General features: G+C 39.7%; 3 protein-coding genes across 6 annotated transcripts; all 3 read left to right on the forward strand.

Moving 5' to 3' along the window:
* Positions 1 to 1,344: 1,344 nt before the first annotated feature.
* On the forward strand, positions 1,345 to 16,108 carry MATN3 (matrilin 3). Its single transcript, XM_034061043.1, is given in 8 exon segments — positions 1,345 to 1,474; positions 3,025 to 3,527; positions 3,529 to 3,598; positions 6,886 to 7,011; positions 7,404 to 7,524; positions 9,497 to 9,621; positions 14,195 to 14,300; positions 16,051 to 16,108. Coding segments are annotated over 8 exon segments (1,239 nt in total).
* Positions 16,109 to 17,006: 898 nt separating this feature from the next.
* Positions 17,007 to 56,380, forward strand: WDR35 (WD repeat domain 35). 2 transcript variants are annotated; one of them, XM_031046607.2, is made up of 27 exons: positions 17,007 to 17,116; positions 17,696 to 17,813; positions 18,623 to 18,694; positions 20,856 to 20,948; positions 21,463 to 21,591; positions 21,811 to 21,944; positions 23,365 to 23,530; positions 23,627 to 23,772; positions 25,301 to 25,426; positions 28,350 to 28,535; positions 31,040 to 31,100; positions 37,565 to 37,709; positions 40,169 to 40,238; positions 40,976 to 41,035; positions 43,023 to 43,132; positions 44,787 to 44,997; positions 45,580 to 45,660; positions 45,791 to 45,927; positions 46,322 to 46,525; positions 48,475 to 48,621; positions 49,732 to 49,864; positions 50,776 to 50,886; positions 51,996 to 52,160; positions 53,183 to 53,323; positions 54,129 to 54,285; positions 55,065 to 55,305; positions 55,557 to 56,380. In XM_031046607.2, the coding sequence occupies exons 1-27, from the start codon at positions 17,093 to 17,095 to the stop codon at positions 55,705 to 55,707; spliced, it is 3,519 nt and encodes a 1,172-aa protein (XP_030902467.2). In that variant the 5' UTR covers positions 17,007 to 17,092; the 3' UTR covers positions 55,708 to 56,380. The 2 variants fall into 2 exon arrangements, with proteins under 2 accessions (XP_030902467.2, XP_030902468.2); XM_031046608.2 differs by having other exon boundaries at positions 55,560 to 56,380.
* A 635-nt stretch (positions 56,381 to 57,015) lies between these two features.
* On the forward strand, positions 57,016 to 60,262 carry TTC32 (tetratricopeptide repeat domain 32). 3 transcript variants are annotated; one of them, XM_031046698.2, is made up of 3 exons: positions 57,366 to 58,149; positions 58,231 to 58,391; positions 59,396 to 60,262. In XM_031046698.2, exons 1-3 carry the CDS (start codon positions 58,022 to 58,024, stop codon positions 59,521 to 59,523), a joined length of 417 nt encoding a protein of 138 aa, XP_030902558.2. In that variant the 5' UTR covers positions 57,366 to 58,021; the 3' UTR covers positions 59,524 to 60,262. The 3 variants fall into 3 exon arrangements, with proteins under 3 accessions (XP_030902559.2, XP_030902557.2, XP_030902558.2); XM_031046699.2 differs by having other exon boundaries at positions 57,016 to 58,351; positions 59,396 to 59,532; XM_031046697.2 differs by having other exon boundaries at positions 57,022 to 58,391.
* Positions 60,263 to 71,516: the final 11,254 nt, after the last annotated feature.

Here is a 71,516-nt window from a genome sequence, read left to right on the forward strand (position 1 = left end):
CATAGCCTGATAAGGGGACTGGGGCTTCTCGAAATGCAGCTGGGTGATCGCAGGGGAGAGCAGTATTTGGCAGCAGCAGACACTGCCTGAAGTTGTGGGGAGTGTGCGTGTGTGTGTGCATGTACTGTTGCTCAGAGTTGTAGTTCCTTCCAGGAGTTGAAAGCTGGTTTACTCCACCAGACCATGTTCTGTGGCTGTGTGAAGGGAGGTGTTCCCTTTCCTCTGATGCTGTTTGCAGTCTTTGTGAGTGTATGATGGTCTCATCTACCAGGCAGTCAAGACAGTACCTGCTGAAGTGGGGCAATACCTGCCTGGGGCAATAGTGCTGGTGGGTTGGGAGGTGTGTGGGGTCCTGTTCCAAATCATAGAACAGTTTGGGTTGGATGGGACCTTAAAGCTCATCCAGTTTCAGCCCCCTTGCAATGGGCAGGGACACCTTCCACTAGACCAGGTTGCTCAAAGGCTGAGCAACCCTTCCAAGCTGGCCTTGAACACTGGCAGGGATAGGGCAGCTACAGCTTCTCCAGGCAATCTGTGCCAGCATCTCACTAACTTCATAGTGAACAACTTGCTAACGTAACCTTAATCTACTCTGACATGTTAAAGACATTCTATTTTGTTCTATCCCTACATGTCCTTGTAAAAAGTCCCTGTGCAGCTTTTTTGTTGGCCCCTTTAATGTCTCTGCAGAGCCTCCTCCAGGCTGAACAATCCCAACTCTCTCAGCCTGCCTTCATAAGAGAGGTGTTCAGCCCTCAGAGCATATTTGGGGTTCCAGTTCCTCTTACAGAGGTTAAGGGCAAAATGATCGCCCTGTGTCAACTGTGGGGTCAGCAAAGGTGTCTTCTAAAAGGCTGTGCTGCAGATTGTAGCGTGTTTGTGTCCTAAATCCTGCTTTCCCTTACAGTTTGCTGTGGCTTCCCACAGGAACTGGTAGGATCTGCAGCGCCAGAGACCAGACAACAGGGGAGGCGGTTTATTGTACCTCGGTGATCAGGCTGTTAGCTTTTTCTCCCTTTCTTTGCAAATACTGGCCCGGAGCTAAAGCCTTGAAACCAGAAGTGCAAAGTTGGCAGATCCTGATAGAATGATTCCAGCGCTGGGAGAAAGGCTGCGGTTCTGGTTGAGCTCCCTCTGCTCCCAGTTTTGAAGCCTGTCCTCGCCCGGGCGCTCCGAGCGCCAAAAGATGCCAAAAAACCAAAGCGGAGCTCCAACCCTTCCAGCGCTTCCTTCCCACCCGCGGCGGGGCGGAGGGGAACAGCCCTCTGTCCATCCCATCCCGTGGCCCCTACTGCCGCTGGCAGCTTTAAAGGCGACGGGGCTGGCGGCGGCGGCAGCAGCACCATGCGGAGGGCGCTCGGCACCCTCGGCTGCTGCCGGGCGCTGCTGCTGCTGCCGCACCTGCTGCCCGCGGAGCGGGGCTCCCACCACCGCCTGCGCCGGCAGCCGTGCTCGCCCGGGAGCAGCTCCGATGGCCTCGCCGCCGCAGGTACCGGCCCGGCCCGGGGGTGAGCCCCCCGCTCGGTCCCTGCCTCGTTCCCTGCTGCACCCGCCGCGCTCCCGTGCAGCCCGCGCTGCTTCTGTTCCCTGTGCCTTACGTGCTGAGCTGCTCAGAGCATCGCTGGGAGCCTGCGCCGCAGGGACACCTCGCTGTAGCTGCAGTGGTCCGAGGACCGCTCGCTTGCAGGAACAAGTGCTAACTGCTCTTTCTTGTGCAAAACTGGCCTTGCTAATCTCTAAACCCAACATAGCTCTTCCCTACCTGGGTTCATTTCTTGAAACGTCTTTATTTCAGAGTCACGGAAGGATCTGAAAAAGCTGAAAAAAAAAACCCAAACAAACAAACAAAAAAAAACCCGAAAAGCTTTTTCTTTGTGGGTTTTTTTTTCCCTTAATCTAAAATGTAATTTTTTCTTTTTCTGCCTGCAAGCCTTGTATTTGGTCATTCTTTTGGGGGGGGGGGGGGGGGGGGGGGGGGGGCATGAGTTATGAGTCTTTTTCTTCCATGTCTTGAGCTACATGTCCATGTGCAAACATTTCTTCATTTTCCCAGCTTCCCAGAGGGCACAAAGCCATTCTTCTAAATCATTATGCAAAAAAATGAGTTGTCGAATGCATGTAGAATTGTCTATAATATACCTGGAGAGCATCCTAGCTCCATCCAGTCCATTACTCTGTCCGAAGGCAAAATCGGCTTTGCTGCTGTGTTTCCTGATGGAAGTAAGCTCTAGCTGTGCAATTTGATTTTCATTTCCTTCCTTTTTCACAAGAGAAAAAAAGGTTTTTAATGCATTGGAAGAAAAGTTTCGGCTTTTTTGTTTGTGTAGATTTCTACGGCAATGAGGAATTTTGGAAGCTAGAAATCTGTGTAAATGTTTTTTGTTTTTTTTTTTTTTACATGTAAAATTACTTCAAAAGTAATTTCATTTTTTTCTTTGCTCTAGAAGCCTTAGAACAGTAACAACTTATAAAGAAGCCCTTATCACAGCACCGTTTGCATCTTTTTCCCATTGGCCTTTATTTCTTCTTGTTGTGTACTTTGGATTGTGAGTTACAAACAAGAAATAATTCCTATTCAGCAATCTGTATTGTTAGGATCTGTTAATGATGTAATCTAGCCTGTTGTTTTACCATTTTATTTCTGTAACTTATAAAAATGGAATTAATGATTTATCTTTGCGAAAATAAAAGTAAGTACATTATATATGATTGCTAAATTTCTGCATTGGCTGTTACATGTGAACACAACCCTTTGTTTCAAGGATAGTTAGACATTTTGTGAGCTCAAATGTGGACCTATCTGTTAGTGCTTAGAAAAATTCAGTTACCAATTACTTGTCAAAATTAACACTTAAGAATTTATAATGTGTTGTTCACTATAATTTTAAGCTTTTTAGGAAAGAATGAAGGGTGCCAACATCTATCTGGTAGGAGCAGTTTGCCATGACAGCTCTCACTGCCCAAGGGGGAGAGCTCTGGTCCTGTGTAGGAGATGACTGGAATATTTTCCTTCCCTCTTGACAGATGTTGCCTGCAAGAACCGGCCGCTTGACGTTGTCTTCATTGTAGACAGCTCCTGCAGTGTCTGACCTGAAGAGTTTGAGAAAGTGAAAATCTTCTTGTAAAAAATGATTGATACTCTGGACATTGGTGAAAGAACAACCTGTGTGGCAGTCATGAATTATACCAACATTGTTAAAGTAGAGTTCCCCCTCCAGACCTACTTTGATAAAGCATCAGTGAAAGAGGCTGTATCACACATTGAGCCCTTGTCTGCTGGCACAATGACTGGCCTTGCCATCCAAACTGCCATGGATGAAATCCTCACAGAGGAAATGGGCATCTGGCCAGCACCCTTCAATATCCCCAAGGTAGTCATTGTTGTGACAGATAGATGGCCATGAGACAAGGTTCAAGACATGGCAGCAAGAGCCCGGATCACTGGCATCGAGATCTATGCAATTGGGGTAGACCAGGCAGACATGTAGTCCCTGAGGATAATGGCCAGTGAACCACTGGATGAACATGTATGTCTTCCATGTAGAGACCTACTGTGTGATCGAAAAGCTGACATCACAGTTCAGAGAGACTTTCTGTGGTAAGGTGGTCAGTCCAAGAGGACGGTCTAATTTGGCTCCTTTGGGCTTCTACTGTGGTCCTACTCCCTCAGAAAGCAGTGTTTCTTTTTCAGAAGTGTTATGCATTTGCCACCTATTGAACAAACAAGCCAACCCTTTTATTCAGTGGAGGCCAAGTAATGACCTTTAATTTTGAGTGGTGACCTTACCATGCAAGTAACAGATCTGATTTCAGTGGACCTTTTTTGTTCCTAGTTGATCTGATTTGGTGCAAGAGAAAGGACATCAATCTGGCCGGGATTTGGCTATGTATTTTTACTGACTTACTGAAAGCCCACACTGGAGCTGTGCAGTCTGCTCATGTCTTTTTTTCATCTCACTGGGAAGCAAGTAGGGTGGGAGTGTGGTGCTGAACGGTTTCTTATAGAGCAGGTGAACCACCATGCTAGCTGGAGAAATTTGTTGCAGGATGAAGTGCCCAAACAAAAAAGCAGGTCATCTCAGGATGTGCTTTCACTCTGCAGGCATTCCTGGGCTTTTTCACTGAGCCAAACTTGGACCTTTCTCTGTTTCTCTGCAACATGATTTAGACAGAGAACTGTGCGACAGGTTGAATTAGCTTAGCTTTTTCAGAGCTAGTCTTGGAAAAATGCTGGATGTCTATTTGGTTTGTGCTAGGACTCCACTTATGATCTTAGGCCAGTGTGGGTTATTCTCATTTACAGAAGAGACAGGTCATATATTTGGAGTATTCAGAACTTCCTATAGATAGCTATGACACAGCCCTACTCGCAAAAGTCAAATTACAACATTTTAACAGCTAAAAAGTCACATGAAGTAGAATTTCCTAGTAGATTTCTAAGGAAATTTCTTGTAAAATGAGTCTCCATCGTGTAATGGCTAAAATTGGGTGCAAAGAACATTATAAGAGAATTGAAATAACAGCCTTTGCCTCAGGAACCTGGTTGGCAATGTCTTACAAAAAAAAACAAACCCTTACTAAAAATTACCACCATACCTCTTAAATATGTTTGGAGTGAATAGATGTCTTTTTCTAGGTATGAAATAAATGTGTAGAACTATCTACAGGCAGGACACTTTGCTCAATAATTAACATAGGAAAAGCCTTGAGGTTTGGCTTGATGTCATGTTGGGTTGCTGATGTGACCAGACTCTCACTCTGGTAGCTGGAAGGGCATAAGTGCCCATCTAGTTGGACAAGTATGTGTGCTGTGAACGTAGCTCTAATTTTCCACTTATGTTCTCACCAAAGCAAGTCCTTTCATAGTATCATAGAAAAATCTCTTGTTCTTAAGGGTAAACTCACTGTTTATTGTGCCAAAGTATAGAAATTATGGTCTTACTAGGCTGGAGGATAAACCAAAGAGAGCTCACACATACACACTTCCAGAGTAACTGAGTGCAGTTAGCCAGAATCTGAGGGATTCGTGAACATGAGCAGGGTAAAAGGAATAGTTTTTAAAAAGGTTCCTACAAACCAAATGAATCTAAAAGGGTCTTGTAAGACTTTGGAGGTAAACCAGGTCTTTTCCAGCTCCAGGCTGCTTTTTGGTTAGAAATCTAGCCCCATCAGTGACAATTAGGATTTTCTTTGGTTTGGCCAAGGCAAATAAATTTGTTTGTAGCGTGAACCAAAAACAGTGAAACTAATGTTCAGGGGCAAAATGGTTGGCTAACATCAAGTTCTTGATGCATTGAGAGCATCGTTCAACATGAGACCATCCTGGATGTGGAAAATCTTAATCTTGAATCTGTGTTCAAATCAGTGGAGGCTAGACTTGCTACCACAACAATCTGAACATTTGAGTCTGAGCTTCTCAGTTATGTTTGAAAATATCACCCACAGATTTTTTCATAAGTCATGGAGATGAATTCTCGTATTCCCAAGAGTGTAGCAGAATGAAAAGGTGCTGGATCGGTTTCAGATTTGTTTTTACAAATGGAAGGACCTTATAAGCATATTAGGGGACATCAAAATCGTCCATTTTTTTAGAAAATGGAAGTGTTGTCTTGCATTCAGAAATACATAAGAAGATTCAAGCACTCTGTCTTCTCATTTCCTATCTCATCACTATGGTTTTCCAGTTTGATTTTACCAGTAGTCCATAGCCACATTGTAAGAGAGTATTTAGGTTTCCTTTACAGTCTGTGGGGAGAAACAGAGGCACCAAAGAAGTGGCAGATCCAAAGCTAGATATACTTGAGAAAAACTAATCAGTAACTAATAAATAGTTTGATTAGACCAGCTGTAAAGGAAAAGACTGTCAACACATATAGTGCATAGCAGAGATGGCCCAGCATTACCACAGTTGTGTCGTGTGTCCTGTCACCACAGCACACATGGGTCAGCTGACATCCATCACACTGTTTTTCCTATCACTGTTTGCCGTTTTCTCAGTCGGATGAGGCAGATGACCTTACTGTTTGCTGGTCCCCAAAAATTGAACCTCATTTTGTAGTCTGCAGTTTCAGGTTCTCAGTTCTCTGAGGTTTAGACGTTATTTTGTTATTCAGAGTTCCATGTGCCTGTAAAGCTACCTTACTGTAGAGACTTTCCTCCACATCTTTTGGTCTTGACTTTTTAATCTGATGGGTCAGGGCAACTTCCGCCCTCACACCCCCATCTTGCAATGGTGGGTTTTTTTTGCTGGCTGATACATCTGGATTATCATGACACAGACACTTTTTTTATCTCTGAGGAGACAGTGTGTTATCCTATCACCTCTGAGTCATTTTTCTTGTCCTCCTCGTCTTGAAGTTATTTCTGTTGCTGTTTTTGTTATTCTATTCTATTCTATTGTGTTTCGGTTTACATGGGAGTTTTTTACAGTGCAGCAGGAATTAATAAGTCAGGTTGTATGCCAGTGAGCAGAAGTCAGTAAACTGCCAAACAGTGACATACATTTTGGGATTATTTCAGCTGCTTGTCTGAAAGGGACTGGATAAAAAAGACCAGTTTTTTTTCATTGCTGAGTTCTCATTTCCAGTGTTATGTTACAAAATGCTTATCTCCCTGTTGCACCCTTTTCAATCCATCCTGCCTGCCACCACAGGTGTTGTGTTATTTCAATTCAGTTGTTCCAGTGTCAGTCATGACCTCTTTCTTCTAGCTACAGAATGATGCAAAAGATGCCTGAAACTTTCTGTGACAGTGACACAGCACTGACATTTACTGCTACTAATCCAGCAAACAGTGCAAGATGTACTTTTTTAAGCATAAATTATTAATGGCTGTTTCTTTCCTTTGGGATAACTGAAAATCTTTTTCTGTAAATACTCTTTGTAGCTGTGAATGTGTGTGCACTTGGAGCCCATGACTGTGAGCAGATCTGTGTGAGCAACAGTGGTGGATCCTACCGTTGTGATTGCTATGAAGGCTATGCTCTGAATCCAGATAAGAGAACCTGCTCAGGTATTACTCCTTCAGTAAATATGCTCAACTAGAAAAATACCACTTTTTAACACCATAATGGGATTTGAGAAGCTACTTGTGTATTTTGGTTGAAATTGTGAACATCTGTATCTTAAATAATAAATTTTGCTGCAAGTAATGGTGAGAAATAGTTTGATTCTATCACCATCCTTGTTATCTGTATGCCTACAGATACATTTGTTAGGGCCAGATGACAAAACAAAGTCTTCAGATGTAAACACTGTATAAATATTTTCTCCTACCAGTTACTCTAATTCTTTCAATTACTATTGCAATTTCTGAGCTGATTACAAATCTCTCTGAAAATGGGAATATGCACTCCATCTTAAACTGCTTTTTATTAACAATTACTTGTTTAACGTGTTTTGCAGCTGTGGACATATGTGCACCTGGAAGGCATAATTGTGATCAGATCTGTGTAAGAAATAACGAATCCTATGTCTGTAACTGGTATGAGGGCAACACCCTGAATTCAGACAGGAAGACTTGCTCACATAAGAGTTAAAGGCTACTTTAATGGATGAACTTTATGGAGACATGGACATGTTTTCTGCAAATTACCCTCATTGTTTCTACTTGAAAAATTGCTTACAGACATCCAGAGTTGACCTGGAGCCTTTCCCCTTGGTTCCAATAACAGCAGCATTGCATTTTTATTTAAATGCATTGATAAAAAAATGCAATGTGGCACTTACCTACCATTTTATGGTCTTTATAGTACTTCGTAAACTTAGTCCCTGAGAGAGAATGAACCTACTTGCAGATGCCCTCCAGCACTGTGTCTCCATTGGAGAGTAAGTGCCACAGGTCCATAGAGAACTTAGAGCCTGATGATTTTCCCATGTCCTCTCCATTTTTCCTGTTGAAACATAGGGGTTTTTACAGCTTGCTCTGCTCCCAAAGTTGCATAGGGTTCTGCTATACAGCAACCCTGGTCTTACACCGACAGCAGCTTCTCCCTTTTCTACTCCTTGAATTGGCACTCTGAAAAAAATAGCTTATTATAAAAACTTGTTTCCCTCCAAATACTTCTCTTTGTTGTTTCTTTTAATCCAGAAGTTTTGAGCAGCACCAGCCTTAGGGTAGCTATTTTATAAATGGTAAGTTCATCCCTCCCTTTGAGAGCACATAAGCATTCTTCCCACTTAAGTTTTCACTCTTCTTATTTGTGAAGAGAGAACATAAACTTCTTGTAGTCCTGCTTATTTGTGCATTTGTTTTTTTCTCAGTATGGTGTTTTAGCTTCATCCTTGCTGGGCATATTCAGCACTGTTATAATTGCTTGTGAAAATCAGACTTGTGTGAGATGTGGTGTAGTAATGTCTTGCAGTCCCGGTATCTGCCTCCTGCATTAAATAATTAGTAACTGAATTTAGTTGTCTGCAGCATAATATAATAATGTAGTAGGGTGCTGGTTGAATCCTAATTAGAATCCTAATTAAATTGTATTTATGAATGTTGAAGCATTTAAAATACTTGAGTGTTTGGGAGGGATTAACAGGTTTCTTTTCTAAAACATGGCTCACCACAGCCACGGGCATGTGTGCACCTCGAAGCATGATTGTGCACAGGTGTGTTTGAATAATGATGTATCACACAGCCGTGACTGCTATGAAGGATACACTCTGAATGCAGACAAGACTTGCTCAGGTGAGACCTGATTAGAGAAATACTGTGTTCAGCTAAAAGCAAGTAGCTCTTAAAAAGCAGGTTAATTTGTGTTATTTCTCTGATAAATTATTCAAGAGTGTCTCATCCATACAGGTCTTTGTGATGTAACAAAAATAGTCTAGGTCCAGGAGTGGTCTTCATTTTTCTTTTTTTAATTTTTCTTTCCCTTCGTTCTTTCTTTCCATCATTCTTTCTTTCCTTGTGCCTTACTGGACCTCTTTACTGCAAAGATATCCAAATATAGGAACTCCCTCTCAACTTAGCCTGTCAGAGCTGACGTGTTAAATTTGGCAGAAATGATCAGCCTCACACATAAGGTGCCCACTTTGCAACTGGCAGTGGGTGCCAAGTTTCTTTTTTATTCAGCAGCCATGTATACTCTTCTGTTTATGATGTTTTCACTCTGTAAAACAGTGTCTTACTCAACCCAATTAAAGCTGAAATCATGCCAAATAATTTCTTAAAATCCAGTTACTTCTTCTCTGAAATACCTTTGGATGATTACTTTGCAGCTGGCTCACTGCTAATTCAATTCCTTTTGCAATCTGTTATAACTGAAAAATACTGTTGCCAATATTCCAAAAATTACATTAATTTTATGACACTGATTGAAAGATGGGAACACTCTTTGTTTTCCCTGCTATGGCTAATAGTGTGCTGACATGCAATAAAAAACATCCTGGTTTGATTCTAAATGAAGATCTGTTTGCAAAATGGAACTACTAACACCAGTTTAAAAGTCTGAAGATTTGGGTATTGACTAATATTCTTCTCTCCTCATGTTGTCTTCCTTCGCTGTGGACATGTGTGAACCCGGAAGGCATGACTGTGAGCAGGTCTATGTGAGACACGATCTATCCTATACTTGTTACTGCTACGAAGGCTACACCCTGAACCCAGACAAGAAGACTTGCTCAAGTAAGAGCAGCTTGCTGTTCTATATCCCCCATACCCTCCCCAGCTCAGTACATGTATTGAAGTAGAATCATAGAATAGTTAGGGTTGGAAAGGACGTTAAGATCATCTAGTTCCAACCCCCCTGCCATGGACAGGGACACCTCACACTAAACCATGTCACCAAAGGCTTTGTCCAACTTGGCCTTCAACACCGCCAGGGATGGAGCATTCACAACTTCCCTGGGCAACCCAATCCAGTGCTTCACTACCCTTACGATAAAGAACTTCTTCCTTAGATCCAATCTAAACTTCCCCTGTTTAAGTTTCAACCTGTTACCCCTTGTTCTATCACTACAGTCCCTAATGAATAGTATCCTCACCAGCATCCCTATACGCCCCCTTCAGATACTGGAAGGCTGCTATGAGGTCTCCATGCAGCCTTCTCTTCTTCAGGCTGAACAGCTCCAACTTTCTCAGCCTGTCTTCATATGGGAGGTGCTCCACTCCCCTCTTCATCCTCGTGGCCTCCTCTGGGCTTGTTCTAACAGTTCCATGTCCTTTTTATGTTGAGGACACCAAAACTGCACACAATACTCCAAGTGAGGTCTCACAAGAGCAGAGTAGAGGGGCCGGATCACCTCCTTTGACCTGCTGGTCATGCTCCTTTTGATGCAGCCCAGAATACGGTTGGCTTTCTGGGCTGCCAGTGCACACTGCTGGCTCATGTTCATTTTCTCATTGACCAACACCCCCAAGTCCTTCTCTGCAGGGCTGCTCTGAATCTCTTCTCTGCCCAACCTGTAGCTGTGCCTGGGATTGCTTTGACCCAGGTGTAGAACCTTGCACTTGTCATGGTTAAACTTCATGAGGTTGGCATCAGCTCACCTCACAAGTGTGTCAAGGTCCCTCTGGCTGGCATTGCTTCCTTCCAGCATATCAACTGAACCACACAGCTTGGTGTCATCGGCAAACTTGCAGAGGGCACACTCAATCCCACTGTCCATGTTACTGACAAAGATGTTGAACAAGACCAGTCAGTCCCAACACCAATCCCTGAGGGATACCACCCGTTACTGGTCTCCGGATGGACATTGAGCCGTTGACCTTTGCATGCAGCCGTCCATCCAGTTCTTTGTCCACTGAGTGGTCCACCTATCAAATTGATGTCTCTCCAATTTAGAGACAAGGATGTCATGTGGGACAGTGTTGAACGCTTTGCACAAGTCCAGAGAGATGATGTCAGCTGCTCTACCCCTGTCCGTCAGTTCTGTAGCCCCATCATAGGAGGACACCAAATTGGTCAGGCAGGATTTCCCCTTAGTGAAGCCATGCTGGCTGTCACCAAGCACCTTGTTGTTTTTCATGTGCCCTAACATGCTTTCCAGAGGAATCTGCTCCAAGTTTTTGCCAGGCACAGAGATGAGACTGAGTGGTCTGTAATTCCCTGGGTCATCCATTTTCCTCTTCTTGAAAATGGGGGTTATATTTCCCTTTTCCCAGTCATCAGGAACTTCACCTGACTGCCATGATTTTTCAAATATGATGGCCAGTGGCTTAGCAACTTCATTCACCAGCTCCTTCAGGACCCGCAGATGGCTTTCATCAGGTCCCAAGGACTTGTGCACGTTCAGGTTCTTAAGATGGTCTCGAACCAGATCCTTTCCTGCAGTGGGCCTAGGGTCTTCACTCTCACAGTCCCAGCTCTCATTAGAAGGACTGTATCTGTTTGACAAATTTTCACATGCATTCACATGTCATAAGACAATTCTATGTCACTTTTCCTTTACCAGTTTGAGCAACATTCAGAGATATAAAGCACTTTATATGTAACAGTGCTAGTAACTGCTTACCATTTGTCCTTTATTATCTTAAAACTAAAGCCTTCACTCTATATATAAAATATGCAATATTCAGTGAGCCTAGAACTGAGACATAATTAAAGAGAGAATAGTTGGTGTTAGTCACACAGTAAAACACTTTGCAGTGCTTTGAATCTGTGTACCACCATGCAGGAGACAGTTTTATGTGATGTCCTCCCCTCCCAGATGAATTTCATGTTGCTGTTTGCTTCTTTAGCTTCTCAGGGACTTTGTGTCATAGTAAATCATTTTAGAAGGGGTTTTTCCTTTCCTTCCTGGTCTCCTGACTAGAAGTTACTGTGTACTGGAAACTGTTCTTAGCATGCCTTTGGAGGTGATCTAGCACTTCACATCTGGTGAGGTCAGGCAGCTGCGATCTGAGTGAACACAGATTTTACAAAGTAATCTTAGTCAGACTGGAAGGGACCTCAAGAGGTACCTAGTAGGATTTCTGGTTCAGAGTAGGAATAACTTGCCACTTGTAACACCACGTGGCTAAGAGCTCCATGTAAGAGCAAAGTTATAAAATAGGTGGATATAGCCAAATGCCATCTGTAAATATAGTCATTTTTAATAGGTCTGGACTTAAACAGTGTAACAGTATACCTAAACAGTAAAATGCAGTATAAAAACATAACTCTAGCATGTTTAGTATGACTTGTTGAGCATCCCAGTGGCAATAGGGGTGTCCAAGATTTTGAATATCAAATACTGGAAGACTACATTTCACAGAAGGACTGTAGAAGACTTCCAGGGTACCCTTGGGCAGTTGTCAAGGTTGGCTGGAAAAGTAATTTTGTTAAAATAGACATGATTCAAAGAGAATCTGTATCTGTTGTTTAAGAGTTTCATTTGAAATATAAAAAAAACCCGTGGCAGTTGGTTAGAAACCAGCCACATTGCTGTGGAGCTTTGAACTGGCCTTCCTCCAGCTGACTCTTGAACAGCTCTTCTTTGTACATTGACCATAAAGCCCGTGAAATGTTCCAAAGAAGGGAGCTGAACAAATACCAGTTCAGTGGAATCAAGGAGACACCAGTTTCAACACTGGCTCTAAGACAAAGTAATTTTTCCAGACTAGAAATGAATCTGTTCATAGACTTTGCAGTTTCCCTACAAAATGGAAGTATCAATGGCATGGTTGGGAAACAAAAAAAGAACCCAAAATTCAGGAAAAAAAAAAAGAGAAATTGTATCCAGGTATAATATTTCTATTGTTTTACTGTTACAATGTTCACCTTATTTGTTTGGCATTTATCAGCTATGCATTTATATATCTACAGAAAGAATTACTGAATAATCTGCTGTCATTGCCTTTGGAGGCAATGTAGAAAAAAAAAGCATGTATAAAGAGACAGATATTACATGCAGGTACTACCTCTTGATAACTTGTTGAAAGGGTATTTCATACTTGTGGGCCCTCTTTTAAGGCGGCTCTACCTTTGCAAGCTTATTATTCTGGTCTCAGATGTAGATGGTAATCTCACCACAGTATCTGTGCTTCTGTAGCTGTTGATATGTTTGTTATAAGCCTGCAGCAAGTGGTACAGCTTAGCTCCTATTTTGTTTGTAGAATAGGTAAGGTTAAATTACCTTTCACGTAGCTAAGAACTCACATTATACCGCAATGAAATTATCATCTCTGAGCACTTTGTGATCATCCCTCATCTTGTGGTGAATTATAGCGAAAAAGGAATTCTTCAGGACAGCTGAGGCTAGCCCCCTGTAAGTCTGGAAGACTGAGGGCAAGACCTAGGAACAGATTCAATGGAACTACTGTGGAGCAGGGCAATGCTTGCTTTCTCTTGCTTAACAGAATAATGACTTTTCTGTTATACTATCTGGCTCCTCAGTTAATACTGCTGTGCCTTTCTACTAGATTTTAAATTCATTTGGGCCTATTTGAATGGGTTGTTCCCTCTGTCCATATTCATGTGATATTGGAATGTTCACACCTCTTGAATCAAAAATTATACTCCCTATGCATGTATATTGCCAATGTTACAAACCAGTAGTACTTGTGGGGTGATACACATTGTATCTATGATATACATTGATAATCTAGCTGAGCTCTATTGCTTAGTATTTTAAATGAATGCATGTGTTCCTGTTTTCATTTTTGTATTATTTACCAGTGGTAAATTATATTCTTCTTATTTCTTCCCAAGCTGATATTTCAGTATCTAATTCCATCTACATCTCAGAAACTGATGGAAACTGACGAATCTCTGACATTGACTGACTCTTTATGTAGTTAAGATCACTATGTGCCTTCTTGCATAACTTGAAAAACTGGAGGCTTAACTTTGGGCTAATACATTCTCAGGAGTGCTGTGTTTGGCAATGATTGGTACCCCAAATGCCATTACAGTCCAGCTTTGGCAGGGCAGCAACCTCGACTTTGTATAGATTTAGATTCTATTTAGATATATTTAGATGTAAGTAAGAAATTCTTCACTGCAAAGGTGGTGAGGTACTGGTACAGGTTGCCCAGAGAAGCTGTGGCTGCCCCATCCCTGGCAGTGTTCAAGGCCAGGGGCTTTGAGGAACCTGGTCTATCGAAATTTGTGTCTCCTCACCAGCCCTCCTCCCTTCTTCCCAACTGCTCAGGGTTTCAGTGCTTGCCATAGTCTCACAGCATGAGATCGACTCCCATTCCAGAATCAAGTGTTTTCCTGGGGATTTAAGTGTTTGATAATTGTCATAAATATTGTAAATGCTGTTTTCTTTGTTAGGAGCCATAACAAGCAGTCTTGTAACTCCTGAAGAGTCCTGTAAGTGTGAAGCCATAGCTGCCCTGCAGGACTCAGTCACCTCATGCTTTGAAGCTCTGTCTACAAAATACATCCTTTTTCTTACATGATCTTCTGCATTCAGCTATTTACTAGGATTTTACATGTACCTGTTTTGATATAAGCTGTGGAACGAAAATACCTTAACACAGAAAGTATTTTCATGGTGATTTTAGAAACATTATGAAGCAAAATCTCATTTACTTTAAATACTACTATGTTTTCACTTTTTATTGAAGGGCTCTAGTACCAAGATAAAGATAAAATACATATACCCACAACCCCTAGGTTATATATGCTATGTTGAACTGCTTTATTCATAATTTTTCCAGATGACTTTTACTGTTACAGCAAATGCTCAGTTTTGATCCCTCCTATTATGACCCAAATTTTCAAGACAACTTCACAGGCAGGGTGAACACAGTCCCATCAGCTGCAGTATTCGTCTGCATCCCACCTCTGCAGGCAGACATTGTACCAACCAATTTTGTTGGACCTTCTTCTTTTCCATGAAAACGTGCTAACCTATGAATATCCAGCTGCTGGGATATAGGAGAATGGGAGAGCTTCAAGGCAGGGTGATGATGTTGGAGGCAAAGCTTGGTTCCATGAGACATCCAAGTACAGGCTGTTGGGTGTGAGCCCAGCATTTTACAAACACGTGGGAGAGGAAAAAACAAACAAAAAAGTGAAAGTAGTGAACTCTGGACCACAGCAAGCCTGAATGATATAATAAATGCCCTCAGATGGCACAGCAGGAACCAGTAACTGGAAGTTAAAGCTGAGCAAACTGTGATTCATCATAAGGCACAATTTTTAGATGTGCCAGTGGTTGATCACAGTTTGCCAAAGATTTGCCAAAGATTGTGATAGATTTTCATCACTGGAAATTTTTGAGACTACATGCTTTTTTCTTGTAAAAGATGCTCCTGTTCAAATAGGAATTGATTTAGATGAGCATCATGCCTGTGGTTGTCATCCTGATCCCTGGGACTTAAAAACCAAGGAAGAGTGGGGTATCTAGGATTAACCAAAGAAGGAGAGCAAACTAGTAAGTTTTATATGTGAACTCATTTATACAGATAAACTAATTTCTCAGGTCACCAAAGTTTCTGAAAGGCAAATGAAAACTTCTGCCAATGACACGAGACTTCCCCAGTGCTTGAATAAATTCAGTTATTTTTATAAGATCTGATTGCAAATCCCTCTTGTTGCAGTATGCTTGGAGTTCAGTCTGGAAAAAGTGAAGGGAAGATGCTGATTTTCCTTGGTTTGTTTTCTTGCTGATTGTTTCCTTGGTTATAATTCCATGGAATCTGAGTAGTTAAAACTGAGCACCAAGAAAATGAAACCTGTAACATCATCTCAATAGTATCCTGTCCTTCAGAGATCAGTCTTTCTGTCCCAAAGACACGGAATAAAATGCAGTGGTTTTAGGTTAGGAATACACTTTATTACAAATAACTGAGGCTTTTTTTCCAGAGTTATTCTTTGGTGGACAATTTGTATCCCTAGCATGCTTTCAAGGCAACCTGGAAAAAGCAGCAGAGACTGTCACCTGCTGCTCTTCAGCTCTGAATGTCACTTGGTCCAACTCCTTATAAGAAATTAGGGTTGCTGAGATCATTTGGGAAGTTGCCAGACATTGACATGTCTCTAAAATGTTTTGCAATCTCTGGTTCATGCATGTATTGATCTCACCTGGAAAACAGACTTTTTGTTGAAAATGTAGCAATGAGAAAGTTTATAGATAAAACAAACCTTGTAGACACTGATTTTTTTACCCTTAACAACTGACCACTCGATGAAGTGTCTGAGAAGCTGGAGGCATATCAAGGCAGACAGCAGGTTGTCTGAGCTATCATTCTACTTATCTTCAAATACTCTTTCAGAATCAATCCATTTTATTGAGTTCAGCAAGCTTTATTTTGTTGCACAGCTCACAAAACAGCAGTTGGTTTGTTGTTATTGACAAATTATATGTCAAGAAGACTTCAGGAAGACAACAGGCCCTGGATCTTCATGTGCAGACACTTTATAACCATAAAGCTATCTGTACCTGCTGTGCTTTGCTGTACAAGCAGTACAGCAGGTACTGCTTTTCTACAGTAACTGCATTTTTATTATCTTGTTTAAAAGTAAATAAAATGAAAAAAAAAGGATACAGTATGTGACACTATAAAACTGTGAAATGGCAAGGCAGAGTAAATACTGTGCCCATGTCTTCTATCCATTAAATGAGAAAGTAAGTTCGAGGGGAAAGCCACCCTGTGCCTCAGCCACAGCCGCCGGTTACCTCAGTTAACGGCTACTCCTGGGGCAGCTCTGAGGTTGGGCTGGGGACGTATTGATGCAAGTTACACTAAAAACACTATGTACAAACAATTTGGGATTCACAAACTTTCGGATTTCCCTCATGTAAAAGCAGACCTTTATTCATGAATTATCAGTGCTTTCTACCGAAGGTGTGTACAACCGTCAACCACTGAGGCGGGTGGGCAAACCCTCAGCCCACCCTCCCGCTCAGAAGGGCCATGCCCTGCCGTGGCTGCCGGCAGGCGACTGGCAACGGCAGGACACTGCCTCATGGCTGCCACCGCCTCAGGAGGCACCCCTGGGCTGGGGCCAGATGGGTGTGAGGGGTTGGGCCTGGAGAACACTGGCGGACAGCACCACATTAGCGGCGCCCACCCCTCTCTTCCCGCTCCCGGAAACAGCGGAGCGCGAGCCCCGAGTGCACTTCCGGCGGCGGTTGCCAGGGTGACGCGGTCACCGGGGAGGCCCCCACCTAGTCGCGCCGCCGTGAGAAGCGGTGAGGGGCGTTCCCCTCGCTCGGCCAGGATGTTCATCTACCTGTGCAAGAAGGTACTCCTGGGGCACGGAGAGCCGGGGCAGCGGGGTTTTTCCCGGAGGTTGGGAGCGCGGAGGGTTGGGAGCCCCCGGGGATTGGGAGAGCGGAGGCCTCGGAGCGCTGATAGGACTCTAGCGACTCTCCCGCTGGTTGCAGCTCTGCTGGCGCTGGTGGTGCGGTCATGGGGTTGGCCCTTGCCCAGAGTGATGCCCTGATCTGCCCTGCCAGCTCCTTCGCGGCCTGGGTTCAGGGCTTGGGGCTTTGGTCTTCGGTCTTCAGATGTCGGCTCAGCTCTTGTCAGAGCAATGTGCATTCTTCTCCCCTGCTTCGCTGCTCATGACGCCTTCTCAACGCACCTTTGAAGATGTCCTGCTATTATGATTTACTGCATGAGTTAGGTTACCTTTTCTCAAGCCTTGTGCTGCAGTTTCATTAGTGCTTGCAACTCTCATTGTCTTTTGTTTCTTTTTGCACGTACTGATCTGTTGATAGAAATATATCTGGTGTGCTATCATAGGTGTCTTTGAAGTGTATTTTTAAAATAAAACACGATTCTTTTAGCTGTGTAGAGATACAAAATGCTTCTTTTTCAGATTGCAATTCCTGGTAATGTTCGATTAAGGTGTATTTCCTGGAATAAGGATCAAGGTTTCATAGCCTGTGGTGGAGAGGATGGATTACTGAAAGTCTTAAAATTAGAAACACAGACAGGTAAATAAGTGCGGGTGATTTTAGGTTTGTTTGTTTGTTTTCTTAAGAACAAAATCCACTGCACTTCAGGAAGCATAACTGCTTCCACAAGTTTCTTGATGGTGTTGCACTTTTTAAACCTGTACATAGATAGTTATGTATTTGCCAAAACATCCAATGTGGTGTTACTTTCTTTTCCACAGATTTCCTCCAGCTTGTCTTACATGGCACATGTGTAATTTGTGTACCCATTAGTTACATCTGCTGAAGTTTTCTTTAGTGCTTTTTTTTTTCTTTTTCAGGGCACATTTTTCATTCTTGTTCATTTTGTGTAGGCTTCCAGGTTATTTTGGAATTTATTTTATGGTTTCTTTATTTTGTTTCAATGTTCTCTACCATCTTCATTATTTTACGGAGAAAGGTGTCGATTTTTTTTTTGTTTTCTAAATAAAAATGTTCCAAGAAAAGTAAAATCTAATATATTTTCAAAATATTTTAAACTTATTTTACTGAATGTTACAAAACACGATAGCCATAGTTGTTTTTTTTTTTTTTAATGTGGGTTTTTTTTAATGTGTTTGGTTTTGGGTGGTTTTTTTTTTCCCCTGAAAAACTGCTTGATCATAAAGAGTGTGTGAATTTGGATGACAGACGTGAATAGCAAACACATTGAACTGAGGGTGGAAAATTCATCCTGCAGTTACAATTTACATTCTTTTAGGTGAATAATTTTATCTATGTAAGCAGTGAATGAGCTGCAGTATTGATAGAGGCACAGTAATATGTGTGCTTTGTTAGGCTGATTTTATAGCTGGTTTTGTTATTTTCAGATGAAGCAAAAATAAAGGGACTCGCAGCTCCTAGCAATCTTTCTGTGAATCAAACTCTTGAAGGTCATAGTGGTAAGTGGCTTTGGGTATTTAATGTACTTTTGCTTAGAATAAAGAAATACAAGATTTTGTGACATTAATAATTTGCCATAACTTTTTATTACAAGTCTGAAACAAAGGTTATTAGTGTTCAGCTCAGGTATGTAATACCCTGGCTATCTATTTTTACCAAGTTACCTGATGAAATACTTACAATCATAATCTGTGTGTGAATTACTGGGTTGAGAATCAAACTGATGTAGCCTAACTTCAGTTCTTGTGGCTGATGTGTAATGCAAAATGCATGCTGCACAAACCAAACTCAGCTCTGCCTCTTACAATTTAAAGTTTGCTTATGGATTTTGCAAGGCTAAGTCTGTGTCCTTTGACATTTCAGCCTGGCTTGTGCTTTGTATTACCTCAGGCTTTGCTTTTTCCAAATTATTTGGTACCCATTCATTATCCTGAGAAAGAAATACTGATTTTTATTTAAATGATGATGCTGTTGTATGTGTTATATTATAGACAGACTTTATTTTTTGTTGGTTTTTTTTTTTTAATCATGCAGTGCTATTGGTATGGCACTTGTTATTTCTGATTTTAGCATGATCAATCTGGAAGTGCTACACAGTTGCATGGGACTGGAATATTTTTTTCAGTGTTTATGTAGGAGAACATGATATATTTGTTCACATACTACATTTATAAATGACAGATAAAGAATGTTTTATAGCAGAAGAGAAAAGCTAAACAGATGGGCAGTTAATACTGTAATTGCCGAGTTAAACATTTATAGTTTTACTGTGGTTCTACTGTGGTTTCTTTTTTAAAAAAGGAGAACAATTTTCTCTTACAGTTTTTATATAAAGTTTTAAATTCTGTATAATAGGCTAAAATCAGAAATGTCAGTAAAAGCTCCATATGCATTTTTTCTAGCAACACATGTGGATGGATAAGCTTTTATTTTTTTATAGTATATGAGATTTCCTTGTATGTTATAGTAGCTTCACATTTATTCTTAAGAAATCAAATTTAGTTTAGTACACCCATTTTTTGCCTTAAATATATCTTTGTTTTCCCTTTATTGACAAATTACAATATGTGTACATACATGGACTGCAATATAGAATCACAAAATAGTTTGGAATGGAAAGAGCCTTAAGATCATCTAGTTCCAACCCCTCTGCCGTGGGCAGGGACAGTTCCCATATGCAGACAAAGTTTATAGAGGTTAGAAAACAGGCTAGAGAAGGATAATCTGTGGAAGTAAAAAATGGATGCAGGGAAGCTTTAAACTCTTGTGAAAGAAATGTTAAATGATCATCATCTGTGGACAGTGGGCTGTGAAGAGAATGCTAAAATCCTTATATTCTTTGAAGAAGTAGTCTTTTCATGAGGATTAGCAGTTGAAACCTGCTAACAGTCAGGTTATTTTAGGAGCCTGGTTAAATATGATAAAAAAAAGTGAATCTGCTTAGTGGATATTTTGAATAGATGTTTTAAATTTTGTAATAGATTACTGTTACCTTCACAAATTCCTGACATTCAGGGTATATTTGATTGCATCTGTTGACAAAGTTAATGATTAAAAGTCTGAAAAATGTAAAGGACACAGAGGAAATGGGTGACTAGCAGTGAGGGCATGAAGGAATGTGATGCTTGAAGTGGCCAAGTTCACATCCAGTGTTGAAATCAGATGCTGCTTAGAAGCTGCTGTTTGAAGATGTGTTGGGTCAAATATTTCTGAGTAGGATCCATATGAGACTTTAGAGTCTGCAGGAATTGTGTTTAGAGTTCTCTTTTTGGTAATTGTGAAGGAGATTTTGTTTTAAAAGTGCAACATTGCTGAGGATCAACATACTAAGGCGAAGAGAAAACTAAAACTTATTATGACAGTAAAGTTTTGTTGGCTTGCAAACTTAACATGTTAGAGATGGTCAGAAACTGCAAAACTATAATTTGGGTTTCACATATTGAAGCAATATTCTGAGCAGAATTTGGAGAGGATGTCAGTCAAGTGGGTGAATACAGAAACAAAAGGAGCGGTTTAGCAGGATTTCGAAAGAAGAAATGAGAGACACAAAAAGAATGCCCAAAATTAGAGTCTGCAGTGCAAATTTCTGAAAAGCTGGATGTGGTGGGTTTTATTAACTTACTTAAATGGTGTAAATAAAAAAACTGTATCATTTTCTAGGTTCTGTGCAAGTAGTGACATGGAATGAACAGTATCAAAAACTGACTACAAGTGATCAAAATGGACTTATCATTGTGTGGATGCTATATAAAGGTACTCTGCAGGATAAATCTGAGATGGGATAATATTCCATGTTGTGAGAAATCTTTTTCTCTTTTTTTTTTTTTTCCCAGCAATTAAAAGAATTCTTTCCCAGGGTTTTTATTTTGTGGACTGTAAAGCTCAAAATAGATTTTAAACAATTTCTAAGCTTTTATTGTAATACTTGTCAACATTTTTCATAGTGTAGTCACATACAGAAAGGTGGTTGTCCTGTAGAGATACTTTAGGAAAAGATACAAATTTTTAGCCATGTGCTTTATAAACTGCTCTAAATTTATTGTTTTCTTCTAATTTACTTATAATATATATAACTGATATTATATATTTTATAATACATATGTATTATGTATTTATGTTTTGAAGAACTTTAGGAATTCATATTGCTAAGAAATATCATTACCACCATATTTGCATATCTTTTAAAATGAGAATAACCAATATCTTGCATCCACTAGGGGATTATCAAATCGGAAGTATAACACAGTTTTTCATTCACTACTAATAGGTGCTTGGTACGAAGAGATGATTAACAATAGAAATAAATCTGTTGTTCGAAGTATGAGCTGGAATGCTGATGGAAAAAAGATTTGTATTGTGTATGAAGATGGTGCTGTGATTGTTGGATCGGTGGATGGTAAAATTTAAGCTCTACTAATTATTGTGGTATTACATAGCTTTTGTTTTCTATATTATGTATGTAGTGGCTCTGTTTCTGTAGATAAACAGGATCAATAGTTACTTTGTAATTGTTGCTTTGATTTTCTTTAGCTATTTTAATTTTTACATTGGAAACTTGAATCCTATTTTTAACTTTGTGTCATGTTTATTAAGTGCAATCAATGTCCTGTTACAGGTAATCGCATTTGGGGAAAAGACTTGAAAGGTACCCACCTGTGCCATGTGGCCTGGTCCTCTGATAGCAAAGTTTTACTCTTTGGAATGTCAAATGGAGAGATTCATATTTATGACAATCAGGGAAATTTTATTGTAAGTTCATGATGGTATAATTAAGGTATTAACAGGCTTACTTAACTTACTAAACTTACCAAAACTTCCTGTTAATGTATTTCATGTTTGTTTAATTGGTGGAATTCGTAGTTGGTAGACTTCAGTACTGAGAACTGGACAAGATCTTGTGTAGAGAGTTTTTATTCAATATTTATGCAGCTGCAGCTTTTTATTATAAATATTTCTTTCTTGGTAGCTAAGTAAATATCGTATCAACCAATGCCTTTTTGCCTTGCAGTAGTTATTGAAAATGTGAAAACATGTATGTGATACTAATTAAATGAACTTCATGTTAAAAGTACTAGTGTAGTATAAAGCAATAGTTAGAATAAAGCAGTGTTTTCCATTGCTGCTGTCATTCTTTATTACATAAGGAATGTTACATGCTTCGGAGAACACCCAGTAGTAAGTGCGTTCTGCATTCCTACAACATTGGCTTGTTTATTTATTTTTATCTACTTATTTGTAGTACTGGAATATATAATAATGCTGTGGCAAAATGGTAAATGGAAGTAAACCACAAACTTTGAAATGAGTGATGTTCCAAAGAACCATGTTTAATTATAGATACCTTTTATAGTGAATTTCCTGTTTGCCTTCTCGCCTTCCCACTCCCCTTTTCCCTTTCTCATTCCCCTTCTCCTCTTCTTCTTTAAACCCCGACTGTATCTTTCTTTCTTCCCACTGCTGTAGTCATGGTGTTTCTAACCATGTGCTGTAGATTATTGAAATTCTTTAAATTAGTTGTTGTCCCTCCCACCCAACACTATGTATGGTTGTGTGTGCCATCACTTGCCCTCTCTTCCGTAACAGCTGGTAGCCCTCCTTGAAGTGATCCAGGTGCACTCTTATCTTTCAGAAAAAGCCCTTTTCTGTGTTACCAGGTATCCAGGGCTAATTACTACAAAAGTAAACAACTTAATTGCTGTCCTAATTTGGACACATATTTTTTTTCCAATTATTTTTATATATTATTCAAGTGATTTTTATGAAGAAAAAGCTGACAAAAAGTTTCCTGTAAAAATCCTGTGGCCAGGATTGGTTCGAATTATTTGTATTTTTTTGTTATGTTCCAGTAGGGTTTTTTGGGTGCATGCATGTGCATGTTTGTGGTGGTGGGTTTTTGTTTGTTTGGTTTGTTTTTTTTTTTCCTTTGAAAAGTAACTTAAAAACAAAGAATATATTAAAGTGCTTCTTTGTAGTTAAAATACGTGTTTTCGTACCTCTGATCTGGCTTTGAATGAGGAAGTTTTTCAAACTTAAAATTTTGAGAATGTGAAAATTTTTCTTGGAACAGGAAAAAAGTTTGCATAGGTATCTGTTCTTTTGCAGTATATCAGTAAAGATGTAAATTGTTCTAAATAGCATGTTGTATATGACTTAAATGATTCTTGTTTAGGTGAAAATGAAGCTGAGTTGTTTAGTGAACTTAACTGGAGCATTCAGCATTGCTGGAATACATTGGTATCATGGCACAGAGGGCTACATTGAACCAGATTGTCCTTGTCTTGCTGTCTGTTATGACAACGGAAGATGCCAGATAATGAGAGACGAGAATGACCATAGTAGGTACCAAATGTGGGGTGCTAATTAATGAACTACTCATGACCCAAAATGTTGACCTGTATTTATATTCTTTATGTTTATTTCTTAAAAACTAGATCCTGTTTTGATTGACACTGGTATGAATGTAGTATGCATACAGTGGAACCACTGTGGAAGTGTATTGGCAGTGGCTGGCTCCCTAAAAACAACTTCTCAAGATAAAGATGTAAACATTGTACAGTTCTATACTCCGTTTGGTGAGGTAAAAATATGTAATACATAAATGTTTTTTAAAATCTTAGTATGATTTGTCTATATGGTTGTTACTGGTGGAATCTGGGTGCCAAAATGTGGGTGTTAGTGTGTTTAATGTGCTCTAAGGTATCTAGAATATCTACCTGATCTGGAAAGATGACACAGGATCAAGTCACCTTTTAGAACAGTAAGTTTGTGATCTGCGTGAAAATCCAAGTGCATCTCATAAACCACTAAATGGTGGGTTCTATTGTCTAATGGTGGGTCTCGTGTCTAATTTGAACACCTAACTGATACCCGAGTTCAGACTTAGCAATAAGTGATCATAATCTACAGAGGTTTCCTTAGTTGAAAGTATTAAATGGAACTAAAGGTTTTGGCAATAATGGCATATCTCAGGCTGCTAATGTCCTTCAGATTAACTGAAACAGGTGTTCCACATTCTGTATCTATTATTTAGAAGTAAATCTGTTAGATTTTAGAATTGTTTTGTTCTAGTTCTCATATTGAAGTACAGGCTTAATGTTTTGGATGACTATATCTTCTGTGAATAGTGTGTGACCATTATGTGGACTTGGTATTTGCATCTTATCAAAGGCATTAAATAGGTGCCACACTGTGCCAGTTCATTAATAACAGTTTATTTATGCACAAAGTTATGCCCTCAACAGGCAAATTAGATCTAACCATAAGTATCAGTGGTCTGCTCGGTAAAATGCTGTATTTTTTAAAGTCTAAGACTATTCAAAATCTATCAGTTAATAATAGATGAATGTATCCTTTATTACATACATCTGTATATACTCTGCTCCTGTGAGACCTCACTTGGAGTATTGTGTGCAGTTCTGGTGCCCTCAACATAAAAAGGACATGGAACTGTTCGAACAAGTCCAGAGGAGGGCCACGAGGATGATCAGCGGACTGGAGCACAAAAAAAAAAGATGGAAAATTTGTTTATTTGCTAGCTCTTAAATTGGAAATGGACATCTAACTGCCTTTCTTAGACTTTTTTTTGAAAGGGAATAAAGAGGAAAATCCCTTTTGCCTCACTACGAATTGTGTACTTATGCAGCTAATTCAGTCCATGTTCTTGACATAGATTAGCTTTTTAATCTATTCCATTTAATCTATTCCATGTTTTTATTTCTATAAACCATCAGTTAAAGGTGTTGTACATCAACTGGGGCATGTCAGGTAGTGGTGCTACTGTTGTGTATATTTTAGTAGGAACTGAAATTTTGAAGGTGATTCAAGTTACCAAACAGGAAAAACTGTTTATATTGACATTCTCCATCTGTTACTTATTTTTGTAAATTTGAACTACCACTGAGTCCTGGTGTTTCTTTGTCGCTGGGAAAAAAAAATGAGGCAAAAGAATACTTTATGGAAATGTATGTTAAATATCTGTTTGTTTGCATGTGTATTGTATTTGGAGAGGGTTCTATAAAGAGGATTTGTGTTTGGTTTTCATCAACTATCAAAACTGTTTTCCTATGATAAATACTGACTTTTTTCCTTTCCTTGTTTTACACAAGCATTTGCGCACCCTCAGAGTGCCTGGCAAACAGATCTCTGCTTTGTCTTGGGAGGGAAGTGGACTGAAAATTGCACTGGCTGTCGATTCTTACATATACTTTGCAAACATTCGTCCTGATTACAAGGTACATAGTAATGTGGCACTTAACTGCCACATAATAATGTTTCCTGTTACTATGTTTCTGAGTGTGTTGAAAAAGTAGTTTTCTCTAATACATAAATTAGAGCTTAATTTATGATTACTGCTTGATCAGCAGTAGTGACTTGGAGTTTTAGTGGGCTGTGAGTGTCTTGATGGTGGAATGATTTTAGCTATTGCTTTTACAGTGAATTTATGATTTTATTTTCATAATATGTGAAAATATGCTTTGTTAATACTAACAGAATTGGGCATGTTTCTCATGTTGGTAGTAACTGGGGCTTGTCATGCAGGTAAGGTTCCAGTGTTTTTGTTGCTGTTTGGTTGAAATGCATGGGGGAAGAGATACAGTGGTGGTTGTTTGAGCTTTAGTTTTACTGTCATACTTTTGGTGGTGAATTACTAGTTTGAACCAGGAGAGTTGTTTGGAAACTTGAACAGTAGAAACGAATACAACCTGATAGGTGCATTTCCTACTTATATTTCAATTCCAAATATACTTTAAGAAAGCGTGAATTCAGCTGATACTGAATCATGTTTTTGTCTTATCTGCCATATAGGGTTTTTGTTTATTTGACTAGATTTTTTATTTTTTTTTTGTTTAGAGTTAGGACTATTTAACTTAAATTTACAGTTTAATTTAAAAAAAAAAGCAATTACTGTGCAGTATACAGTATTGTATTTTTTTTTCCACCACCTTATACGTTCTTTAATTATCTGTGTGTAACTGCTGTGATTAAAGAGACAGAATGTAATGTGAGGAATATACTGCAGCTGTATTGAAATGTATTGTTCCACTTAGTTGTCAAAAATTATTGGTCAGGGAGTTATATACACCAGTCTGCTACAAAGCAACTTCAGATAGCTTGTTGTAAATCTGCTGGAAAACACTTTGGAAATTTGAGCTGGAAATTAGTCTTGCAGGAAATGCTACTTAATGTTTATTCTGGGAAATGTGTAACAGCTGGAGCACAGGCCTATTGCTTTTTCTTAAAATCATCAGTATATATGAGACCATGTGTATTTCAAGGTCTGGCACAGTTTGCAAACGAATAATACTTTAAAACGTTAGTTTTAGAAACTGCACATGTAAGCTCCTTTTTTTGTTTTTGTTCCCCTTTGCATATTTAAAGTGGAAAAAGATGTACTCAAATGAATTTATTTCTGCAGCAAATAAACTCTTAACCTGTTGGTGGTATACATGGTTTCAGTGTTAAGTATTTTTATGGTGAATGATATTTATTGTCTTTCAATAAATAACTCACATTACTATTGCTATGTTCTTTCTGATTACATCAGTAACCAGATATTCTAAAAGGTTGCAGTCATTAAATGGTACTGATTCAAAGCTCTCATTAATTTTGGCTAGACTGGAAGTAATGACCTGGAGATGGAGTGTTAGTATCATGTTATCCATCTCCTGAATAATCCCGTTTCCTGTATTTTTCAGGTGTTATCATAGTAATTTAGAAAGGGGTTCTAAATTAATATGACAGTAAAACCTATGAATAGAGCTGACCTTTTTTAAGCTATTCATGGTTTATATGAAATCTTTTTTCTTCATTAACATGCCTGTGGCCTTTCTGAAAGATAATAAATGATAATAATAAATGAATGAGGTACAACTTCTAGGGCTAAAAACATGATGACCAGTGTGTTGTATTTATCCATATTCACCTAATCCCTTTATTTATTTATTTATTTATCTATCACATTTCTACCTTGTGTGAAAGCTGGATTTACTGAATTGTGATTCCAAAAATCACAATGTTTTTTACATCTGCCCCCTCTTGTTCCTCTGGCTATCTTCCACAGCATTATGTTTGAATTCCCATTGAACTCTGCTTGACAGGTAACTTTTGGGTTCTCACAATTTATTACCATTCAGTTTATAGATCTATTCTAAAAGTTCTTTTGCTAATAGTTTATTGTCTCGGTTTCATTCCCTTTAGAGTGTGGGTACCCTTCTGGCCAGCTCTTAACAAGCTTTCTGCTCTCTAGTAAATGCTGATGCAGAGAATTCTAGTAGTTTCTCTACAATTGCATCATCATCCTTAAGTGGTTTACTTCACATCTCCTTTATTGGTCAGCTTCACCTCTTTTCTGAGACGTTTTCTGGATTCGCTTTTTATAAAAGGTCTTCATTACTAATTTCTATAATTTAACTTAGTTGAATGCAATAAAATACATCTTAAAGGGGTTTACAGTATTCATAGAATCACAGAATGGTTTGGATTAGAAGAGACCTTAAAATCACCTACTTCCAACCCTTCTGCCATGGGCACAGACACCTTCCAGTATACCAGGTTGCTCAGAGGTGCTTGGATATTCCATTTCTTCTTTTGCCCTTTCTCCTACCTGTTACGTGAATAATTACATTCTTCTGGGCAGAAGGGAGGATTTTTCTCATATTGTTAATATAGATGCTGTGATGTGAGTTATTATATTGCTTTAATTGGTTATTTTTGTCTGCTTCAGTAATTGCACTGTTTGAGGTGTTTATTTCTCTTAAGAAATTAACAGAGTTTTCAAATCAATAGTCATAGAGCAAGCATTTTCATGGCAAAAACCATCATCACAGTGGGTATTTCTGTGTACCTGCTGAACAAGGAAGAAACAGGGGAAAGTAAGATCTTGTTTCATTTTGAGGTTGATCCTTCAGTTCTGATTGCGATAGGCTATTCTGGTGATAGGAAGGCTTCTTTTGCCAGTTTAATACTATGCAAACAATGTATTACCAGAACTCTGTTCACATGCTTTTAATAAATCAGTTCATCACCAGAACAGTAAAGAGTACTGAATACTGATTGTGTATAGGGAATAAACACTTTCTTTCATAGCTGTGAACAATTTATCATTGAATTCTTGTGACTCCTGACAGGCTTTATCAAAATTGTGTCTCTTGGCAGTGGGGTTACTGCTCCAATACGGTTATTTATGCGTATACTCGACCTGATCGTCCAGAATACTGTGTAGTCTTTTGGGACACAAAGAACAATGAGAAGTATGTAAAGTACGTCAAGAGCTTGATTTCCATAACAACTTATGGAGACTTATGTGTTTTAGCAACTAAAGCAGATGAAAATCAACCTCAGGTAATAAGTCTTAATTTTCACTTGTAACACTCTGTTCCACATGTCAATGCTTTACAGTCAGAATAAGATGAAATACAAAATTCTGAATCTGTCTTAGTGTGCTATTCAGTTGTCATTTGATAGAATGGCACTGGAATGGACTCAGTGTTTAAAAACAACCCCAACAAAGTCATAGCGATAATATGCAGAACTGATTAACTGCCTCTATTATTTTTACTCCTTGGAGCCATTGGTAACTTACTGAAAACTGCAGCCTTCCAAATTAATGTTTCTTTAGAAATAGTTAAAGAAGCTAAAAGCAGGAGAGGATCAGAATGGTAATGAAGACTTAATCAGTCAGAAGTGATGCGGGGGGGGGGGGGGGAAGGGAAATTTTTAGGTAAATCCCATGTTCCTACAAACTGTTCCATTTATTTATTTAAATGGATTGAAAAATTATATAATTTGGTTAATGTATGTTTGGTTAGCATGATGGATTTTCTTCTTGTGTTTGCTTCTGAATTCTTTTCTATATCACTTGTATATTGCTTACAAAGGAGGAGCATGAGACGGAGTCAATTGGTGCAACGGTAAAAAATATGCTTTATGCTGCTTTGCTTGATTACACAATAGATGGTGTACTGTCATATGGATTGAAAATCTGGTACCTATGACCAAAACTGTTTGGTGAAGTTGAGTGCAATAAAATGAAAATTTTTTGGGGGGTTTTCCTTTATAATAGGAAACAGTGGAGGGACATAGTGTAACTTTCTTGAGCATTTTAGCATCTAAAAAATTACAGATAATGAGTTTTTTTCAATTCTTTTGAAATGGCTCCAGTGTAATTACTAACACTGTAGGGGGTCAGCTTTTAGGAAATGAAGTGAACAAGCTTATCCTTTGGGTAGCAGTTCATTAGAGTTGCTTTCTGAAAAACAGATTTGTTTTGCAATAGATTTTGGTCATTAGAATTGTGATTTCAAGATGGCAAAAGGTACAGCAATAGCTGATGGGGAAAAAAAGATTAATTTCAGCAGAAACTGTTTAAAGGTGAATGTGATTAAATTAGAAAGAACTTATTGGTGATACCCATAGCAAGGTTTGAGCTTTCTGCTTTCATTAAATCAGACAATGCTTTGATCTTCTTGCTTCTGGCACCACCCTATATAGCTTGTGCAGCCTCTGTCTTGGATACTGTTACTCCATCACGTCTTGGCAGTGCCTGATCTACTGAGTTAGATCTTCAGAAATAAGTAAAAGTGCATAAAAGAGAAATTGATTATAGAGTAAATGTTGGGTTAACTTACCAGAGAATAATTAATATGAACATAATACAAACAAAACTTAAATGATCTTAAAAGCCAGGAGTGGTTTCCTACAGAGGTGAAGACTCAACATAATTTTTTTGAAAAGATAAATTTGAGAATGCTGGTGGTATGTTTAACTCATGAACAAAGAAATAAAACCACTACTTTTGAGAAGGTCTTATTAGTGGCAGAGCCAGAATAATAAGCTAATTAATGAACAAATGCTTGTTCATAACTTTTTCATTGAAAGAATGAAGTTCATACAGTAGCTGAAACCTAAACTCTGCCATTCTCGTGTAATGAATGAGCTATCAATCAGTGAGTTTCAAGGGGTAAGCTGTACAGTCGCTGTAGACTTTGCAGTAAAAGTTGCTACTTAATTTCTCATTCAAGACATTCTTATTTCCTTGTGCAGTCATCATAAAGATATTTAGTCCTTAGTTTAGATCTGGGAAAATAAATACATTAGCAACAACAAGAAGCATTGATGTGTAGGTCAATTTTTATTTATTTGCTTTTTCCTGAGTTTAACATACTAAGCTGATGTATCTATGCTACTAAAGCCTTCCCAAGCAGGATTACAAGAAGAGCTCAACTAACAAAACTCACTAATTTTGTAAATTATGTACTGCAGCATAGAGGATAGCCTTATTCACAATTTTCCCCACACTGTAGCCTTCTTGGAGGTTCAAGGAGATCGAGGTCTGCGAAGGACTGTTGGTCTGTTCTGGCCTGGGAGCTAGCAAGTGGCTCTGATACAGTTTATTACCTACTGCATAGATAGCTATGCAACAGTTGAGTCACTGAGAAGTTGTTGGTGTGTCATGCTAGTAAATCATTGCAGTATAGCATGTGCCTCACTCAGCAGGGGATGAGACACTGGCTGTCTTCCCCATATGGCATCTGTGGACCCTGCTGGTGGTACATCCATGTATTGTATTTTGTCTAGTAGATTTGCTCCTTTGCTGAAGACAGCTGGTCATTTCCCTGTTTTGTGCTTGGCTTCACTTATAGTGCTAGTTGGCAAATACCTCATTACTCTCATGCTTACACTGCTTTATATTTACTGCAGTCATGGTCCCTCTGTTTTATGTTGCTGACCAGCATTAGATTGTGTGAAATGTGGGTTATGAGATACACCTTCACAGAAAACCTCATACAACTTACTGATTTACAAAAAATGTGGTTGTAATGACACTTGCTTTTATTTTCATACAGTACGTGCTGGTTCTCTGCAATTCTATTGGCACTCCCTTAGACCCCAAATACATTGATATTGGTAAGCAACCTGCAATAGTCTTTTGTATTTTTTCTAGTATTTATAATGAACTTCTTATGCAGGTCTGTTGTTCAATGAAACAATCACTGTGTGGTACCACCCCTGGCATCCTAATGTTTTGACCTTCTGTACATGGTTTAACTATGATTTTTATATTGGCTTCTTACTTGGACTTAACTTTCTCTAAATGTAATAAATGTGTGATTAAGTGTTCCCATATTGTGAACTGTAATTTGTGTTGAAAATGACCTATCCTCTCTGCAAAAAGTCTCTTCATCTAAATGAATCTTTTTAGAGAAGTTAGTTCTAAGCCATAATGCTAATACTTGGTGTTAGTATTAAACAAACAGCTATTCTGTCTGATAAAAAAGATGGGAAAATTGTCTAGCAAAGTTTTGGTAAGAGAAATGATGAGGAAAGTAAGGTGAAGAACTGTAAGACAAAGAAGTAACAATTTATAGAAGCAAGGAAGTAACAGCAATTCATAGAAGCATATAGGCAGGAAAAAATACCAAGCCAAGAATAGAAATAGTTGAGGTCATAAATATGATTATTTTTCTCAATCAGTGCTACTGTCATTGAAATCTGAAATAAACGCTCTAAGTGGAATGACAGGTTAGACTACTGAACAGTTTTATTTTTTATTATACAGTAGGTTTGTAAGTGTCATTTTCTAACATTGTTCAATTTTTCAGTGACAGCAGGAGGAAATCAGCTGTGAGTCATATACATATATTGTGAAATTCATGGCTGATATTGTAGATCATAATGGAAATGAAGAGTATCCTGCTCTGATGAATCAGTTTTGTCTTCTGGAATGTGTGAAATATTGTGATGCTTCAATTTCTGTTTATGTCAGTTTTACAATGGATGGAGGAGAGAAAACAAACAAACAAACCAACCCCTCTAAAAAACCCCAAACTGAGCACTGAAAGTAAGACAGTGTGGTGGGTGGTAGTAGTGTGGGTGGGGTGTCTGTTATGTACCTCCTGTCCCTTCCTCTTTCCTGACCAGATGTTTAGGCTGTGTATGCCTGCTTAGTCTTCTGGACTGACTTGACAGGTGGGATTGGAGTGGTGGGATGAGGATTCAGGGCATTACAGGAAGTAGTTCCTATCATTTCTACAGCTGACATCTAAAATAAGTTCAGTGAATCATTCCTGAAGAGGGTCTTTTTGCCCTCTGCCGAGTACAGAGAAGCCCAGGGCAGCCACCTCATCTCTGTCAGAGATGTCTAAAAATGGATGAGACAAATCTCACTCAAATGGTCAAAATTAGCTTTGCATGTCCAGCTCTAAGTCTGCATTTAAACTCTTTGCATTTTTCTAGTGTTCTGTTTATGTGAGCTTTCTAAAGCTATCTGTGATAGTTTTATTTATTTATGTTATAAACAAAGGTATCAGTTTATGATCCCCCCATTGCAACCTTCAGCTGTCTGAACACATGAAAAGGATTTTCCCCCATGACTGAAAACAGTAAAAAAGAAATATAATTTAACTGAAAAATGCTGTAGTTGTTCCAGTTGGGTTTGAATTGTGCTGAAGAGATTAAGCAATCTGGAAAAAGCTTCTCTTCGTTTAGCTTAACTAGACATTTTGCAGTCTGCTGCTGTTCCCTCCAGTGTCAGAGAATCAGTTTAGAGCATAGATCTACAATGTGGTTTCCTAGTGTAAGTTCATTTGTGAAAATGCTAGGTGTTATAGACTTCAACCTCATAGACAGGCAAATAGCTGAGGTGAGGAATATTTAGATTTCTGAGTCCTGAAAAATTTCTGTAGTCTCAGTAGTTCAAACATAACAAGCAAGCCTGTCTTTGCTGTGTAGTAAACATAGCCAAAAATTCAACCTTTTCTTAATATACACAGTCTCTAAGACTCCTTTTATGTTATCCCACCAAACTTATGGAAGGGACTTAAAATGAAAGTGAAAAGCAAGCACTTAAAATTGCAGGACAATTCCAAAGACCATGTGCTGGTTTTATCATAGTTGCTTTCCTTTTCTATGATCTTTGAAGATACAGCTTTATAGAACACCTTGAAATATTTATAAGGTCAGTTTGTGCGAGATACAGACACCTGTACACAGTCAAGGTCTTAACATGCAGTATATCATGCTGTTTATCACAGTGGGAGCTTCTTGGCAATACAAAACATAATTGCTCCAATTTGACAGGGTGCTGAACTTAAGCAGCTGACTGGCCTTGCTGAGATCAATAGAGAGAAGACCTTGTAAAACCTTAAAGGCAGAAGACCCTCTGTAAGTTTTTTTAAGATTCCAGTTGGTGCACACATCTGAATTGTATAAATTGTCAATTGTATAAATTGTCAATTTATAACATTTTATGAAATTGTTTCAACAAAGTACTATTAATCTCCTGATGACAAAATAATTGTGACCATTCACAATGTTTGATTCACCCTCAGGAGATGCAAATCTTACACAAGTAGTTCAAGAAGGGCTCAAAAAAGTACTTATTCCTTTTATTCTCTTGAATTTTAAATTATGACATTAGCTTTCTGATGCTTGCCTCTGCTAATGGTGGCAAAAAAGGATTAATCAGTCATTATCTGGTCGAAGGCCATCCCTTCAACTTTCTTTAGATCTTAATGTATGGTTACACCTTAAAACTCTTCCTCATGTTGCTCTTTATTTTGACCAAGGGCATTTTTCTTTCTGTGCTTCCTGTGCCTTGTGTTTAGGTCATTCACAATAGCTAGTGTTTGCTAGGCTGTAAATTACTCTTTTTCTCCATTGTCTAGCATTATTATATTCCATAGGTACAAACATTAACCAACACAGTTTCTTCTGTGCTTATTTTACAGGCTTTCTGTCAAAAATCCTTTCCTGAATAACTAAATATATATTATAGAAAGTTAAATTACTTGTTATATAATATCTTTTTAATGGAAACACAGCAGATGGTGTCTGCTAAGAATGTCATGCAGGCTGGATTATGTCATTTTCTTACATGTGCTTAGGAGCACAGACATAGTGTTGTGTTATCTTTCACATATGTCTTAGCACCCAGTGCAGTGGATTTAACAGCCTGATCAGTGTACAGATTAAAGGCAGAGTGATGGAGTTATGCCTCAGTGAGTGAGAAGAGCCTTCTCTTCTCCAGGCTGAACAGCTCCAGCTTTCTCAGCCTGTCTTCATACAAGAGGTGCTCCAGTCCCCTGATCATCCTCGTGGCCTCCTCTGGACTTGTTCCAACAGTTCCATGTCCTTTTTATGTTCAGGACACCAGAACTGCCACAATACTCTAAGTGAGGTCTCAGGAGAGCAGAGTAGAGGGGCAGGATCACCTCCTTTGACCTGGTCATGCTTCTTTTGATGCAGCCCAGGATATGGTTGGCTTTTTGGGCTGTAAGCGGACACTGCTGGCTCATGTTCATTTTCTCATTCACTAACACCCCCAAGTCCTTCTCTGCAGGGCTCCATTGAATTTCCTTTTTGCCCAACCTGTAGCTGTGCCTGGGATTGCTCCGACCCAGGTGTAGGACCATTTTTGTCAAAGTTCTTGTTCTCACATATAGATGCTGCTTTTCTGGATGTGTTTCTGAAAAGATGTGATACTGATGATTGTGTCTGTGTGCTGTGTATCCCTCTCCCCGTGATTTCACATTTGGCTTATATCCTTCCATTGCTCTTGGAAAGAAGGGGAAGCCGTGCCCTCCCTGTTCGCTGCTTGTTCTTGCCCTTTCCAGAATTAGTGATTTTCCTTTTAATCCAATTTAAATTAATCTTTTATTTATTTATTTTTGAGGTCACTTAGATGAATGAACTGATCCAGCTTACTCTTGTAGTCAAACTACTGCTAGAGCTGATACAAAAGAAATGTCAAGGAAATGTGCCAGGGATTGGCATGTGTTTTTTTTTCTTTTTTTTTTTTTTTATAGCAACAATAATTTTAAGTCTTAGGCATGGTTGTAAACTGCCTAATTGATTGTACTCCTCTGGCTAAAGCATGGATGTGTCGCCATCTTGTTTCTATATCACAACAGAGCTTATCTGAACATGATTTTTTTTTTTCCCCAATTGAGATACTTCAAGGTGTGCGCAAATCATAGAATGGTTTGGGTTGGAAAGGACCTTAAAGCTCTTCTAGTCCTAGTCCCCTTGCCTTGGGCAGGGACACCTTCCACTAGACCAGATTGCTCAAAGCCCCATCCAGCCTGGCCTTGAACACTTCCAGTGTTGGGGCAAATGAATAAGTTTAGCCTCCATGAGAGCTGTAAGTCAAATGAGAAGTCACTGTTGAGTCTGAGAAATGCCCATGGCTTTCAGACATGGGCTTAGTTTAGCCTCGTCTTGGAGTAAAACGTTTAAACATTGACTAAACTGAGTCCAAATATGAGGCTTAGTACTAAAATCTTGTAATTTGAGCAAGAAAAAACCTTATTTCCACACAGGTCAAGAGATTCTAATGTTTCATTTTTAAGGGACAAAAGCATTGTTAGAGCATGTACAGCTGCGAGGTAATAAGAGAACACAGCAAATACATAGAATTTATTAATGCTGTTAATGAAACAGAAGAGACTGCATCTTCGGTTGTATGTGACTAATTATTGAAATGAATGGGCTATATGAAGTACACTGAATTGCACATAATGTAAACAACTTTATTGCTCACATGTTACTCTGCTCTCGTGAGACCTCACTTGGAGTATTGTGTGCAGTTCTGGTGTTCTCAACATAAAAAGGACATGGAACTGTTAGAACAAGTCCAGAGGAGGGCCACGAGGATGATCAGGGGACTGGAGCACCTCCCATATGAAGACAGGCTGAGAAAGTTGGGGCTGTTCAGCCTGGAGAAGGGAAGGCTTCATGGAGACCTCATAGCAGCCTTCCAGTATCTGAAGGGGGCCTACAGGGATGCTGGGGAGGGACTATTCATTAGGGACTGTAGTGATAGGACAAGGGGTAATGGGTTCAAACTTTAAGAGTAGAAGTTTAGACTGGATATAAGGAAGAAGTTCGTTACTGTGAGGGTGGTGAGGTACTGGAATGGGTTGCCCAGGGAGGTAGTGAACGCTCCATCCCTGGCAGTGTTCAAGACCAGGTTGGATGAGGCCTTGAGTGATACGGTTTAGTGTGAGGTGTCCCTGCCCATGGCAGGGGGTTTGGAACTGGATGATCTTAAAGTCCTTTCCAACCCTAACTATTCTATGATCACTAAGCCTTCTTCCCCAGTATTTACATTTATAGTGGAAAGTATTCCACAGCCATCAGGTAGTTTATGTAATTCTCTTGGTTTTAAATAAATAAAATCTGTTTAACCAATCTTTGGCCGTCTGTCTCTCCTAGTTCTGCTATTCTTTATGGCAGGCTTATAGCTCCCTCCAGAGTTCTGTTCCTTGAAAAAATACAGAAAAAAATGTGATTGCTGTAAAAGTATCAGATTTTGTATTCTCAGCATATTATCTGTATGACTCAGTATTTCACTAACAGCCTGGGCTACACAATTCTTGTGAATTTGCCTGTTTTCTCTGGTAGCATACCTGTAAAATTTAAAGACATGGAGGGATTTACTTAATAGGTTTCAACATTTTGTATGCCTTTTTATGTGCATTCACTGGTTTTCAGAAAGATGAATGAAAGGATTGTAAAAGGGAAAAAAAAGAGCCACAGTGCAGTCAAGACAATGTATTATAAAGAATAGTGTAATGGTTTGAGTATATATATGTACCATATATATTTTTTATTCTGTTCACCAAACACTGTCAGCAGCAATGAGATACTCTATTTATCCACATATCCTAAATGGGCTTGGGGCTAAAGTATAAAAAAATGCCCAGCCTTCCTACACTGTGATCTTTGGATGCAATAATGGAAGCTTAAGTGCACGCTTTGCTAGATGCTTAGTTTGCTGCCATGCAAATGAAGAACTGTTATTTGGCCCAACTATTAATTAAGACACAAACAACACTTCTAGTTCTTGTCTAATTGAAAATTTGTTAACTGCTTTTAAGTGGTGCTAATCAAAGAATCTTGTCTGGATTGTCAGCTTTTGAGTAGTCTTCCTTTTACTTGTATTGGAATAATTACAGATATGTCAGATATGGAGGTATTTTATAGATCTTGTTGGAGATGGGAAATATTCCTGACCTGGGCATAAACCTGATTACTCGTTTATATGTATTTGATGTCTTCTGCCTTAGCACATGGAAAATTGCTGAAATAATAGGAATAGCAGTGCTGATTTTAAAATCAGAACTTGTATATATTTCTCTGTTCTCCTGACCAAGGCCACAAGGCACCAGTGACATTTCTTACCAATTAATGAAAACTGCTGTGGGTTTGGTTTTGGTGTTTTTGGGGGGTGTTGGTTTGTTCTTTGTCTGTTTCTTTTTCTTTTTAACTCATGAAGATATGGTGTCATCCATTTGGGAAAAAGTTTGCAATTGAACATCTAGTCCAATACTTGCCACTCTAATTTTACAACCATTTGGGTTTCATAACAGGACCATTGTTTGTCACAATGACTAAAACGCACGTGATAGCAGCTTCAAAAGAAGCGTTTTACGTCTGGCAGTATCGTGTGGCCAAGAAGCTCACAGCAATGGAATTTAATCAGGTAGCACGGACCAGAAAAGAAGGCAGGGAAAGGTTTGTCTTCTGGCTTTGTCATTTTTCTTCCTTTCCCTCGGTATCATTGATAAAGATGGATTCTCCCATGCTTAAAATGGGAACACTTCACATTTTCTACTCAGATTTGCTGACTTGCCAGCCTCTAAGATTAACTGCCAAAGAACAGTTTTTCATAACCAAATCATAGAATCATAGAATAGTTAGGGTTGGAAAGGACCTTAAGATCATCTAGTTCCAACCCCCCTGCCATGGGCAGGGACACCTCACACTAAACCATGTCACCCAAGGCTTCATCCAACCTGGTCTTGAACAGCACCAGGGATGGAGCATTTGCAGCTTCCTTGGGCTACCCATTCCAGTGCCTCACCACCCTCACAGTAAAGAACTTCTTCCTTATATCTAACCTAAACTTCCCCTGTTTAAGTTTGAACCCATTACTCGTTGTCCTGTCGTTACAGTCCCTGTTGAAGAGTCCCTCCCCAGCATCCTTGTAGGCCCTCTTCAGATACTGGAAGGCTTCTATGAGGTCTCCCTGCAGCCTTCTCTTCTCCAGGCTAAACAGCCCCAACTTTCTCAGCCTGTCTTCATATGGGAGGTGCTCCAGTCCCCTGATCATCCTCGTGGCCTCCTCTGGACTTGTTCCAACAGTTCCATGTCCTGTTTAGGTTGAGGACACCAGAACTGCACACAATATTCCAAGTGAGGTCTCACAAGAGCAGAGGGGCAGGATAACCTCCTTCGATCTGCTGGTCACGTTTCTTTTGATGCAGCCCAGGATATGGTTGGCTTTCTGGGCTGTGAGTGCACACTGAAGCCAGCTCATGTTCATTTTCTCATTGACCAACACCCCCAAGTCCTTCTCCACAAGGCTGCTCTGAATCACTTCACCACCCAGCCTGTAGCTGTGCCTGGGATTGCTCTGACCCAGGTGTAGGACCTTGCACTTGTCGTGGTTAAACTTCATGAGGTTGGCATCAGCTCGCCTCACAAGCATGCCAAGGTCCCTCTGAATGGCATTCCTTCCCTCCAGCGTATCAACAGAACCACACAGCTTGGTGTCATCAGCAAACTTGCTGAGGGTGCACTCAATTCTGCTCTCCGTGTCACCGACAAAGATGTTAAACAAGACTGGTCCCAACACTGATTCCTGAGGGACACCACTCATTACTGGTCTCCAATTGGACATTGAGCTGTCAACCACAACTCTTTGTGTGCAGCCATCCAGCCAGTTCTTTATTCAGTGAGTGCTCCAAATGCCAAATTTATGTCTCTCCAGTTCAGAGACATGGATTTTGTGCAGGACAACATTGAATACTTTGCAGAAGTCCAGGTAGACAACATCAACTACTCTGCCTCTATCCATCAGTTCCGTAGCCCCATCACAGAAGGCCACCAAATTGGTCAGGGAGGATTTGCCCTTAGTGCTGTCACCAGGCACCTTGTTGTTTTTCATGTGCCCTTTCATTTGCCTACTGTGTGGTTCCCTTACAGAGCTATTTGTCTACATGTTTTTTTTCCTCCTCTGAATTTTCTCCTTTATACTCTTAGTTTCTAGGCAACTCTATTGCTTTAATAACTTTAACTGCTTCTTGTGTGTCAGTGGCTGTGAGGACGTAGTCTATCCAGCCAGTTCTTTCCTAAATACACTGGTATCTGATTGTATCTTTGATGTCCAAGCCTGTATGGACTTTCATCCTCTCAAACTAAACAAGCCAAAGCCAACATCTTCTTGTCTCCAAAATATTTCCTTCCCAGGTCCTCATTAGTGGCATTAACTTTTCTGTCACCTCCACAAGCTTGCAACTTTGTTATGATTTTCTTTTGTGTTATTTTATGTTTTCTTCCTTAGAGATGCTATAGCTTTCTATAAATCCACTGTCTCCTGTCACCTTATATTCATAATAATAATTATTTGTACATGGTGTAATAAATAACATTGTTCTAGTACCTGAATGTCCTAGCCTTGAACAAGATTGCAAATTTGACAGAAATCCTAGAAAAGTAAATCATTGTAATTCAGCATAAACTGATTTTAATATTGTAAGATCTTTTCTAATGCTAATTTTGAATGCAAAAGAGAAGTTATGATGAAGTATTGAATATATTAATACATATGTTTTGTGAATATGAAGGTGAAGCTCTTAATAAATATGGAGAAGAGCCTGCCAGAGGAAATATGGAGTGCATGTCTGAAAAGAGATAGTTGGGGTGGTTAATGATTTGCCGGAATTTCTTGTTGCAGAATGAGTTTATAGATCATCAGAGGCAGTGAAAGTGAAAGCAAGTACCGTATCTTTATAGCAATGCAAAGTAGGGTTATCAAAGGGGATACTACTAGAACATAAGAACACGCATAGCTTTTATCCTCTTTCCCAATTGCAGTGGTTTCTTCTCCAAGGATTGAGGATACCTATATGCTACCAAAAGTAATCTTTTCTTTGGGCACACTTTTTTCTCCTAACTTCTTTTTTCTATAGGATTTATCATATTGATGACACCCCTTCAGGATCTGCAGGTGGACACCTTGATTGTAGCAGAGCTATTGAAGTGAGTGATGGTTTTAACTAGTTAATTGTGGTGTCACTGGTAGCTTGACAGAGAAGTACTTAACATTGCTTTACTTTCACAGATTTTCATCAGTAGAAGTGGTCATGCTGAAAGTTTCTTTTAATGCTATGTTTTGTACATAAGTGTTATTTTTCTTCCCCTTGGTTAGTGTGTTGTTACTGTGCCATTATGTATTACTGAAATATACACTAAGCTGTAGGGAACATCAAAAAGTATATTGTGGGTCCAGTATGTGGACATCTGCTGTTTTCTTGGTGAGAACCAGCTTCGTATGCTTCATCAGAATACAAGTTCGTTGAAACTCAATAACCCTTGTAACCTTTTCTAGTATATTTATCCTTTTTCACTTTATGTGTGTGTGTGCATGTGCATGCTTGCTTTTGTACTTACCAATGTACCTGAAATTATTGGCCTTACAAGTCAGGGATAGTTGCTGCCTTGTGTTTTCTATGAAACAAACACCTGTTACATTTTGAATTTCTTATTTTTCTGGAGGAGAGGCAGGGGAAGAAAATAAGCTGTTTAATATTATTTTTGTCATGATTCCCATAAGAAAGGCTGCTAATATCATAAACCACACAAATACTGTATGCTGACAAGATTTAATAGCTGCTTTTCATGTGGATACTTAGCAACATTTTTGTGTGTTTAAATAATACTTCTTTATCAGTGCATTCTTACTGTTGCATTAAAACTGAAACATATTACTTGTATAGTTTCAGGGAACAAGAGATCCAATTTGTGCAATAACAGCATCTGATAAGATGCTACTTGTGGTAAGTTACATAATTAAAAAAACTCCTAATTGCCTCCTTTGCTTGTAGGCAGGAGATTCTTCTGCAGTTTGTTCATGGGCAGTCACAATTTCAAAGCATTTCTGAACTTAGATAAAATCTCTTCCTAGGTGTCCTCAGTGATAACTTTTAACAGGTTCTTTCATTAACCTGGACTATTTATTTAGGAGGGCTAGCTCACTAAATGCTTAGAATTTAAGAACAGACTAGTTGCCTTAGTTAGTACTTATGTATAGGGTTTGATAAAATACAGGTCTGAACTTAATTCTATAATCTGAGTTGTAGGAAGCCTCTTCTAGGCACAAAGGTTTACAAAGTTTGTACAACTAGTATGTAAATACCCAATGTGCAGGGTACTGTACCATGCCAAACAGCTAGTGCTTTTTTTTTTTTCCTAATGAGAAAATAGTGATCTCATTAGAAGAACAGACATATGGGTGGGCTTTAAAACAAACCAACTGAACAGAACAAAGACAGAAAAAGAACACTTTCTAAATTTTTATCCATGTTCCTACCAGCATCGGACAGGGTTCCATTCCCTGTTCTCCTCTTTTGTTACGTCTCTGAAGGTTCACTGGGAATTGTTTGGCTCCTGAAACTGTTCTGTGGGCTGAATGTGGACATTAGATACTTCTTTTAACAGCCCTGATTTAATCATATCTGAAATTGTAGGAGCTTAAGAAAGTGTTTAAATATGGTTGATGAGAAGCACAACATAGAATCACAGAATAGTTAGGCTTGGAAAGGACCTTAAGATCATCTAGTTCCAACCCCCCTGCCATGGGCAGGGACACTTCACACTAAACCATGTCACCCAAGGCTCTGTCCAACCTGGTCTTGAACAGCACCAGGGATGGAGCATTTGCAGCTTCCTTGGGCTACCCATTCCAGTGCCTCACCACCTCACAGTAAAGAACTTCCTCCTTATATCTAATCTAAATTTACCCTGTTTAAGTTTGAACCTGTTACCACTTGTTCTACCACTGCAGTCCCTAATGAAGATTCCCCTCCCCAGCATCCTTATAGGCCCCCTTCAGATACTGGAAGGCTCCTATAGGGGTCTCCCTGCAGCCTTCTCTTCTCCAGGCTGGACAGCTCCAACTTTCTCAGCCTATCTTCATACAAGAGGTGCTCCAGTCCCCTGATCATCCTCATGGCCTCCTCTGGACTTGTTCCAACAGTTTCATGTCCTTTTTATGTTGAAGACACCAGAACTGTATGCAATACTCCAAGTAAGGTCTCACAAGAGCAGAGTTGAGGGGCAGGATCACCTTGCAGCCCTGAAATCCAACTGTGTCCTGTGCTGCATCAAAAGAAGTGTCACCAGCAGGTCGAGGGAGGGTTTTCTCCCCCTCTGTTCTGCTCTTGTGAGACCTTACCTGCAGCACTGCATCCAGCTCTGAGGCTCCCAACACAAGAGTTGTGGACTTATTGGAGTGAATCTGAGGAGGCCACAAAGATGATTCTAGGGCTGGAGCACCTCTCCTTGTTCAGCCTGGAGAAGGCTGGAGAGGGACTTGTTAGCCTTAGGGCATTGAGGGAGACGACAATGGGGAGTGGTTTTATAATCATAGAGGATAGATTTAGCTTAGATATTAGGAAGAAGTTCTTTCCTGTGAGGGTGGCGAGGCACTAGAACATGTTGCCCTGAGAAGCTGTGGCCCATTCCTGGCAGGGTTCAAGGCCACACTGGACAGGACTTGGAGCAACCTGGTCTAGTGGAAGGTGTCTCTGCTCATGGCAGCGAGGTTAGAATTACATGAGTTTTAAGATCCCTTCCAAACCAAGCCATTTGTGATTCTAAATAGCAGAATTTGGATCTTCCAAGGTGATGACATTCTCCATTTCCATTTCTGCCCTGTCACTTATGCAAAAACTCTTTTGTCTAGGACAGCATATAAATAAAACCTTTTTAAAGGGTTTAGTAATGGAAAAATTATCTCAATAACCAATCACTGCTTTTTGCTAGGCAAGAGAATCTGGCACTCTTCAGAGATACAGTCTTCCCAGTGTTGGAATAGTACAGAAGTTTACCCTGAAATGTCATGCATATCAGCTGTCTTTGAACTGTAACTCCAGGTAAGTTACAGATCTGCTTCTAGTGCAGGTATCCAATTTTAAAATAAACTTATACAGCATGAGTTCTGTGATTCTATAATAGCTATGAAGTAATTTAGCTTTAATATAAACTATTTATTAGTTGTAGTTGTTATTAATGGTTGCTTAAACATTTATTTATTACTAATTAGTTACACCTGGCCAGTCATCAGATTGCTCAGAGAGACTGTTAGTAAAGCTGTCTTAGGTTTTGATCTTTGTACAGTGTGTGTGAAGATTCAGGAAACATACATTGAAATACCTGTGTGCTACTAGATGAACCAAACATAAGCTTCATGTGATCATGACATGAATTGATGATAATATGTCATAACTTGAAATTTTACATCTCTAAGGCATCTTTCTATTTCTGTGTTTGTCTGATGCCTGGAAACTTTGTTCATCCTATGTTAATTTTCACTGTTACAAGTTGTAGCTGGTGGCAGTGCCTCTGGCAAGACTCTTTCTCCTAAGCTTCAGCAGTGCCAGTACTGAAGATGCTTTCTACTTAACAGCTATTATTTTTTTCAAGAGAGAGAGCAAGAGTCTTGGCAAAAAAGACAAAAATATGCTGACTAAAGAGAACTTATAAGACAACTTAATCACTTCAAAATAACTTTATATAAATTCAAACAAAATTCATAATCCAGTAGATCACTCATTTAGGTATAGGCCAAAAATAGACAGCTTCACTTAAAAGGCAGCATAGAATCATAGGTTGGAAAAGATCTTTAAATCAAGTCCAACCATTACCCCAGCACTGTCAAGACCACCGCTAAATCATATCAAATGTGATCTAGTCAGAGCTGCACTGATTTTGCTTTGAACCCAAGTTGTTCTTTTCCTAAATGACTTTGTTCTGGTGAAAAAGGCTCAGATCCGTAAGTATTTTGAAGTTCACTTTCCAAGTTGCTTTTGAAACTTTAACAGGGATTAAGGTTATCTTAACACTAGGGTGTCTAAATAACTTTCAATAAATGCATTTAAAATGGCACTGTAGTAAATACAGACTACTATGATTCACTGAAGACCTATTTAATTGGAAATTTTCCAAAGTAACCCCTCAGAAATTGTATTTTCCCATATTTTAAATTACCTCAAAGATTAATGGGGTTATACTTCATACTGTGTGGAAAAAATCCTAAAGAATACTATGTAGAAATAGAAGAAATCCTGGTTTTGAGATTAACAGTTTACATTTCCACACTGTCTTTTTATTTTAAGAATCTGTTTCATTGCTTCCTAGTAATAATGAGCAACAGTTCTGTCCAGCTGGTAATTTTAGGCTCTGTCAAGAAAAGTTTGGTCAGGGGCAAAACTTGCAATTTACCCAACATGGTATCTGAACTACTAAGGATCTTCAAAATGTTGGATGAAAAATGGGCATATTTCAGAATTTTTGCAGGGCCAGATTCTGCATGAAGAGATGAAAAACTTCTTTCCAGGTCTCTGGTCTCTCTCTGCTGTGCAGATAAATGAAAATCACATGCATCTCACTGTGGAATAATACTGGTATTAGATTAGAGGGGAAATTTGGCCTGAATGTGCCAGTTTAGGGAACTATTTCATATTTACAACCTTCAATAGTATTATTTGGCTGCCTTATTTTATTTTCCCTTCTTTTGTTTTTTTGCAGTCGTGTTGCTGTCATAGATCTTTCAGGTGTTTTGACTTTCTTTGACTTGGATACACGGGTGGTAACCAGTACAGGACAGCAAATGGTAGGTGAGCAGCTGACACTGGAACGCAAAGATGTCTGGGATATGAAATGGGCCAAAGATAACCCAGATCTGTTTGCGATGATGGAGAAATCAAGAATGTATGTTTTCAGAAACTTGGATCCAGAGGTAAATATTAACATATGTAAACTACTCATTTTACAAACTCTTTTGTAATTGAATGTCTCTGTGTTGAATAGTATTATTCTTGTGCTTGCAGTTCAATTGGGCAAGTGTTTATATAGTCAAACTTGCTTCTGGTAATCTCAAAATCTTGTTAGCTTTCACATTGGACTGCTGTTTAGGAACGAGTGAGTAAAATGAATTATCAGTCTTGGAAAGATAAAAATACTGTCATATTTTATGAGACATTTTTCAGGAGGATATTTTTTGTATGTTTTGGAAAAAAGTAAACACAATTTCAGTAGAGATACTTGTAAAATACAGTTCAGCTGAATCTAAATATTGGCAACTGTGGCAATTGTTCCTTTACCTCTTTGCCAGTTTAGTTATAGAAGATATTTTAAATTATGTCTGTGTATATGGAATTGTCAATAATGTTACTGATTTAGTATTTGTTTCCTGTTGGAAATGCAATTAAATCTAGTTAGGGAACTAGAAAGTCTCGCTTATGTTATACACAATGGATTTGGTTAGGATTTAATCAGACAGAATATAAGTTCATCCCTTTGTAACTTATTTAACTTTAAGGAACCTATACAAACTTCTGGATATATTTGCAACTTTGAAGACTTAGAAATCAAATCTGTTCTTCTTGATGAAATATTAAAGGTAAGTATAATTAATTTGTGTTTTGTAGGGAAAAGTTGTCTATCTTGATGATTTGAACAGTAGATATCTAAGATGAGTGAAAATAAAGGTGACATGGAATAAAATTATTTTTCTTTATCCATTATGTTAGAATCCTGAACATCCTAACAAAGATTACATCATCAATTTTGAGATTCGGTCGTTACGAGACAGTCGAGCATTGATTGAAAAAGTTGGCATTGAGGAATCTTCCCAATTCATAGAAGATAACCCACATCCCAGACTTTGGTAAAATCTCTTTATAAGCCAACTTTGTTTAAATTTGTGTTCTTTTGTATTCCTTTCCTGTTCAGACAGATCTACTATTAAAGTAAAAAACCTCCAATTAGAATCAGCCAAAGCAGTACCCACTTTAAACATATAATTTAAGAAAAAGGAAAATAAAACCCTGAAAAGGTAACAGTGCTCTCCTGCAGTTTGGAGCACTTCTGTTCCAACTGAGAACATCTCTTCATTGGGCTGAATTGCCTCCCACAAACACACAACTGAATTAAAGATTAGTTAGTAAACAATACCATTGCAGTAACTTGTATGTCTTCTTTAAATAATTAGAGTTTAATGGATCCTGCTTTAATTTACTTTATTGCTGTTTTTCAGTCTATTTTGTTTACATTTCACACAGGCGTCTCCTGGCTGAAGCTGCTCTACAGAAGCTGGATCTGCAGACTGCTGAACAAGCTTTTGTACGCTGCAGAGATTATCAAGGTATTAAATTTGTGAAGCGTCTAGGGAACCTGCAGAGTGAGTCAATGAAGCAAGCAGAAGTGGCAGCCTATTTTAGCAGATTTGAAGAAGCTGAAAGAATGTATCTGGATATGGACAGAAGGTAATTGCATGTAGTCACCTCAGCAGCAAATAGAGAAAAAAGTCTGAGTGGGGAGAAAGGGTTCCTTAACAAGGGATGGCTGTTTTAGCACTGAAGACTCTGCCAGTTTCTGGAAAGACAGAAAGATCAGATGGAGAAAATTTTGTTGTATCCCTATGTAACCAGTTCTGTAGGGAAATCAGTGCATGCCAAACTGATTGCAAAACCTCAGTGCTCCAGGTAGTGTTGAGTTTCATACATGGTTTTTTGCAAGTGTTTTGTTGGTATTTCAACTGGGATTCAAAAACAAAAACAATCTCAACTAGCATTTAATTTCTGTAGTGTTGCTCTTAGCTAGTAGCCAAGTACACATTCTTTCCAATTACATATACAAATAACAGAGTTCTTAATGAACTGTAATCTCTGGAGAGAGCGAAAAGACTGGATGAAACTGTGAATCAATCAATAGAATTTTTGCTCAGGAATGAAAACAAATCAAAATTACAATATTACAGGGAAATGTAAATTAACACTAAGTAATTAGCTAGAACACTGTCTTTACTGAAAAAGACTAATGAGGCATAATAAGCAGCAGTTGCATGACGTAGCCTGTAGGTCATATATAGTCATACATATACCTGTAGTCATACATAGAGAAGCATAAATCACTTGTGAAATTTTAAAGCTTTGATTAATGGAGCCATTAGAAAAAGCAGGGAATGACATGGAGAAAAAAATTAAATTTTTCCTTTATGATCTTAAGGTCCTTTCCAACCCTAGCTATTCTATGATTCTATGAATTATGCCACAAGAATGGGAAACCTTCCTCTTCCCAGTAAGGGGAAGGGAGAGGCAGGAGCTGGGGAGAGATGCATGGCCTGGTAATAGAAAACTTTCTTCACATGACTAATTAGCCAATGGAAGCATGCTGGTTTGGAGAGGTGGACTGCCTCATAAGTATTTTAGTTGCACTGCAACACTAACTTTCACATATGACTTACTCTTTCCACATGGCTGAAGAGAAACTTGCCATTAAATGATTGCAGAAGTCAAAAGACTTACTTTTACTGCTTTCTTCAAGAGTAGCACATCTTACTTCCAGCTACAAGAATATGGTAATTCTGTATTGACCGTGTCTCCTTACCACTAGAAAAATCTTAATAAGGATCTACCATAAATCAGGCTGAAATAAATCTATTTTTCAAATAAAGTTTTTTAGATAGATGCTGACTTCACTGACCTGCTATTGCCTTCCTTAACTCACTTTTAAGTTTAGGGCATTCTTAAAAGAAGCATATAGATTTCTGCTATTTATCTTCTATGCACCTGAAGAATTACTTCTGTGTGAAGTAATAGAGAATTATTCTGTATGGTAGAAAAAATGTGCCAGACAGACACATTGTGGGTCATATGTATGCATGAATAATAAAAAGGAGTCCTTTTTTCTTTATCTGAAGTAATCATGAACCTGAAAGAGAAGTCTCTGAAATCCATTTTATTACATCTCAGCTTTAACCTCTGTTATTAATATTCCTTGCTCCTTAGCCCTTCCCTTCATCTCCCTTTGGCTTTTAGCCTTTTGCAGCTGCTGATGTCTATTGTAGCAGTCATAGAATCATAGAATAAGTCAGAAGTGAAAGTTAAAGGATGGTACACAGAATAAGAGGACACCTGAAGTAACATCAGTCCCAGCCGTCTCACCAGCTGCATTTAACTCCTCACACAGAAATATGGCTAATAGGGAAGTCCATGTATGATATAACCTATGAGCTCTTTGAGTATTTGTTTTTACAGAATAATGTTTCAATTGTAAAGAAGATATCTGGGATCACTGTTACACCTGTAGTGTAGGTTATGAACATGAAACCACTTCGGATGCTTTTCTCAAATACTTTGAATGCTTTTCTCAAGTTTTTTGTTATTAATTTTATCGTCTTTGACTTTTTCCTGCTATGTTCTTTTTATACTAGAGATCTTGCTATTGGACTGCGGATAAAACTGGGAGATTGGTTCCGAGTATTGCAGCTACTGAAAACTGGCTCAGGTGATTCAGATGATGCCCTTCTTGAACAAGCATACAATGCTATTGGAGATTACTTTGCAGACCGTCAGAAGTGGTATGTTCTGTAGAGGAACTGGTAAAAAGAAAATTATAAAGGAAATTATACGACTGATGACAAGACTTAATTTATGAGGAGGGGCAGATGTCAGGGAAGTTAGGATGCAATAATTTTGGAATTATGAGATTTAGCTCAGACCTTTATGGTTCCATCGATGCATGTACCTTTAAACAGAAAGCTGTTGATCATCTAAAGAATGAAGGTGATAAAAATCTGCGTTTTGCCAGAAGATTGTCTGCTTCAAAGGAGGGGAGGAGAGAGAATTATTAAACATCAGTGAATTTCAAAAATAACCACAAGATTTCTAGAATGCTTAAACTCACAAATATTTGAAAAGGTCCAGAGCTCTCTCTGGCCTGGCTGTCTGCAGTTACTATGCAGACTGGGTGCCCAAGGAAGACTTTTAAGCAGCACACACATGTAATGGTATTCCTCCAGAACGTTTTGCAGTCAGGTACTTACTGAGCCAGATTTGATGTCTTCATAGTTAAAACTTGCAGGGAATTTTTTTTTCATGAACTTCTCTTATTGCGTTCTAATCCCATGTAAAGTTTTTGCATCCAGAACCTTCTGTCTCCGCAGCTCCATTATTTATTGCAACTAGCCCAAGTATATTATCACAAAGAACTTGGGTCCCAAAGAAGTTTAAAACTTGTGATTAGATTTTGCAAGTTGACTTTTTTTTTTAGATGATTTAGGTAACTTTGGAGACTGGTCTTGGAGATCTTAGTGCTTGTGTTTAAAACGTAGAGGCACAACAGTAAAGCTCTTTTCTGAAAGTTTAGTTCTAAGCTGTTGTCCATTATCAGCCATGACTTGTGCAGATGTGGGAATGCAGTTTTAAGATTCCTTGAATTCCTAACCTTATGCTAGTTACAGAAACAGTCTTGCTACTACTTAAACATAATGATCTCTGAAAGTTAAACATTTTAGTGCATTTTAGAAAAATAGTGAATTTCTAGCTACAAATGCTCTCTCAAGCAAAGTTATCCGTTTAAAATAATGTCATTTTAAATTCACAAATGCAAAAGGCTTACACAATGAGAAGCTTCACTTGTGTTTATATATCAGAAGCCAGTAAACTTTTTTCTCTTTTTTCCATATTAGGTTAAATGCTGTACAGTATTATGTACAAGGACGAAACCAGGAACGTTTAGCTGAATGTTACTACATGCTAGAGGACTACAAAGGACTGGAGAATCTAGCTAACTCACTTCCAGAGAATAATAAATTGCTCCCTGTAAGCAAAAAGCATTTTTCATTGTCTTATGCTCAACCATTTAATTAAAATTTCCCATCTTGGAAGTGTTAAGTAAGAAAGAGAGAAGGAAATGGAGTATGAGACCTACTCACTTAAGCATAATGGTGTTACTTTGTATTGATCTCTAATATTCCTTCATCATTCTTCCTTTCCTGTATGGTCTAGGTTCCCCAGAAAGACCTGATTATTCATCATACTTTATGGCTACCTGTCTAAGTCATAATTTATTGCACCCCTCCCCAGATAGTGACATTTCTCTCTGAAATATCTATACTTCACTGAGAAGTCACTCTTCATGTCTGGACACTTCAGTTTTCATTTTGTTGTCTAGCCTAGGGTTTTTTTTTCTTTGAATTCTTCCTGGTTGTTTATCACTTTAATTTCTTACATGGTAGCTCTGGTGGGAATGCTAATGTTCAATGAAAACTGAAGATTCTTTCCTGTGAAATGAAGGAAAGTGGGTGGTATAGCCTAAAATGACCTACTAAGCAATAGCCAATTTAAAACCGGTATGATTAATTAACCCAAAATGCTTGAAAAATGCAAAACATGCTTATTTAATGCCATTTTCAGTTGTCTGAACAAAGCAAGACAGCACTTTCTTTTTAGCCTCTTCTGTGTAAGAACAGAGTCCTTCTGGTATGATCTGATAGAAAAATATTTCAATGGCTTTTATTTTTTAATTCAGAAGCAGTATATGAAAGTAGCACACTGTTCTAAAGATTTACAACAGTGCATATTGTCTTTCCAGAATCCATGAGGCAAACAACCTCTTTTCCTCAAATTCTTGGAATTAAACTAAACAAGAATATAATAATATTTTATTTGCTGTAAAATGTACTAAAAATCTGGAAATGAGTTTATTAACATGGTGCTGATGTGTTTTGCAGGATATAGCTTATATGTTTGTAAGAGTGGGGATGTGTGAACAAGCTGTGTCAGCCTTTCTGAAATGTAATCGACCAAAGGATGCGGTAGATACCTGTGTACATCTCAACCAGGTAAACCAGCAGTAGATAATCTGCTTTGCCAATCCAGATTTCTATTCTAATGCCCTGCTAAATATGTTTGTGTAAAGTGTCTGATGATTTGTCATGATTTCTGGAAAATTCATTCTTCATGCTTAAGAAAGTTACCTGAAATCAGGATTAGACCCCTGGAGGGCCAAAGCTAAATTCAGCAGTGTTACTTCTGTCTCTTTGTGTGGTTAAGTGCACTCAGCATACAGACACTCGTTGCATTTGTAGAGCCAAGCTATACTGCCTCCTGATGGAATGGAAGGAAGACTGGATTGCTTCTGGCTGCTTATTTTCTACATCCCCCTCCTTTCTGGTACAATTCAAATGTATTTGTGGCTGCATTAGGATGTAGCTGGAAAAAAACTAATCTGAAAAATGTTTTGTGTGTTTACAGCTACACCTGGTCCCCAAGTATGACTTACCTGTGCAAATGTTTGTGTCAACACAAATAAGAATGAAACTGAGGATGTCTGTGAGGAACTTGATGTATGGGAATGGCACAACTGGCTAGTGCTGGTGCTATGTGAACACCTTCCTAGTTTATGGATCTTAAGGGCTACTAGGTTATGAGATTCTATAAAGTTTCTGAGTTCTGCCAAACTTGATCTGGGGCAAACATAGTAGCCAAGCTGTTGAAGATCAGAAAAATTCACAGACAAAATGTGTATAGAAGGATAAATAAAATGTAACTGTTTGTGCCTTAAGCTTATGGGCTGAAATCTTCTTTTAGACATGCTTTTGAGAGTCTGGGTTTCAGTAATTTCAGAAGCGTTGAAATCAATGTGAGCAGCAATGAAGTAATTTTTGCAAAGAATTTTATCAAACCAGAAGCAACTGCTTTGTATATGGTTTTGGACAGAGGTCCAGCATTTGTTTCACGGGCCATTGCCACATAATTGGCAATGATGCTAGCATTTGTTTCTCTTGCTTTTTACTTTAATTTATAGTAACCTGGTTCTAAATGGTGATGAAATATTGCACACGAATGTTGCAAACCATTAATGGATAACCAGCTTGTTCTGAGAATGTATTTGAAAAGTGAGGTCTACTTTCTATATTTGAAAATGGTAATTCTCTGCTTTCATTTCTAGTGGGATAAAGCTGTGGAGCTGGCTAAAAATCACAACATGAAAGAGATTGGATCCTTGTTAGCCAGATATGCAAGTCATTTACTGGAAAAGAATAAAATCTTTGATGCTATAGAACTCTATCATAAAGCAAATTATTTCTTTGAAGCTGCTAAGCTCATGTTCAAGGTATTATAGGTTTTCTTCTTACGTAAAATAACGGGGTTTGGACTAGCTCTTATTTTTCCATTTTTTTTTTCCTTGTTTTTTTTTTTTACTTTGGTTTTCTTGGGGTTATTTTAGTGTTAATAATATACAGGCAATAAGCAGGTGTCATACAGGATACTGCAGAGATGAATCCAACTCTTAAGTTCAGGTGTCTCTATCTGAAATAGTTAGCCTAGATGTTATTTGTAGCCAGTGGTGAGGAAACTTTCAGAACACAAACCATCCGATTGATTTATTTGGAGACTTTCACTTCCAAATGAGATGAACTGCACCTTGGAAAACATCATGTTGTCAACATCAAGAATTCCCTAGTAAAGGAGTATAGCAGACCAGCCTGGGTTCATTTTTCATGTTATTTTATATGTTGTCCGGGTTAGGTTTTTATTGCCTTTATTCTTAAATTTTTATAAAAAAAAATAAATTTAGTTAAATTTTGGTATTTCTTCAATTGGTTCTTTCAATTAGAAAATGCTATGGTGTGCTTTTAAGGTAAGGATGTTGCTTGTATTTGGTTTGTCTGTAGAGATTTTTGTACGTGGCTCATAAAGTCTGTAAAAGTGATATATAATTTTTACAGCAAATCTTTAAAGTAAAAAATATGTATTTATGTGCTGTTTTCAAAAGCCATTCTTTTTTTTCTAGGAAAACCACCAGGCCTTATTGAAAGCTACATTATTTCTTAGACTTCAGTGTTTTAAAATGACTATTTTTTAGTTTATTTTTTTATATTGTCAATAGACTTATACAGGGTTATACTGCATTATACTTCCTGGGAATCTGGCTTTATATTAGCTAAATAAATATAGAGAAATGTGCATTTTTTTACTTTGACATTTTAATTTATAGTTCTGTTTGCAGTCTGAATTACTACATTTAAGTGCAGGATCTTTTTTTTTGCATGATTTTTAGGTTTGTACAAGCATGCAGTTGCCCAAGAGTAATTTTTTTAATCTACATTAAATTCCTTGGTTTTCTTTTTTAAGATTGCAGATGAAGAGTCAAAGAAAAGTACAAAGCCTTTGCGAGTTAAAAAGCTTTATGTGTTGTCAGCGTTACTTATAGAACAGTGTCGTGAACAAATACAAAATGCACAAAGGGGAAAAGTTAAAGGAAAAAGTTCAGAGGTAGAGTATTTTTCTTTTTTCTTGAATTCTGGTATGTGTTACCTAGGCAGAATAAAGCAAGCTCTCTTAATGAGGCTATTACAGTTTTTATTTAATAACCCTTTTTCCTGCGAAGAACAAAGCTTTCTTTTAGCAAGTCTTCCAGAGACATAATGTTAAAGTATTATTTGCAAACATTTAAATCATATGTGTTAATAGATATTTTTCTTCTTAAGTGTAATGTGTTTTAATATTTTCATTACAACAGTGAAAATCATACTAAGAAAGCCCAGATTTCTTTTTTCTCCTGCAAGACTCTCACTTTCCTGTCTTAAGGCTTACTTAATACTTAATCCTGCTTAGGGTTAGGTATCAATCCAAAAGACAGATCTGTGATTATATTAAGCTATCTTGGCTATAACTGAACAGGGAGATGCCTCCAGATAGGGAGGAAGCAAATAGAAGACTTTTTCTGCTCATGCTTTCATCTTCACATGCACAAGTGAAAGAGTTTAAACATTTTTAACAGCTCTGGTGTTGAAATGCAGGATTAATCCAAACTATGAAACAGTCTGCAGATGTGCACAAAATATATTTGTACACGTGTATATGACATTTATCTTCTAAAATGTGCACCATATGTTCTGCCTATGCACTGTATAAAATGCCTAACAATGCTCACTTTAGGTCCATGTCTTTATATTTTCCCTAGTTAACACAGACAGTGGTGTAATCACCAAATACAGAAAAGTTCTTTTCATATATCGCCATTTCCTGCTGTATCTGGTTCGTATAAAAATTGTATGTGATACTGCTTTGTTTTCAGACTGCTTCAGCTCTGGCTGGTTTGCTAGAAGAAGATGTTCTTTCTTCACCTAATTGCTTTGCAGACAATGCTTGGCGAGGAGCTGAGGCTTACCATTTTTTCATACTAGCGCAAAGACAGCTCTATAAAGGTTCTGCACAGGCAGCACTTAAAACAGGTAGGGCTTTATTTTTAACTGTGTAAAGAAACTGTTCTTGCTTGATCAATGGAATTTAAGACCATAAAATCATAGAATAGTTAGGGTTGGAAAGAACCTTAAGATCATCTAGTTCCAACCCCCCTGCCATGGGCAGGGACACCTCACACTAAACCATGTCACCCAAGGCTCTGTCCAACCTGGCCTGAACACTACCAGGGATGGAGCATTCACAGCTTCCCTAGGCAACCCATTCCAGTGCCTCACCACCCTTACAGTAAAGAACTTCGTCCTTATATCCAGGGAAGGAAATCTAATGAATTGAATGTGGCTGCAGTCAAGATACTTGGAAAGTATTTTCTTGGAGACAATGCAAATATAACTTGCCAAATGTTACCTGGTTAAATTGGACAGTCTCTGTGGATGTTCTGTTGTCTGTTTTGTTTCTTTCTTTACATTATAAGGCATGTCTGAATTCACATTGGACCCCTCTGCAGAGCTTCATAAAAAAAAAATTGTGGGAGTTGCAGAAGCAAATAGTACCCTATATTTTTTCCAAGTAATGGAGATCCATTGCAAATACTTCTAACATGTTTAAAAAAAAAAAGTGTCTCAGACACTTTAATTCCCCCCTTACTTGTTTTTAATGCATCCTTTATAGTCATGTCAATGAAAAGACATTGGTTCATTGTGTCTTATTTGTGAAATTAATGTTGTCAATTAGTAGCAAGTATTTCATATAATGCCTGCACTTCTCAGAAGACATCTAATAATTTCCTTGGATTTTTTTAATTTCTCAGCTCTTCATTTGCGAGATTATGAAGACATTATCCCTGCAGTTGAAATCTATTCTCTTTTGGCACTCTGTGCATGTGCAAATAGAGCATTTGATATTTGTTCAAAAGCCTTTGTTAAACTAGAATCCTTGGAAACAATTAGGCCAGAGCAGAGACAACAGTATGAAGACCTTGCTCTAGAGATATTCACAAGACATAGTCCGAAGAGTAACAAAAAGTCTAACCTGGATGACATGCTTGATAGGTGGGTTTATAGTTACATGAGATGGTAATAATACCAGCATTTTTTTTCTGCTATTGTCTGTATTTTACATTTTAGCAAGTTTTGTGTGACTGAATTGTCCTTTTGCTGCTTTAAACCAAATATTGGGCAAGAATGATGCAGGTTTTTATGCTGTCCTGCAAATTCCTACAGCACAAGTTTGTCTTGCTATTTTATAACTACATTCTTATTCTTTCAGCTTTATTTATTTATTTATTTTTCTTTTCTTCCAGTAGCATAGATGGGAAACTTCCTGTATGTGTTGCAACAGGAGACCCAATCCTGGAGCAGCAGTTCTGGATGTGCAGTGTATGTAAGCACTGTATGAAACCCAAAGAGGCAAGCAGTCGTAGCTTTTGTCCTCTGTGCCACAGCACAATATAGGAGAAGATAAAGGACTATTTATACTCATATATGTTGCAGATCCTAAAAAAAAAGTCTCTAAAATGTTAGTGACTGATTGTGCTAATATTTTGAAATACTGTATTCTAACAGATAGTGCCACTATGGGATAAAAACTTAAAAAGCAAACCAAACCAAATAAACCCCACAAAATTTCCAACCAACCAAAAAAAAGCCCCACCAACCAAACAAAAAGCCCAACCAAACGAAACAAGTACCTTAGAAAACCCATTAAGAAAAAATCTTTCCATTTATATGAAGAAAAGACTATTACTAGACTTCAATTTTTAACTTTTTTTTTTTACACAGGTTTAAGGTAAAAGTATTCTGTTCTAATTGTAAATTGAGCAATTTCAAAACCATGTGAACTGAAAGTCAGTTCATCTTAATATGTTTTACTCTGGGCAAACTCCTTTGTTCATTTTCATAATTCCATAGGAAATTATTGGGTTTTCTCAAAATTTACTGTTTTTAAAAATAAATAATTCCTGAGTTTAAGTAATACCACTGTAGTTCTGATAATATTGTGTATGTTTTTTCTCCTATTGTTTTACGACAGTGATGGTACCAGTTTAGGCATATATTTGTGCTGTTTTCTTTAGTCGGCTGTTTTTAAAGCTAGGAGAGCAATAAAAGGCTTGCAGGTATTTAGAAATCAGTGCTGTTAATCTGCGTTTGGGTTCTTGAGCTGTGGTGGTGTCTTCAGCCAACAAAGGTGTCCTGGTTTGAGCAGTAGCAGTCCTTTTTCTCCTTCTTGGTAGCTGGTGCAGTGCTGTGCTTTGACTTTCGGGCTGGGAACGGTTGCTGATAGCGAGCATGTTTTGAATTACTGCTCAAATGTTTGGTTTTGTCCAAGGCCTTTTTCTGACCTCATTCTCTGCCAGGGAGGAGGGGAGGCTGGGAGGAAGGAAAGACAGGACACCTGACCCAGGCTAGCCAAAGAGGTATTCCATACCATAGCACGTCATGCCCAGGATGTAACCGGGGAGAGACCTGGAAGGGCTGGAGCTCTGGGGGGAATGGATGAGGTGTCAGTCGGTGCTCGGTTGGGCAGGGTGGAGTGAGTTATGGGTCGGTGGCTGGTGAGGTGTTGTATTCTCTTCACTTGTTGTTTGCTTTATCATCATTATTTGTAGTAGTAATAGCAGTAGTGATTTATGTTATACCTTAGCTATTAAACTGTGCTTATCTCAATCCGTGGGGGCTACATTCTTTGGATTCTCCTTCCTAACTCTCCGGCAGTTGGGGGAGCAAGGGGGGGTGTGAGTGAGCGAGCTGTGCAGTTTGGTTTTAAACCACGACAAAAGGGAACCTCTTTGAACATTCAGACTGGAATCTGGAAAAGAGCAGCTGACGTCCACTGAACAGATTTCAAGAGTTGAACTGTCATACTTGTTGTATATGGAAGTTTAAGGAATCACAGAGTGATCTGAGTTGAAATGGACCTTAAAGCTCATCTAGTTCCAGCCCTGATGGCACGGGCAGCAACACCTTCTAGTAGGCCAAGTTGCTCCAAGCCCCATCCAGCCTAGCCTTGAGCATTGCCAGGCATGGAGCATTTACTGCTTCTCTGGGCAACCTGTGCCAGTTTCTCACCACCCTCACAGGAAAGAACTTATTCTTAATACCTAATCTAAATCTCCCATCTGTTAGTTTAAAGCCATTCTGCCTTGTCCTGTCCTTATATGCCCTTGTAAAAAGTACCTACCAGATTTATTGTAGACCCTCTTTTGGCACTGGAAGCTGCTCTAAGGTCTCCCTGGAGCCTTCTCCTGGTTCAGCAAGTGCAGCTCACTCAGCCTGTCTGCATAGGAGAAGTGCAACTTTTGGTGTTGCACGCAGGTTTACTGTGAACTGTGCTGTTGTGTTTTATGGCGGGGCTTGAGCCCCGGCTAGAGAAATGTGGCAGGCCCCACTCCATGCAATGAGTTTCCTGGGAGCAGCTGCACACCAGCCGCTGACCTCGACCATCGTGTGTACATCCAGATGCTTCTCGGAAGAGACCGCAATGCCTCTTTTGTACAGTCTTCCTATGCAAGTAACACCTCTCGCCTAAACGTAGGCCAGGTGAGAATAAACCCCATTTTACACGGAAAATATTAAACACTACAATGTCTTTTTTTCCCCTCCTGGTACCCGCGTTTCCTTCTCCTTCGTGAACACGTCCATTAGAGGGCAGTACCCGCCCCGTCACCAGCGGGGCGGGCACTGCTGTGTCCGTGCCCTCGCGGCGCCCGCGGCCTTCTGTCCGGTGCGGCGCTCGGCGGCTTTCCGGCGGCGCGGCGGAGCTGCCGCCATGGAGTGGGAGCCGGCGGGCAGCGCGACCAAGTTGCTGGCGGCGGCGCAGGCGCAGCTGGCGGCGCGGCGGCTGGCGGAGGCGGAGGAGCTGTACAGCCGCCTCATCGCCCATGGCGCGGGGTTTGGGTACGTGCCGGGGCGGAGGCCGTGGGTGTGTGGAACGCGGGGACCGTTCTGTCGTAATGTCCGCTCTCTGTCCCCGCGCAGCGCCGACCACCACCTCGCCACCGCCCTCAACGACCGGGGCCACATCAAGTATTTACGGGTGGAGTTCGCTGCCGCCATGGAGGACTACACAGCCGCCATCGAGTGTCAGCCCGGCTTCGAGGTGCCGTACTACAACCGCGGCCTGGTGCTCTACCGGCTGGGTACGGGCTGCGGCCGGTCACACCAGCGTTCTCCCGGGAGACCTGGGGCAGGGCGGCTCTGGCGGCGGTCCTTGCCCCGGGACAGCCTGGCCCCGTCTGCCATCCCCGATCACCTCCGCCAGGGCAGAGAGTTCTCCCAGCGCCCTCCCAGGGCTCACTAACAGCCGAGTGAACTGTTTTATCCTAGGGTTCACCTGAAGCCGGAGGATAGTTCCCTCCGTTTTTCAGATGGAGGGACCTGCCTGGCACAGGGAAGGGGGGTAAAGGCCTCCTACCAGAAATGAACGGTGCAGACAGAGATACGCAGTTGTGAAGTAATTACAGGACATTTTGGCTACAAGTCTGGCAGAAGTGTTGCTGTGTCATTTGAAATTATGCTATTCAGGGAAAAGTAAGGAGAAAGATGCAGTTCTGGTTTTGGACGAAATTCCATTGGGGTAATGCTAGCCATTTCCAATGGTTGCCTTTAAACTGAAGATAAAAGTGTCTTGGCCTTAGGCAGCTGTAGTGAGCATGGCCTTCTCAGCCGGTGGTGGGCGCTCAGTCCACTCTAGTGAATTTGCTGCCCGAGTTTTGAATATGCCATAAGAAAATTACACCCCTGTGCTTTTTGTTGGGGCTTCTCCATTGCAGAGTCAAGACCCAGAAGCTGAGGGACTATAGAGACCTGGAAAGATGGAGCCCAGTCAAAGTCACAGGCTGTGAAGCAGTAAGCTTGTGTTACAGGTGTAAGCTAGCCTGGCTGTTGGTAAGGGCCTTTTGGTTACTTCTTTTGGAATAAGCTGGCTGAATTGAGCCTTAAGCCCTTTTGAGGTTCAAAAATAACACACTGGTTCATGCTCATTAGACCTGTGACTCCCACTTGGGAGAATCCAAATGTAATGAGTCCAGTAAGTACAGTTACTACTTTTTGTCAGTGAAAATATTAGGAGGTATTCTTCAGTTGTGGTATGTGAGTTTGAGCAACTACAGAAAGATGATTCTTCCTTTCTTTTTTGGGACAGGATGCTTTGATGAGGCCATGAAAGATTTCAGGAAAGTATTAGAGTTAAACCCCCAGTTTGAAGATGCTGCACTGAGTCTAAAGCAGGCTATTCTTGATAAAGAAGAAAAACAAAAGCGGGGTTATTGAAAATTCAGCTACTGGTGTGCAAAAACACAGGATTCTTGACATCGATGGATGAAGCACAGGATCATTTGCATCTGTTACAACCTGCTAAGGAAACCCTGTTTGGGGTAAATAAGTTAAAAATTGATTATGATTACAAAATGAACTATTTTTGTATATTTTTAATGTTGAGGAAAAGCATAATGTTAGATCTCTGTGAGATACTTGCAGAGATTTTGTACAGAAGTAGTTTATAAACACATTGGAAGCCTAGTAACAGCAGATGAAGTCTGTAGTTCTCTTGCTATAACTGTTTCTGTAGTCTCATTGATTGTTTTAAACAGTCTTTCAAAGGAAAGAAAAGTCACTAAAACATGTAAGTACTTAAGACTGGAAGTGTGAGAAGTACAGTGATTTAATAATGATAGTGTTTGTCCACATTCAGATGTAAATTTAAGACAAATATGCAGTTAGTTTCAAGGTGTTGTACTGAAGATGCTGTGTAACTGATTTTCTTTTCACTTCAGTGTTTCTGTATTAAAAAGACACTTAACAGAAACACTGAGATTTCTTCAGGAAACACCACCCGTACCTGGCATGGGGAATGTGGCACAAGTATTCAGTCCTTTGTAAGTTGATTCACCCCTTGAGGTGGTTTTAAATTACCTGAACAGGCATGACCTAATTTTTTTAATCCTGTTGTAAAAATATTGGACAGAGTAATAATTGAATGAATAAAAATGAACACATAATTTTAATCTCATAATTGTCTTTACTGAGCTTATTTCAAATAATGTAGTTGGGCTGTTCCTAGTAGGAGTTGTGGCTTTCTTCTTGTTACAGAAAAGGCTGATTGCTTGAAAAATACCATGTGAAATCTCTGATTGGGCTGGCTATGAATGCCAAGGCAGCTTCATTCCTCCGTCAAAGGGGGGACCATTGCTGACATCTGTAAATCATCAGTAAGAAGCATCCTTGCCTGTTCATAGCAATGCAAGTTCTAATGAAAGAAATACCTTCTGATTGCCCACATGAGCATTAGAACTTTTATATTTTAAACAAATAGTGCTAATGGCGGTTCTGCTGCTTATAGTGAGTTTCTGCATGGATGATCCTAGAGCTTGCACAAATGCAGGGCTTGCTGAAGATGGTGGGACCTTCTGGGTAAGTAATGAGAACAGTCTCTCAACACCTTCCCCAATGACTTTGCTGCGGTCACTTTCAGCTTTGGGATGGAACTGCAACATCTGCAGTCAGCAAATTTGGAGCATGAGGCTGAGAAGATGCTGCATTTACCTCTCATGCTTCTGGCACTTGACAGCTGCAGTTTTGAAATTACATAAATATCATAGAATGGTTACGGTTGGAAAGGACCTTAAGATCATCTAGTTCTAACCCCCCTGATAAATATGATAAATAAATAGGATGCATGATAGCAGGAGGTAGCCATTTGCAGTTTGGAAAGCAGGTTGTGATATCCTAACAATGACTTCTTTTTTTCTGAAAGCTTAATTATGGCTTTTCTGAATATATGAAGCATGTGCTTTGCTTCCATTTTTATATCTTAGTGCTCTGTCTCTGACACAACTTAAGGACTTGACATGTTTTATGCCATGTCTGTTTCAAAACCTGAGAAATCACACCAGCTCTTGGCTGATGGTAAGGTGAGCTAGAACTAAACTTTTTCCTCACTTACCGTGAAAAGAAAATTGAAAAGAGAGTATGAACAGTTGAATATCACCTAGGAAGTTTTGCTTTAAGAGGAGAGATCACAGATGTGGTTCTGCACAGAACACTTAAAATGACAGGATGCAGAAAAAAATCAGAAGATTAACAGAAAATAAGTATTTTAGAAAAAAAGATTCTAGTGATAATATCCCTCTTAATTCCTAGCTTGTGGTGTTCTGTGGATGTGGCTTAATTACTTCTAACACATTGTTGACACATAAACACTGAACAGGGAACAATTTTATTGCAGATTATCTGCAGTATTTCCTTGCCTCTTGCATAATGAACTGTCCTGGTGCATTTTGGCGTAATTTGGAATTCTTTCAAGGTAATTTTGGCCAGCAAGGTTCTCACATTTTCTCCTCTCATGTGCACGTGAGTCACTTGGTTCTCTGGCTTTACATCACAAGACTAATTGGGGTTTTCAGTCTGAAATTATTAAGTGGTAGTATGTGGTCCTTCACTTAGGCCTGTTGAAAGGGGACAAACTACTGCTATCTATATGAAAATAAACCTTAGACTTGAAGAGGAGGATGTGTTTGGTAACTTCCCTTGTCCTGCAACTAGTAAAATTCGTTTTTATGTAATGTTTCCACATGAAATTCAGGCAAGGTCTCAGCTTGTAAAAGGAGCAGGGCTTGTGTGCTTTGGATGCTTTGCAATGCAGAGGTACTGTGGCTTTACACCTTCACTAGGCTTCAGGGGTTGTCTCTACTTGAGAATTACAATCCTCGGCAGAGCATCTGGGTCAGTCCTGTCTGCCCACTCTGTTGCCCTTGTGAAGTGTTTGCTAGTCATGGCACTGCAGCAGTAAGTCTCACAGGTGGTTGCTGCTTATGTACATTGTCTCTACTCTGGCCAGAAATGTTTCAGATGTAAATAATTCACAGCTGCTTTCCCAGGGTTTTCTACCTATAAACCTACTTTCTAAAACCCTCTCACTCTTTCTTTCATGCAGCCTTCACTGATAGCCTCTCTATTTATTTTTTTCCCCATAGCTGGGATTAATTTGGCAATGAGTATCAGTGTTCTCACCTGGTGATTTACCTCTAAACTTACAAAAAATGTTGGGTTTCCTCAATACATTGGTTTCTCCCCCCTCCTTCTATCTTGAACAACAGTCTCTAAAATCTAAAATCTTGTTCTCTTGCTCAGAGAACAAGGCAAAGAACAACATCATCACCCTGTGCTTTTCCCTAGTATTCAGTTTGTCCTGCTGAAACGCAGGAGTTGTCTTACAGCTGTAGTGTTACAAGGCCTTTCCCTTGCTTACAAAGGAAGGTAGGAAACGACAAAATCCTGGGTTAGCAGAGCACAGAGCAGCATGAGAAGTGTTTCATATAAGTTTAGTGTGAGATGCAGCGTGGGAAACAAGGGGAGCCATTCCAAAGGGAAAGCTGGGGCATGTTGAGGGGTAAGGGCTAGGTCAAATGGCCAGAATGTGTTCCTTTTTCATGTGTGTTCCCTTTGAGTGGACAACAGATGTAATTCAGCATTAAAACCTGAAAATCTTTGCCTGTTACAGCTGAGGACTGCACTATGTGCTGTCCTGTTCAGTAGGTAACCTTGGTAAAAAGCAGATCAGTAGTGAAAGACACACTTTTTAAATTCTGTGGAGAATTAATATCCTATCAATCAAGCTCAGCTAAGCAGGACATCCCCTTTCCTAACTATCAGAAAGGAAAGGGTTCAGAAAGAAGCAAAACCAATGTTTAAAACTGAAGATTGCTAGGTGAAAGATGATGGTCTATATTCTTTTGTGTTAGCAGATTATTGTTGGTCTGCCTAATCCTTTTAGTAGAGGCAGAGGCTGAATCAATCGGTACAAAAGCTTCAACCTCAGCCTGTGGCTCTCATGCATGATGGCTGGGCTGGTTGCTTTTGATGAAAAAAGACTTGTGAGATCTGGTCAGTGTGGAGGCCCACCTAGCAGCATGCTGTGATCATTTGAGTTGAACTCTAGCCTATTTCTGAAGATTAACTGTTTCTGAGGTATTCCTTATAGGATCCCTTTAGCCTGTGAGCATGGAGGGATTGGATGCAGTCCACACCATCGCTTCCTACAGCTCATGACAGTCATGGGCCTGAAAACTGCAGTCTACCCCATCTAAAGCACCTGAGAGGAGGGACTAATCCCAGGAGAACCTAGATGCAGAGCAATACACCATGTAATAGCATGGCTGAATCAGTTTGGGAGAGACATCCTCAAAGCTGAACAGTGACTGCCTAACCCTAACACTTGTGTGATTCAGTGTAAGAAAAACCCACATCTGTAATGAACAGCAACCAAGGTAGGACAAGGGAAACAAGGACATAGAATTTCTCTGCCTTGTCTGTGAGAATGTGGGAGCCTGAAATGCCTTTTGAAATGGGAATGCAGGTCTGTCTCACCTTCTCCCTTTTCCTTCCAGAATATCCAGAAAAGTCTCCCCTGCAGCCAGGTGGTGGGTGGATACATATGGAGCATTGCTGCATGTCATCCTGGCTTTCCAGGGCAAAAAAGAAAGGTCTGCGGTATCCCACTTGCTGCAGGCAAGTTTACCCAAGTCTACTGTGCAAGACTGCAGAGTGAGGGAACCTTTATTATGCAACACTAGACCTCATCTGTGTGGAGCTAGTGTCCCATCAGCACTGGGGAATGAAGAGCTGGCATCTAGGCATCGTTATTTAACCTTCATCCCCGTTAACAAAATTAAAATGACTGCTTTTAAGATTACAGAATTTTAATGTAAGCTGGTAAGTTTGTTGCTGTTAACATTGAAAACGGGGAATGTCGTCTCCTGGAAAACGTGTGGAAGCAGTAAAGCTCGCTTGATTCTGCACTGTTAGCTCGGGACAGTAGAGTGCGCTGCTCCTACAGCGGAGAGGAAGGCGCCACCCAGGCTGCTACTGACGGGGTCCTGGGATCCCAGTAAGCTCCGATTCCTTTCCACAAAACTTAAGACTACATTTATACAGCAGTCATCACCATGACTGCAGCCTTTGGGAAGCGTGCCACGTCCATGCACTCATCGGCACACATAACTAACCAGCCTGTGAAGACAGAGGCTGTGCAAGCTGTGCAAACCCCATGGGGGCTGCACACCTGTGTGTGCTATGCCCTGCACCAGCGGCAGGGCAATGCCCCCACTGCTGATGAACACCTACTTGTGCTGCAGGTAGCGCTGCAGTTACAGCACAGGCACATCCTGAGAGTGGTTAGGGCCAGTGGCCTTGATTTGTAAGAAATAGTTAAAAATGTTTTCTGTGGGCACAGAAAACAAAATGCCAGGTAACTTGTCCTTTTACTTCTGTTAGACCACCCATCTTCTCTTATTTTATAAGTTAGCCTTTTCCATACAGGGCCAGGTAAGAGGAAAATGAGGAAATACAAGGTTTCCAAGACACTCAGGGCAACACAATGTTATAGACAAAAATCTGCAATAATGGAAGAAAACCTGTGCTGTTGTGTTGCATGTGGAAGAGGCCCTAAGCAGCAGATTGCTTGGGTCTTTGAAGCCCGTGTTGGTACACCAGATGGTTGCTTTTGCATGTTAGCAGGGAGATGGTCTGCCCTTGTGTTACTTTGTACATATTTTTATTTGACTTTTCAGATTTGCACTTTACATTCACATGAAAGGATTGGCAGTGACTTTATGAAATATTACAAGAAACAGCTGTAATCAGGGTTGGAATAAATTTTGTGATCTGCAAGTTCGTATTTCAACCACTAGAAGAAACAAGAAGTATTATGTTTCAGCACTGGGGTATTTTCTGGTGAGTTTTGTTTTGTAGCTGCTTCGGAGAGGCAGCCGGTTACAACTACTAATCCTGTTAGCAGACCCTAGCACTTTCCAGTGTTACAGTGGTGTTCTGAGTCCCACTGTCTTTCTTTTTGACTTCAAGCAAGATAGTTGTGGTGGTCACTGAAAGAGGTAGCTCCCATGCCTAGTGTCACTGTTGGAAAGTAGCAGCACAGCAAAGCCTTCAGATACTGTTGGAAACACACACAGAGGAGTTAGGCTGTGCACACAGATGAATAGCTCTGGTTCTCCAAGGGCAGGTGAAGCTATAGGGTTAAACTCTAACAGTGTGGGGGATTTGGACCCTTCAAAAGAGTTTGGAATGTGGCAGTGATTTGTGCCATAGGAATTGATCCTAAAATTTTGGATCCCTTTCAGACTGGGGGCAGCCCAATTGAAACCTGTTGAAAGAATATCAGTTTCCAAAGCTACAGCCCAACTCCAGCATGCCCTGCTCTACTGCTGGCATCTGCTCCGGAGCCATGCCACCTGTGTTTATCTTGGCAGGTGACTCTCCTTCCTTCTCTTATGGGCTCATGCGTAGGAGACTGCAAACCCTTCCTGTTCCCTAGTTCTTGTCCTGGAATTTATGGATCTGAGGTCTTGAAGAACAGGCTATGAATCGTTTGTGCCACAAATCATGGTGACCTCTCTAGGTGAGTATGCAGGGTTTGGTATTCTTACCAAATTCAGTTTACATGCATCATCTTAGATCTGGATCCACAATCCAGACTGGTCCAGCAAGTATGTAGCCCTGGAAGCTGGCTGCAGAGTGACCTGGAAAGGCTGAGAATGATACACAGTGTATTTGTATAGTTTTTAAAGAATACGTACGTGCTGCACATTAAGTGCTAATGTATTAACATATAAACTAAAGTTACACAGTCCATGCATGCCAAAGCCAGATGTCCTAAATCCCTTAAAAACAGATCAGGAGTGCTTTGCAATGGCTCTTTTTCTGCTGAACACCTACCCTTCCTCTCCCTGCTTGAGCTGTGCTGTCCTCTGCAGGGGCTGCCAGGTAGTGTGTTGGTAGGAGAGCATGCTGCCACCAAACAGTGCACATACACCTGAGGAGGAATAAAAGTACTTCATGGTCTGTACAAAATCCTGCTTTGCAGAGCATTATTTTGTCCATCTTTTGCAGAAGTCACAGCTGATTAGACTTAGGCTGAACACTTGCATACAGCACCTTCTAGCTGAACCTGCCTTGAATTTCAAGCTTGGTGTCAAAGAAGCCCTCAGGCAGTTTGGTAACTGAGAGACTGAGACAAGAGAATTTAAAGCCTCATGAGCTGCTGTGAGGTGATGTATCAAAGCTAAACAGAAATACAATCTAGTGCTAGATGCAGCTGTGCACTTAGGAAGCAGCACAAGCCAGAATTGCATCATGTTCATTTCTAGCAAGTTCACAAGTTGAACTGCTTATGAAAGGCCAAGTAAAAAAATTACATGGCTACTTAAGCTGCTCAAGTAGGGATACTGCCATGGCTCATATCAGTACATGTGCTGAAGTCCACTCAACTGGGTGCAGTAGGAGTAAAGCACCCTCAGGTGACTGTCCTGGGGTGTTCTTTGCTCTTTTTAGACCTGTTAGAGGAGGACAGAACCTCAAAAGTGTAAGACCAAATCACATGCTTCTGCTTCCCTGCCCCTTGCTCTGGCATGTGAGGAGATGCCTGGCTGGCTGGGACAGATGGGAGACAGTAGAACTGAATTCATGTGAATGTTACGGCATACAAGTTGAATTTTCTGTTCTAGACATTTTGAGCTGAAGTGCTGTGACTCTGATCCTATAAAAAGTCAGGAACACCATATAAAACTTCTATTTACATACCAAACTCTTTTGTTTACTCCAACTAGTCTGATCTCAAGTCACTGAAACCATGTTGCAGAACAGATTTGAGAAGAGAACTAAATTAAAGCTGAGCACCAGTCAGGCTACTTCGGTTTGATGCTGGCTGGGTCTTAAGTCCATGAAGTGTTTAAATTGGCTATTTTAAAAATAGTCTGAAGTTCAGAGCATAGTGTCCATGAGGGAGATGAGCCTTTCACTTAATCTTACCTGTTCCAGTCGATGAGCCAGGGTCCTTACTGCTAGTCTTTTGAAATGAGAAGGGTGCCTTACCCTGGGGCTAACTGCTACTGGACAGAACTCTGCAGTATATTCACTGCCATTAATCTCATACCTGTTTGAGAGAATGAATCAACAGATCAAAAAGAAATTAGGGCTTTGCTGATGAGCGTTTTGGTCTTTCAGTGGCTACTTGCCCATCCACTGTGATGTTCCATCTCGGGCTGCTGTTGGAGTCTAGAGACCCAGTTACCCAGCAGTTTTCCAGGTATAACTCAGTGTCGGGGCTCTTGTCTTTCAGTTCCACCTCGAGAAACACAGGCTCCACATGTTGCTTGAGTATTGCCATGTTTGGCTCATAGAATTCCATGAAAGATTCATCTTGAGAAAGTGTCAGGGGATTTTTTTGTTTAATTTTATTTAAATTAAAACATGTTTGGAAATTTTCTGTATTTCCAAAGGAGACTTACCTTTGGACACTCTTGAAACTACGTTCAGGGCTTGTCTTATCCTTCTGTGTACTGAAGAAAAGGAAATGTTAGTGGGGTTATTTAGTAGAAAGCAGGGCATGAGAACTTACAACTGAGAAAGTCACAGAAGTTTAAAAATGGAGGAAGAGAATTGCCTACCTGCAATATTTGATCTTGGTACCATTGTGCCGGAGCCAAAGGGAAGTGATGTGGATGGATCACTAGGAAAGGCACCTAGCACTAGGGTCTCTTTTGCTCGATAGTAGCATAAGACTGTTAGTCTATAATAGGAGAAAGGGTAATTTTTGTGTTTGCTTTTTCTTCCCAGCTGCAGTACCAAAGTGAGCAGTGTCAGTGAGCAGTAGCTCCTACCTGTAGTCTGGATCTCTTGTGATTGTTGGTATGCTCTGTTCTGGAAGAGTCTCTTTCTCATAAGAGATTTCATTTTCATAAATAATGTGACCACCTTCAAACTGTACATATAGGAAGTGTGTTAAAAGCTGGATCATCCTGGGAGCTGGGACAGGAGAACAAAACAAAATGCAGGAGAGACAGAAACTTCCAGCAGATGTATCTGCTCCAGCCATGGGCTTACCCTTGCTGAAGTGCCACAGGTAGTGACGTGGAACTTGAAGAAGGCATGTCGTTCATCATGCTCTCTAGGCTTGCAAGAGCTATCCCTTAGTTTGGTTTTACTCATATCAATGGCAGGAACTGTCTTCATTTGAGCAGATATCATTATGGTACCATCTGGGTGGCATACTGAGAAAATTGGGGAGTTGGTTATAAACTCAGTGAAAGAATCATAGATCATTTTATTGATTGATTAGTTGTATAACTTACCTATAAACTCTGAAGAATTGAAACTGCATCTAACTGAGAACATCTGTAAGGTGTCCATAGTTCTCACTTTTTTTAGGGCAACATCAAACCTCGCTTTAATTTTCTGTAAGGACACTTCCTGTGAAGGAGGTGATGGAAGAGGTCTCCTGTTAAGGCATGTGATCTGTATGTACAAAGTTCTGCTCTTTAGCTTGTGCCACTTGAATACTGAGAATTCACAAGAGTTAAATCAGTCTGAAGACTTGCGCCTGACACAACATGGGGGCAGAAGTTTTCTTGTATGAAATAATTGGTCACTGTCACAAAGACAAATTTTGGCTGATTATTGTAGAACAGTGCAGATGCTTATTACAGCATCAATTTTCCCCTGCCATGTCTTAACATTTCTGCAGAACGTTCCTTTAAAAGAACTTCTTTCATAAAAGTTATATTGAAATATTGTTTCTGGCTCAGTGCAGATGGGACATTTTGCCTCATCTTACTAAAAATACTGAGAAGTTAGTTTGTTTCTGAAGACTCTGTGCATATCATTCAGAGACAACTTAGCACTGCAGATTACATAATGCATGGCACTATCAGAAGGGTCCGTGTCTGATACCTCTTGTGCTACTTGCACTGGCTTGGAGTCCTTCCCTCTGGAGTTTTTCCAGTACCTGGAATACCACAGCACCACAAACTGTGGCTGTAGGAATGTGGCTGTATGAGCAAACAGCCCTATGAGGTTTAAAGAAGGCATTGCTATATGGATTGTGTACCTCGTAGATAACTCCTGCAGCAAACAGAGGTATTTGCAAGATCAGGTGTGTAGAATTGGTAACTGCGAGATACCCACTGGTAAGTGCAACATGCTGGTTCAGGAGCTTATTACCAAGATACAGGTTCCAGTACTGGTGCAAGCCAAAACTAGGAATGGCTAGATACATGTTTTCTTCATCACAGTAACCAACTGCTTCTGGTAGTTCTGTTGGAAGAAGGAGGGATTGAAGAGGTAGCAGTGAAGGAAGGTCTGAGCGATGATGTTTGGCCCAGTCAGGGAATTCTGTCATGGGCAAAATTTGCACTGGCACTTCAGCAGCGCTGTTATGTGCATGCTGGCATTGTCTGCAGGGTTTTCGCTGTGTTTTGGGTGTAGCAGCTCACAATCAGTGGGATCAGTAATCCTCACACATCTGGCAGTGGCCTGCCAGATGGCTTGCAGGACTACTCCCTGTTTCAGTAAGGCAAGCTGAACTATGTGTGTAAATATATTCTTTCTGGTCAGCCTTCTTTGGGTTGAATCCAGAGATATTTCAAACATAAAATAGGACAGTGAGGAAACTGTCACCTTCATGGCATCCAAAATCGAAGAGGTTTGAGAAAATACCGGTCAGACCTCCCAGCTGTTTCAATAACCTGCTAAGTACAGCTCTTAGTGTATTCTTACACAAATATGTCTTTGGAGTTCACAGCAATTTATTTGAGTCAGTTGAGTTTTGCCCTGGACACATATGCAGAGTTGCGTTTGAGGACAAACTGAAACTCGTAGCAATGTCTGAAAGCTTTGCCAGTAGGTGTATGTTCAAGTTATGAGGCATCTTGTTCAGTGAGTTTGCAAGCCAACTTCTTCAATACACTAGTATTTATTGCTCTTCGTGTCTCAAGGGCAGACTGTCTTGCCAGTATGCAGGAGGGCTGCCATCAGAAAAGCAGCAAGTGGCTATGTTACCAATGATGAGCTATTGAAGGGTGGTGTTTTCTCAAAACCTCTCATCCTTAACCTAATGGGGGTTTCACTGAATTCAGTGAAAACCTGATTCATGCAGTTGATGTAAACCGGTTAATATCAAGGAAAAGCGTACCGATATCAGCAATCACACACTCCACCTCTGCTGAGTGATAATAGAGTGTCATCTCCGGACCCACGCTTAGAGTGTAGTTGATGAGAAGGGTATATTTGGTTTCATTTCTGTTCACGTACTGAAAGAGAGAAATGCAATGCTGCAGTAATAGTGCCTTCCAGCACAGAGAGGCATATATATCCTGAACAGTACTAAATAATTATTCCAACACGCTCCTCTCCCAAGCAAATAGTTCAGTCTCTAAAAACATTGCTTCAGTTGGCCTAAAACTATTCAGAAATTTGGACTGGATTCAACAGCTCTTTCAGCCAAACATAAATATAGAGAATGTAGTGCCTGTTCGTAAAATGGAGGCAGAAGTGAACTCAGTGGTGTTTCCTCTGTAGGCCACTGGTGAAAGAGCTTGTAGAGGGAGAGCTGGGTCCAAATCCTTATTCTTCTTCTCTCAGAATGTGGACTGAACCCAGGAGAATAAATAATTGGTAAAACAGAAGGTGTGAGGTAAGATCACACTGTATCTGATGCTGTAAGAGATCCCTCATCCTTCTCTCTACCCTCATTTAACTCACTAAAAGTGCTCCCAAAGCAAAACCTGCTGTTGAAGCTGAAAGAAATCCTTCTGAAATCTTTTGGCTTCCTTTGATCTTTAATGCAATTGAACTGTAGTTTGAATGCAGCCTGAAAGGTATTTGAGCAAATCCTGATCCTGTGCTCACAATGTTGTTCCTTGTAACAGAAAATAGCATCACGTGATTTGGTTGAAACAGTGGTAGAGGGCTTCCTCCCACTGAAACAAGAGGCTGAATTCCCCTTGTGAGTTTATACTTTTTACAAATATTTAGATTACAAATGGTCTGAAGCTTAACAAAATGACATTTAGAATACCCTGAGCCTGCCTCTACATGGCCGCATGGTGCATGGCCTGTGCCAGTGTTCAAATGACTCTGCATAAACTGTAGGTTTAGGAATTACTGGATGTTGGTAACTGGTGTTTGTAGGACTGCAATAATTAATTATTTTATTTCCAAGGCAGTTCTGTATCAAGAAACAGCATTTAATAAATTTTTTTAAGCTTCTTCCTGCTGGGCATGTGCTCAGACATTAGCCATGCTGACAGATGCTAGAGGAAGTCATACCTCATACCGTCTAATTACATTTATTACATTTGATGCTGCATGTCTCCCAAAGACCTACAGAGAGCTAGGTGGGGAAATACAAGCCTCTAACACTAATTCAGATGAGCTTGAATGCATTGACACTGTTATGATCAAGTAAGAGTTGT

This window comes from Melopsittacus undulatus, chromosome 3 (assembly GCF_012275295.1).
Source record: "Melopsittacus undulatus isolate bMelUnd1 chromosome 3, bMelUnd1.mat.Z, whole genome shotgun sequence".
Classification (NCBI taxonomy): Eukaryota; Metazoa; Chordata; class Aves; order Psittaciformes; family Psittaculidae; genus Melopsittacus; species Melopsittacus undulatus.

Bases quoted from the DNA above. Each gene is read 5' to 3' on its own strand.
- TTC32 (XM_031046697.2), top strand. From the start codon at position 58,022: ATGGAGTGGGAGCCGGCGGGCAGCGCGACCAAGTTGCTGGCGGCGGCG. The intron at 58,392-59,395 runs GTACGGGCTGCG...TTTTTGGGACAG, and splicing joins CCTGGTGCTCTACCGGCTGG to GATGCTTTGATGAGGCCATG.
- WDR35 (XM_031046607.2), top strand. From the start codon at position 17,093: ATGTTCATCTACCTGTGCAAGAAG. The intron at 28,536-31,039 runs GTAATAAGTCTT...ATTTTCATACAG, and splicing joins CAGATGAAAATCAACCTCAG to TACGTGCTGGTTCTCTGCAA. The intron at 44,998-45,579 runs GTAAATATTAAC...TTTAACTTTAAG, and splicing joins TCAGAAACTTGGATCCAGAG to GAACCTATACAAACTTCTGG.